We start from the raw sequence: 70,433 nt of genomic DNA on the forward strand, positions 1-70,433 counted from the left end.
AATGGCTGCTTAGCACACCAACATGGCACATGTACATATATATAACAAACCTGCACGTTGTGCACATGTACCCCGTAACTTAAAGTATAATAATAAATAAAAAAGGCTGCTTAACATTTATAGTCTCACAGAGTAACTTCTCTCCATGGCCCCTGTACTGCTCTGCCCCAGGATCCAGCTCCCACCATATTCTCCTCCTCCCTTCTCTCCACCCTTTTTATCTTTTCTGTGAATGATCTCCACTCCTTTTACCTGTCTTCACATATTGTATTATCCAGCCATTGGAAGTCGGCTACACAAAAAGAGGTGTCACTAGAGGCCATCTCTCTCAGAATACAGGGTGGCTGGAATGAGGCAACTCATGTTTCTTTGGAAGGGGTACCACAATTTCCCCCAATCATCTTAAAAGCTACCAGTGTGCCTGGGGCAGGCCGAGCTGTTAAGGGTGTGCAGAAAGAAATAGGAGCAGGGAAGAGAACGTATTGCACACATTCTGCTGCCACTCTTGTAGTCTGAACTTGACACAAATGAGAAAATAACACATGATCTCGCTCACTTCTAAAATATTTCCATCAAAGTTTTGAATATTGATTTGTTCCTACACCTTACCAAGCCCCCAGACAGAGAAAAGAAGAAATTAAGATGAGCCTTGCTGCTATTTTTTGTTTTAATCATTACACACAATTCTCCCTCTCCCAGCCACCATCTAAATCCCCTTTGGCAATACAGGCAAAGACATAACTTTAAACGTTAGCCTTGTTTTAAAATGTGCCTTTCGGCAAATAGATAAGTGAGAAGAGAGATCAGGATCTGGGGTTGTTAACGGCATAAAGTGAGATGCTCCTGAACTGAACAAGCAGGGAAAAATATTTTCTTAAAAGCAGTCCTCCAGAAAGAATTCTTATCATAGATAAGGGTGCAGTCTAGTGGCAAACTTCATGAAATGCAGCCCCTTCTCCAAAGGAGAGTTAGAATCCTTCTCAAGGGAGGAAGCACAGTGTGAAAAGTGTAACAGCCCACCCCAAGTCCACCCAGCAGGCGCAGTGACATTGGTCATTTCTCTCTGACTTGCCTATGAGGTTCATGGCCCACTCATGTCAATTTCAAAAAAAAAAAAAAAGCTAAAACCACCACCTTCGTTTTTTGAGGCCTTAGTTTTCTTTCATTTTACTAAAGAAAGAGGTTCTAGTGGCATGATTGGGTTCCTGGTCAGGACTTCTTCCCAGCAGGTCCTGTGGCCCTAACAGCTCATATTCCTGGGATGTGCCTACAAGCACCAACTAACCTATCACAAGGTCTCCTCCTGCTACTCTGCCACCCACTCCCTCCGGGATGTGGTCCTGCCCAATAGAAATACCTCTGCAAAATGACAGAGAAGGAAGTGTCACTCCAATCCACCTTTCTTCCCTCTAAGAACCCCACACACAAGGACACTTTAGGCCACCATGTAAGGTTTTCAGACTTAGATTTCCTCCAAAGTGTCCATCTCTGCAACTCACTGCTCTTAAAATGTATGAATGTCCATTCTTGCAGGTATACAACACACACACACACACAGAGAGAGAGAGAGAGAGAGAGAGAAAGAGAGAGAACCTCCCTGGCCAACGTAGCTGAAGGAAAGTGGTCGCCTCCTCATCATGAGTACAGAAACCCCCTGATTAAATCCTCTTCTCCAGACCTTTAGTGGAGAAATTCAGTTTTTCTTCTTTTAAAAAAAAATTTAGCTCACCAGCCATCACTGGCCATCCTACAGTACCTGTCCCCCAAGCGCACACACGGACATGGAAACAGACACCAGCATACAGTCAATTGCAGAAGCTTAGGAAGATTTCTTGGGCATGGTATATCCGGTTGGCTAATAAGAAAATACGTCTCCCTTCAGCCTGTGCCTTGACTAGTTAAGGGATAGTAGGGAGGGGGAGACCAAGTTACTCTCCTCATTGTGTTCATCCTGCTCCGAAGAACTCTGTCTTCCACTGGCCCCTCCACCTCCTCCCCACACTCGGTAGCCCCAGCCTGTCCCCCTTGCCCCTTTCTTACATTCCGCGGGGAGGAGGGCGCTGTTCAGGGGAGAGGAGAGCGCTGTTCAGGGAGCGAAGGGGAGCCCCCTTGTGTCTAGAAGGCCTCTCCCCACCCCCACCCCGTGTGAGTTTGTACTGCAAAGCTCCTTGGCATCCTTGCCTGAGTTGGGTGTTGGGAAGCTCAAATTGCAGCTACAAACTGGCTGGCAGCCAGGGGCCGGCTATTTAAAAGCGCCTGCTCGCCCGGAGCCTGTAGTCTCTTTGGAAACTTCTGCAGGGGAAAAGAGCTAGGAAAGAGCTGCAAAGCAGTGTGGGCTTTTTCCTTTTTTTGCTCCTTTTCATTACCCCATTACCCCTCCTCCGTTTTCACCCTTCTCCGGACTTCGCGTAGAACCTGCGAATTTCGAAGAGGAGGTGGCAAAGTGGGAGAAAAGAGGTGTTAGGGTTTGGGGTTTTTTTGTTTTGGGTTTTTTTTTTTTTTTTTTTTTTTTCTTAATTTCTTGATTTCAACGTTTTCTCCCACCCTCTCGGCTGCAGCCAACGCCTCTTACCTGTTCCGCGCCGCCGCGCACCGCCGGCAGCTGAGGGTTAGAAAGGAGCGGGGTGTGTTTTAGATTTTAAGCAAAATTTTTAAAGATAAATCCATTTTTCTCCCCCAACCCCAACGCCATCTCCACTGCCTCCGAGCTCATTATTTCGGTGGTTGCTTGGGGGTGAACAATTTTGTGGCTATTTTCCCCCTATAATTCTGACCTGCTCAGGCTTGAGGGTTTCTCCGGCCTCCGCTCACTGGGTGCACCTGGCGCTGCCCTGCTTCCCCCAACCTGTTGCAAGGCTTTAATTCTTGCAGCTGGGACCTGCTCGCGGGCACCCCAGTCCTCCATCTCTCTCTACATTTTTGCAAGTGTCTGGGGGAGGGCACCTGCTCTACCTGCTAGAAATTTTAAAACAAAAACAAAAACAAAAAAAATCTCCGGGCGCCCTCTCGGCCCCTTTATCCCTGCACTCTCGCTCTCCTGCCCCACCCCGAGGTAAAGGGGGCGACTAAGAGAAGATGATGTTGCTCACCGCGGTCCTCCTGCTGCTGGCCGCCTATGCGGGGCCGGCCCAGAGCCTGGGCTCCTTCGTGCACTGCGAGCCCTGCGACGAGAAAGCCCTCTCCATGTGCCCCCCCAGCCCCCTGGGCTGCGAGCTGGTCAAGGAGCCGGGCTGCGGCTGCTGCATGACCTGCGCCCTGGCCGAGGGGCAGTCGTGCGGCGTCTACACCGAGCGCTGCGCCCAGGGGCTGCGCTGCCTCCCCCGGCAGGACGAGGAGAAGCCGCTGCACGCCCTGCTGCACGGCCGAGGGGTTTGCCTCAACGAAAAGAGCTACCGCGAGCAAGTCAAGATCGGTGAGCGCGCTCAGTGTGCCAGTCAGTTACGCGGCGCACGGGCGGGGGACACGGGACCGGCTGGGCCCGCGCGCTTTGCGCAGCAAGTGGCTTCGAGCTGGGGTGCAGCTCGGGAGTAGTCGGGGAGGGTCCTTGCACCTCGGAATTGGAGCCCTGGAGGATCCTGCTACCCTGGGGAACTGTCTAGCCAAGTCTATCCCAGCTTTCGCTCTTTCTCCTTCCTCCTACCTCCTACCTACACCTTGCCCGCCCCCTCCCCCACCCCCCCTACTCTGTCCGAATACTGATTCTGAGTTCCCATTCGGTCACAAGGTCCAAATCCCCTGGTACCCTATCTCCAGTCTGAAAGAGTGTATGTTACATTATCAACTCCCTCCTCCACCCACCTCGCGCCCCGCATACGTTTTTTTCTGAACTTGGAAAAAAATCTCTTTTGTTAAAATATTATTTTAATTGCGGCCTGGAGAGAGAGGCGTTACCCATCTTCTGAGCTAATTCCACCTTTGTCCCTTTTGGCCCCTCCACCCCCGTGCCTCCAGGCGTTTCTATCCCTCCACCCCTACACACACACCACAAGCACCCCACATTCTTGGTAACTAATGCCTTTCGGGTGGAAGCCGTGAAGCCCCTCCCATGTGCATAACCATTGCTTTTGATTGAAAATGATTGCCTGTGGTAGATGGTAAAACATACTTAACTGCAAAATGACTTTTATTTTATCCCAGGAAGGGAAAAAATGCTTTAGGAGCGCGGGGGTGCGGGGTGGGGATGGGGAAGAGTAGGAAGGAAGGGTTTGGGATTCTGTGCCTGGTGTTCGTTTCTGAATCTAATTCCTTTTTCCCCCTCTCCAATTCAGATTTTACCTAGGATGAAAGGTGGACATAGGGCTGGGAGGCAAAAGGGGATGTGAGATTCAGACCTTTCAACTTCCTCGCCTGTGCAGATTCCCGGCACCACCACCATCTCCACCCCCGCCCCGCAATTCCTCCCTCCGCAATGCCCCCCCCCACCCCGCCCTCCCCAGTCTCCTAAACCAGATCAGAAGTGGGTGTGCAGTAAGTGCATGAGGGGCCCTGGAAACGCAGAATGCAAAATTCACGGGGCGGAGACAGAAAAGCCACGCACTGGGAGCCTCGCCTCCGCTTGCCCCGCCCCCGGGTTGCCCCGCCCCCAAATTCTCGGCGCCAGAAGTCTAGGATTGAAATGATTGACACAGCTACTTGTTCAATCAGAACAGTTCTACCCCCTTAGACTGAGTTTCTTTTTGGAAAGAGTTACCTGATCCTTAGTTAAAAAAAAAAAAAAGTTAAATAAACTACATAAAAGTCTGGATTCTAAGACGTCAAACTGGCTATTGAGTCTCTCCAATAGGGGTTAAAACTTGGCTAAACAATGTTTAATTGGCATAGTTTAGTTAGGGGGACAGTTTAGTTACGGGGGCAATCCCCTTCTCCCTCTCTGTCCCTTTCCATTACTCACGAGCACCCTAACATGAGTTTTCTGAAGTGCAAACTTCAGTCACTATAGTGCAGGAGAGGAGTGCGTCCGCGCTTGCCAGGAGGCCGGAGAGCTTCCTGTGTTCAGCCTCTGTCCCCGCAAACCCTGCAGGGTTTGAGTGACGCAGGCGCCAGCCCCTCCAGCTTTGCAAGAGGTAGTCGATCTCCAGGTTGCAGCCTGCAAAAAGAGGAAAAGGGGAGCACGCGCAGGCCCTGGGAACCCCAGAGACCGGCTTGTGAGGTTATTTTTATTAAGATCCACTTTTCAAAGGCGGTCTTGCCTGCCTTCATCTTGGGGGATGTGGATTTGGAAAAGCCTAGCGGAGGGGGAAAACATTAATTGATTTCCTGGCTGGGAAGCGACCGCCCTGGGTAACAATCCAGTCACACCGAAAGTACGTAAGGTGTCACTCAGCAGCATCCTGGCTCCACTTATTATTTGCCAAGCGTGTAGTGTGATGTGGCTAGTGTGAAGGGTGTGCACGCAGGGCGCACGCGCGCTCAATTGCTAGGCGAGCACGGAGGGCGCATCACACACACACACACACACACACACACACACACACACACACACACGACACTTCAGTCCCAAGCAAGATCCCTTGTAGAATTCCCTGCCGCCCCTTGCCCAACCCCCACCTTCTGAGTGCCTTTAGGCCAACCCGAAGCAGCCTCTTCTACCCGCCCCCTCCGCAGCACTCCTCTCCGACTCCACCCCGCCGAAGGCAGGTGCCCGGCCGGCTGCTGTTGCGGGTTGGCGGCGCTCCACCGCGGCTGGTGCCGACATCTTCGTCCCGAACAGATGGGATGGGAGTGGGCGCTCCTGGAAAGGGCGTTTTAGCCGGACAACCATTGGGCGGGTCCCCAAAAAGTTGGAGATGGTGTACAGACCGTTCTTAAGAAGAGAGAAATGGACAGAGAGAGGGAGAGTGCCCTTTTGGTCCTTTAGCCAAAATTCCTGCTTCCCAACCCACCTCCCTCGTCTTCCCCAAGCCCGCCCCGCCAAAATCTGAGCTTGCAGATATGGATTCTCCCCCTCCCTCCCGCAGTTGCAGCATACACAGACACACACACACACACACACACACACACACACGATATATTATATCTATATAAGGCGTATTATATATTGTATATATGCTATATACTATATTATATATATTTATATGTAACCAAACATATGTAGAACCCAAAAAAGGTGCATTTCTGGAAGCAGAAATGGGGAGCAGAGGGGAGTGAGGTGGCAGGCAGCCAAAGCCTCCGGGAGAGAGAGGAGAGGGCGGAGGAGACGGTGTTTTGCTAGGCGGTTGCTGAGCAACTGCAGAGGGAGTGGGCCCGAGAGCCGGGTGCTGAGAGCGAGCCTGGCTCTGCATTTCATTCCGACCAGTTCAGGAGCAGAGACAGATATGGAAAAAAGAATGTGTGTGAGGCTGGAGGGAGATGAAAGACGGGAGTTATTTGTTGGGCAAAGCTCAGTAAATAGCGGTGAGTGGAGGGAGTCCAGGAAGTGCTGGGTTTGCTTTCCGGCATTTTTGGTGGGGAATGAGGTTTGATGGGCTGGTCCCCAGCACAGATACTGGGGTTCAGGTAGGTCTCCTCTGTGCTGGTGAGACATTCAGTTTGAGATGTAGGGAACCGTGGGTTCTGGGTTTCTGTTCTGTCATTAAGAAATGAGACACCGTGGGACAAAAAATAGACTTCTGGAAAAGAAAGCAAAAGCATTACCTAAATAAAAATGAATTCAGCCTTTGCTACTTTGAGGGGTTTGGCCTCCATCACCCTGGCTTCAACTCCAAGCTTGGTCTAAAATGCCATGTTGAAGTCAAGTTCCAGAGTTAGGTTTATTGGCCAAATTTATGTCTGGGTTGAGCAAGATCATGGAAAACTGAAGGAGCCAAATTCCTTTCCCACCCGCACCCCCTCCCTCTGAAACAAGTCTTTGAGAGGATGGCCGTACCCTGAGCCAACCAAAACGGGAGTTGGGAAGATGAGATGGGGCTTTAACTGGACTTTTCTTGCCACCTCCGCCCACCACCACCCCTTTCTGCTGTGTCAGCTCAGACTGGAAGAACAAGCAGAGTTAGCCCTAGTGAGAGCTCATTTTCTTTCCATTTCTCTTTTTCCCCCTCCTCGCCCCTCCCTCCTACTCTTTCCTCCGCCATTCTCCATCCACCCCCCAACCCCCACCCCAACTCTAAGGCATCCCCTGAGGGCTTGAGTTTTAAGTCAGAGCAGCTGTGAGTTAGTCCGGGGCTTGGGCTGGATTTGAGCAGGCAGGTGGGCCTGCAGCTGCAGAGGGAGGACCAGGCTGACCCTAGGAGCCAGAGGTCATCGTGAGGGTTACAGCAAAGGGCATGGGAGCAGGAATTCCCTGCAGAAGCCCTGGCCCCCTTAATGGAACGAAGAAGAAGCCAGCGGGAAGGGGAGGTAATACTTGTGTAAAGTTTCTACTTTGTACCTAAGCAATGCCTATGAAACTTTTAAGATATTTAGTGTGTGGAAAACAAAAACTCTGGAGAAGAGATCACCACACTCCAGACCCACTACATCCAGAAACTGGAAGAAGATCTTAAAGAGCAGGTACCAACCAGGAGCCGGAGCAGAAGGAAAGAGGGCGGGAGAATGGCTGCGCTGAGTCAAGCAGGGGATTCGGAGGGGTTTGTTTAGTTTTACATTTGCTTTTTCTCTACAGTTGGTCCAAAAGCTGCAATTCCCAGACACCATCCTTAAATTGCAATCTGGACATGTTATTCAAAACAGTAAGATTGATTACATATTTGCAAAAATAAATAATCAAATAAACAAGGAAGGCAGTGTAGGCTTCTACCCCCTCCTCCACAATACCAGCAAAACCTCCCCTTTTATTTCCAGTTTCATTTATTTCCATAAATTCTGTTATGATGTCATTTCTCTCTCTCTTTTTTTTAAAAATATAAATCCAGAGGAGTGACTGAACATCTCTGTGAGGGGGAGAGGTTATATTCCCACCTTGGCCACTATGCTGTTGGTTTAGAGCACCTAACCAGGTTGGTTAGTGCCTGGCCACTCAGCTTAGCTCAGTCCTAGTGTCTCTCCAGGAATTGTCTGGGTATTGGTCAAAGAATGTTAAAGTTGGAAGGAACCCACACCCATCATCACAGTCAAGGTCCTCGTTTTAGGATGAGGATACTGAGGCCCTGAGTGGGGAGTCACTTGCCCAAGATGTGGCAGCAGGGTTAGAGGCAGAAAAGGGGCTGGGACTCAGCTCTTCCCCGCAGGGGCTCCAGCACTGCATTCAGCCATTCCTGGCTTTCTCGCTAGTCACGTGCCTGGGCCTGGGCTAACCTGCAGTGAGGCCTTTGGCAAACACTGCCAGATGCTATCACCCCATGACATCATAACCCACAATCTGAAGGCGCTGTTTTAGGGGCAGTAGGAAAAGCAGTGAAGCGGCCCCAAAGCCCTCCCCAAAGGAGAGAGGGCCACACTCTCTTATTTTCACACTCACTTCTGTCCCTTTTTCTACACAGTCTTGCATACAAGCCTGGCTTAGGCTAGTGGTTTGTCAGGGAAAGAGGACCTGGAGGGTGTGAAGGAGGGGTGTTCAGTCCAGCTTTCAGGTCCATGCGCCAAACCTCATTTTCTACATTACAGGAAGCTCTCCTGATGTGGAGAGGCAGGCAGGCCCTGGCTGCCTCTGGGCTGTGCAGCGGCCTGTAGTCTTGAAGAACACGGTGGAGAAGTGGCCCGCTTCCAACAGCACAGTCCTCAGGTGGTGCCAACAGAAAGCAGAGATCGAGGGAGGGTGTGGTTGGATGGGGCGAGTGCAGTAACTAGGGAATTTCTGCATCCGAAGGAGAGAAGGAAAACCATGCACTACCAAAGCTGATAAGGAAGAGAGCATGAGGGCCCCCTGGCTTTCATGGGCAGGTGCCTCTGAGATCTTTCAGCAGGAGAGGACAGATGCGCTTCCAGAGGGCAGCTGGGGACTTCCGGTTGCTGCAGGAAGTGCTGAGAGCCTTTCTAATACATCCTGGAGGCCGTGGCAGCTCCTCCTCTGGGATGCTTAGGAAGGAGGCAGATAAGATAGGCCCCTTTTTCCAGTAAGTCAGACCTGCCAGGTGAACTATAGGAACATTTTAAACTAACTCAGTTATCTCATGTTTGACCCCTCAACCTAAACCATCAGGCCCCTTTCCCTGGCCTAAAATAAGGTCCCACTGAATATGCACTCAGAGCCAGGCCTCAGATGACCTCTGTTGATTCTCTGAGTTGTTTTATGTGGGTTCCAGTTATCCTGAACTGGGACTGTGACACCCCTCTGTCACCTCAGCCAGGATGACTCTTCTTCCAGATCGTTTAGAATAGCACTTCCAATTGAAACATAATACAAGCCACATTTGTCATTTTTAACTTTCTGGTAGCCACATCTTTTTTAAAAAGATTTTAAAAAGCAGGGAAATTAATTGTAATAACACATTTTAACTGAATATATCCAAAATATCCTTTCACCACATGCTCAAAATAAAACCATTATATTGAGATATTTTACATTCTTTCCTTCATATTTAGCCTTTGAAACCCAGTATGATTTTTATACTTACAGCTCATCTCAATTCGGACACTAAATTTTCATTGGAAATACTTGATCTGTATTTAGGTTTCATAAAATTTACAGTTGAAAAAGCAGATTCACATACCTGAGGCATTCCAAACATACTTTAAAATCTTTCCAATAACTGAGTTGAGTATCCATTTTTAAATTTAAACTAATTAAAATTAAATAAAAATTAAGTAAATTTTTAAACGTGGTCCCTGAGTTCCCCGGGCCACATTTCACGTGTTCAGTATGTATCTCCACGTCGCTAGTGGCTACCAGCAAACCCCTCTCTCACCTGAGAAGGGAACTGCTGTCCCCACTCTTTCCTTTTGCTCCCAAAGAGTCAAAAAAGAGGAGTCTCAGCTTTCGTTGACAGACAGGGCTCCCTGTTTGGTCCCTAGCAGAGCCTGGGCACCTTCTTGGGGGCCTCGGGAGAGAAGAGTAAACCTTGCTTGCTCCCTGCTGCCCCCTTCTGGTCATGCAGGACTTTGGGGGAATGTGGCTGCAGATGGCAATGTTCTGAACTGGCTGTGATGGGTCCTGATAGGAAAGTGGCCAGGAGAAAAGCAGCCCAGCGTTTCTTCCAGAGGCTGCTCCCCACCTATCCCCCCACCATTACCTTCTCATTTGGGGTATGTATAGGGAACAGACACTTCTACTGAGCATGCTTCCCTTTCCCCAACTCCAAAAGCTTGGCTGGAGATTCTCACTCAGGGACTTGTGCATAAGCGTGTATTTCCTATGTGTACAGTTATTGCCAGCTGCTTCCTAGGGACCAAGAAATGTGAGCCAGAGTCACAACCCCAAATCCTAGCTTGGCATTGGAAAAAAGCAAGGAGCCTCTCTTTACCTCTGGTCCCTGGACAGTGGGGCAGATGTAGGTGGGACCCCAGCCCCTTACTCTGTGAGATGTCACCTTCCCGCCTATAGCATCTACACTGTGGAGGGCTGTGGGCCGCCTTTTCTCTATATATCTTTAGGGAAGGAGACTGAGTGCCCTTAATGCCGCATGAAGGAATGGGGTTAGGCAGAGGAAGGACTCCCAGGGGGAGCTCTCTAAGTGGAGACGGGTCTGCCTCCCTGTCCCCCGCGGCAGGGTTATTGTGCTTCAGGGCAGGGGCATGGATGAGATAACCTCTCAAGGCATGAACTGGGCTCTAAGCCCCAGCTTATATTACAGAAATACTTCCAGACCTACTTCTCTTTGCCTCTTGGGCAGATTTACACATCTCTCCATTTAAAGGTTATTTATTGAATACTATATGCTGGTGAGACAAAGAGAAATGACAAAGCTCTGCCCTTAAGAAGTTGGCTATTTAAATTCCACAGAGGGGACTAGAATGAAACCCAGAAGAAATTCAGATCCCTTTTTCATTCTTTGTAGAGAGATTCTAGGCGTCCTCATCTTATCTTCTGTCTAGAAAAGGAGATGGGAGAATCTCCCCAGGTCTGGGTGGCCTGGCAAAGCCCCACACTCTTCCTGGACTGTGAATTTCAAGGATGCCTCTGTTTCTTCGATTTTTGTAAGCTAAGGCACAATATCTGGGTCACCTAGTTTTCTCTTACAATTGATTATTAGGTCAAGCAAGATAGAGTGATAAACTAACACCAGCCCAGGAGCAGGCTGTTAATGGCACCGGGGTGTGACTAAGAGGTCCAGGGGTCGGGGGTTTAGATTTTAGGCAGGCAGGTCTCCACCTGGATCCATCCATTGCTATGACTAGCAAGCAAGGTGGAGCCAGAACCGTTCAGAAGACCATGTGCCTGCCTCTGCTGGAAGAGAACAGCCGTGGCAAAAGGGCAGGTTTGGAGAAAGTGGTTGAGCTTGGGCACGGTACATGCATTGTGCAATTGTGCAGACTGTAGTATTTCTCACCCTAAGACGCCTCTGGGTCTGTAGCAGCTGGACTTGCACCATGACACTCTCTGTGTTTGCCAGGACATAGAGAATGGTGCAGTCCTTAAGCACGTGTTCATGTTACCGTGGGGAGAGGCCGATGTACTGCGTGTGCCTCCGTGTATGCTGCTGCACTGGGGTGAATGGGGAACGCCTTACAAATGAAAGAGGAACTGAGTTGGCCACCCAAAAGTGGCAGGGGCTAGAGGCATTGGAGAGCCAGTGGGAAGGACTGGAGGTATTATATAGAAGCCAGAGATTTAGATCCCACCCCAAAGGTAAATACTGTATCCAGATAATATTATCATCATCCCCTCCCTTAGTCATTGAATAGGATTATGAAGGTAAAGGTCCAGCCTCCATAGCTCCCAGCAGGAGAAATGGATGCCGTGCATTCCACATTTCCCATCCTCTGCAAAACCCTCTCAGAACAGTATCTCATGGGCGGGGAAGTCTGGAATATGTCTCTCTTCCTTCCTGGATCGTTTTCCAGTTGCAGGTTACAGAAACAGCAGAATGCCATGCAGAAAGAAGCCCTGTTCCCCTCTCCCTCACCTGCCTTCACTCTCCCACACATGGTTCTCTCCGGGCCTCGCTTGTTTGTCTCCCTGACTCTTTAAATATATGCTACAGCCACACAAATGAAGGAAGGGATTCGAGTGATTATTACAGAAGTAGGAGAAGGAGGCACCCAAATTTCAGATTTTTTTTTTTCTTCGAGACAGGGTCTCACTGTGTCACCCAGGCTAGAGTGCAGTGGAGCTATCAAAGTGGAGCAATCATGGCTCACCTCAGCCTCAACCTCCAACCTCCCGGGCTCAAGCAATCCTCTGGTCTCAGCCTCCTAAGTTTCTCAGACTACAGGCGCACACCTCTATGCCCAGCTAATTTTTGTACTTTTTTTTTTTCGTAGAGACGAGGTTTTACCATGTTGCCCGGGCTGGTCTCGAACTCCTGGGCTCAGGCAATCCACTCACCTTGGCCTTCCAAAGTGCTGGGATTAGAGATGAGCCACCGTGCTTAATTCCAAATTCCAGATTTTAAAAACGCTTCCAGTCCCTAGAAGTGAGCCCATGCTGTGTGGGTGCCAGTCTCCCACGCCCTCTGCTGGCCACATGGAGATATTGACCTGTTTGTCAAACAGGTTCCAGTGCTGACTGTTGAGTTTTTTTGCTGTTCACGTGCAGAACAATCTTCACCAGGAAGTCCTCCTGGGTATCCTGCCTAGATCCCTTCTGCAACCTCAGTTCATTTTCTCTTGATGAAATAGCTCAAGAGTAGCCAGTCTACTTGTTCCTTCTTGTTTTATCTAAAACTTAAACCCTTCCAAAATTGAAAGCCTATTTATGACTCAGCCACAGAGCAGCTGAGTCGGGCTAGCTGCTTCTGGCACGGAGCTCCGGTCTTACTTTCCAGCCCTTTAATCTCCGTGGCTCTGCCCTGGCTCCCCTCCAAGTTTCCGCTGTCTCTCTGGAGCCTACAGGTGACCACAAGACCCTGATTAGTATCTTCGACCCTGGACTCTGCTGCTGCCTAAGGAATAGGTCCCATGGGGTTAAGTGGCACCAGAAACCGGGAGGCACATCAAAATGTTAAGCCTGCTCTTCAGAAGCAGCCAAAAAGCTTGCAAGCTGGGGAAGGTGTGCCCTCAGGAGACTCGCCTTGGGGAGGCTGGGAAAAGGAGAGAGTTTGCCAAAGCGTTCTTAGTTCCTTAAATGAAGAGAGATACCAGAATCTACATGTTGTATGCTAGCATCATGGTTGCTTGGCCCTGGGGCAGTACTTGAACACTTTCAAAGAAAAGAGTAACAGAGGTCAAAATAAATTTACCCCAAGGTTTGTCAAACCATTGTCAACAGCCCCATCCCCCTCCCAGAAAGGGTGACTCAAGGTTAAGGACAGCCCACAGCACTTAGAAAAAGTCCCAAAATGGGAAGGGTCTTGAGAAGAGCTGTTGAGGGAAGGCTGTGGGCCACCACGCTTCTGTGTCCACCAAGGCCAAAGAGAGAGAGTAAGCTGAAATGACAGCTGGAGAAGGGCACCCTCTGACCAAATGGACAGAGCCTCCCCCAACAGGTAGCCGGAGGAGGATGGAATGGCACCCCCATTTCAGATGTCCTTAAGGACTAGAGAGATAGATGCTTATTTCTGCTTGGACACAGGGGATTGGCTAAATGGCCTACGGAAAGGATTCCAGGAGCTGCTACACCAGCCACAGGAGAGGAGCCAGGTTCCCAGGCTCTCTCCCCTTGAAGAGGTGACAATGTATTGGCTCTCCGGGCCAGGCTGGGGCAGCCCACTGAAGGAGATGCAGAGACGCGTGAGTGCGCTGGTCAGCAGCCAGCCCACTCCCCCACCTGCCCTCACTTTATCCAGTTACAATCTTGTTTGGGGAAGGGGTCCAGGCTTCTCCAATCTGAACACCCCTGCCCCCAGGCTTTCAGTAGCCACCATTTCCTGCCTGCCCCTCCCCCCACAGTAGTCAACTACTTTTTCAGGATTAGAATGCTTGGTGATGTTGAGGTTGAGTGGTGCGGCTCCAGTCCCTCAATAAGACGGGTCCGAAAGCCCTTCTGTACGATGGTTAGCACTCCCTCTCCTTACTCCCTCTTCTCCAAGATCCGAGCCTCCAGGCGAGGCCTGTGTTACTAGATAACGGAACCCCAGCCTTTCAATTTGTACAGAGTCCCCAAACCAGCCTTGCTTCTCCCTCCCTCCTGCCAATCTCACTTGCTCTACAACCAAGAAAAGTCAGTTTACCCCTTTTAACTAATCCCTAAAATCCTGCCTTCCACCTACCAGGGATGTCACCCTATTGATGAGTTGTCACATCAGGGTTTGATAGAGGAGAATCGGGGTACTGGGACATCAAGGCACAACTGGGAAGAGTGGGTGAGAGGCCAGAAGGGGTGCCAGGAATCTCAGGTTGAATTTTGTTCAGGGAGAGCCCGCCCACCACCTTGTTATTTGTTTTCTCCGAGTCATGATCTTCCTCTCCAGTAATTACCTCCCTTCCTTTCCTGTGAATAAATACCCAAAGCAACTCACCACCAGGAATGCTGCGAACCCTTGGAGGCTTCTTTAGGGCAGGGACCTTCTCTGCCAAGGCCTTAAAGATCAAATACCTATTTCATGAGACTTGACAAATCCTGAGCCAAGAGAGAAACAGATGCTTGGCTGCTTCCTGCCACCTGCCATCCTGACCAGGTTAGGCCAGGTGTTCAAATGCCTTTCCTAACTCACACCTGGAACTTGCCCAAGGCTGCAAGCTCAGAAGTCGAGTTCTACACCTGCCCAGAGGCATGAAACAGTGTCTTCTCAAAAAGCTTCTCTTTTCCCCACCCCCACTTCCTTGAATTCTGCCCACTTCTTCTGTTCCCCATCCCAGATGTCTGGCAGTCACTGTTCCTGGACATCCCAGCGATCATGGAGTGGGTGGAGAACAGAATTTTCTTTCATCTCATTTTGGTTATTTAATATCACTCAAAGCTCTATTTTCTCTTTCCAGTATTTGAAAAAAGAGGGAAGCAATGAAGACAGGGGCCCCCACCTCCACTCACCCCTGCACCTGGTCCCACTGTGGGGCATTGTGGCCACACCCCGCCCGCCTGGAAACAACAATCTAAAGTTCCCCCACTCTGGTTCCTCTGAGGCTGGGTGAGGTCAAGGAGCTGAGAGGAGAAGGGGACCCAGGGATGGATGCCTATGAGATAAGAATTTAGGGGAAATCTGCGCACCAAGAAAAGGCCAGACGGGTAGAATTAAGGCTCAACAAATACATGAACAAAGTCTTACTTCTCTAAAGGTCAAAAGTCAGCTAAGTATAGACTGTCACCAAGCCACTCCTATATATAACTGTCCTGGTCTCAGCCAGCTGTCAGCCTCTCTCAGTCCGGAGCTGAGTAACGTCCCAGCCTCCCAGGCCCCCGAGCACAGCACCAGTTCTGAGCCAGAGCGGGAGCGAGGCCTCTGACTTCTACTTGGCCCCACGCCAGTCCCCTCCGGGCCCACATTTCTGGCTCTCCTCTCCCCTCCCCTCCTCCTGCTGTGTATGAAGGTCCTCACCACCCTGCTGCTCCAGACCCCAGGACACCCTCCTCCCAGGTTCCCCAGGTCCAAAGAGACCTCGACATCCAGCAGCTCTGAAAGTGCAAAGATCTCACTAACAGGACAGACTTGGCCCTTCTCGTCCACGCCCTGGCTGTGTCATCTCCCTCCGTGGACCCAGATTCCCGCGTTCCTACTTCTCAGCCCCACCTCCAGCCATGTCCCATCTACTTGGCCATCCCCCAGCAAGCAAACCGCTCACTACCACCTTCATCCTTGCAGGGGCCACTTTCCTTGCCCTTCCTCCTTCCTGCCCCCAGAAGGTCCACTCTGTCCTCACCCATCCGTCCGTCAGTCTCTCAGTTCTCCTCTGTGAGGTCTCTCTGTCTGCACTCTCTGCGTGACTCCAAGCATGCCAGAAACTTCCCACCACTTAAATGAGCATCCGCTCTGCTTCCTGGTTCTTATCCCCCTGCTTTCAGAGTGCCCCAGGAGGGCAGAGACACATCTCCTTCAGCCTTTATGACTCCCCTCACCCCAAACTGCCCAGCCCTGGGCTCTGGCCGTGTGCACCTTGGCCCACGGGGGCTGACCCTCCGGTTCCTTCTCCTGCAGAGAGAGACTCCCGTGAGCACGAGGAGCCCACCACCTCTGAGATGGCCGAGGAGACCTACTCCCCCAAGATCTTCCGGCCCAAACACACCCGCATCTCCGAGCTGAAGGCTGAAGCAGTGAAGAAGGACCGCAGAAAGAAGCTGACCCAGTCCAAGTTTGTAGGGGGAGCCGAGAACACTGCTCACCCCCGGGTCATCTCTGCACCTGAGATGAGACAGGAGTCTGAGCAGGTACATCTCGGGGATTCCCTCATTCCCTCCTGGCTTTTGACCTTTTCCTGCATCTAAATGGACATTCATGGCAGCAGGAGGTGCTTAGGCTAGACCCGGAAGAGGACCTGCAGCCAACCATGGTGGCTCAGCTTAGGATGTGGGAGGAGAGTTTCCAGAGCGTACACTTGTCAGGGCGAAGGGCTTGTGCTAGTAAGTGGGAATAGAGGCAGTGCTCATTTGCGGACAGTGTGTGCCAGCTCAGCGGCCATGCACCAGGTACCTGGGCCCTGCAGCTGTGTCCAGTCCGAGGCAGAGACTGAATATTCTCCTAGAGCATCTAGACACGGGCACCTCTGGACATGGTTACTCAGCAGAAGAGAAAAGCTGCAGGGGAGGGGGTGACCTGGAACACAAAAGAGAAAGTATGGCTCTGTACCTGGCCAAAGGCAGGCTTTGTGATCCCAGCGCACGTGACAGGTGACAGGGAGGAAAGAGCTTTGGCAGTAGATGATTAGCACCAAAGGTGGTGACTTTCCTCCCGAGACCCTTCAGCCCCCACCCCCGGGCCACTTGTCAGCGCAGCTGGGTGGTTTTCCCTTGGTCTCGCCATGCCTCTCACCCTCCTGTCCACACAGGGCCCCTGCCGCAGACACATGGAGGCCTCCCTGCAGGAGCTCAAAGCCAGCCCACGCATGGTGCCCCGTGCCGTGTACCTGCCCAATTGTGACCGCAAAGGATTCTACAAGAGAAAGCAGGTACGTCCCCTGCCCTGAGCTCCCAGGCTCAGATGGCTCCAAAAATGGCACCTGCCAGGAAACTCCACCTTGGGCAAGTGCCTAAGATTTCCACCGTTAACCGCTTACTGTTTCCCAGGCCCCAGATACCCATTCATATACCACGATCATGACTTTCCACATTCCCTACTATGCTACAATCCATTCCCTCATTCCCTCTTATGCCGTAATCCACTACGCTTTCCACAGGTCACCTTAGCTAGGTGAATTCATTGCAAGAGGAAACTCTATAACACTATCGCACAGCACGTATCATTGGTGTACCACACACTCAGGAGTTTAAGCCATATTTTCTCTGTGTACCACCTGAAATCAGCTCACGTCCCTTCACAGCCAGGCTCCCCTTTGGGCAACGGTTCTCAGATTTCCAAGGGCATCCGATCCCTGGAGGGCATGGCTGAAGGCTGGGCCCCACCCCTATAGTTTCTGATTGGCAGACCTGGGGTGGACTCTGGGGTGGACAGGCGACCCTGATGCTGCTTTAAGGGCACCAATAATCTAAATGTAAGAGCCAGGCCACACTGGGGCAAATCGTGGCTCTGCCACTTACTAGCTATGTCCCCTTACTCATCATTTAATGTCTCTGTGCCTGCACCCTTGTGTAAAATGGAGAATGAGGAGTAAGTGATTGATCTTTGTAAAGCACTTAGAACAGTACCTACTGCATACCAAACGCTGAGTGGTGTCTGGTACAGGATAACACCACAAATGATGCCTCCTCCTGTTATTATTATTGCCATCGTCGTCATTATTGGATCATAACTCTCTTGAGAATCCCTGCAGAGTTTCAGGCTGGGGGGGACTCGAATGGTTAATATTTTAAAAGGGACTGTAAGCCAGGCACAGCGGCTCACGCCTGTAATCCCAGCTACTCCAGAGGCCGAGGCAGGAAGATCACTTGGGCTCAGGAGTTCTAGACCAACCTGGGCAACGTAACAAGATCCCATCTCTGAAAAAGAAGGAAAGAAAGGGATTGAAGGAGCTAGCCAAGGGTAGGCTGCCTAAATTCACATTTTTCCCTGGGTCTTTCCATGAAACAGGGACACTAGAAACCCAAGGGTTGGGTCTAGCGCCCTCAACTCTCTGGAGATGAGAGAGTCTTGTCTTGGGGTAGAGAAGAGGCAGGACAGGGAGGAGCAGAGCCCCAGGGTGTGGCGTCCTCACAGCCTGTTGCTCTCCTCACCCCAGTGCAAACCTTCCCGTGGCCGCAAGCGTGGCATCTGCTGGTGCGTGGACAAGTACGGAATGAAACTGCCAGGCATGGAGTACGTCGACGGGGACTTTCAGTGCCACACCTTCGACAGCAGCAACGTTGAGTGATGCGTCCCCCCGAAACCCTTCCCTCACCCCCTCCCACCCCCAGCCCCGACTCCAGCCAGCGCCTCCCTCCACCCCAGGACGCCACTCATTTCATCTCATTTAAGGGAAAAATATATATCTATCTATTTGAGGAAACTGAGGACCTCGGAATCTCTAGCAAGGGCTCAACTTCGAAAATGGCAACAACAGAGATGCAAAAAGCTAAAAAGACACCACCCCCCTTTAAAATGGTTTTCTTTTTGAGGCAAGTTGGATGAACAGAGAAGGGAAGAGAGGAAGAATGAGAGGAAGAGAAGGGAAGGAAGTGTTTGTGTAGAGGAGAGAGAAAGACGAATAGAGTTAGGAAAAGGAGGACAAGCAGGTGGGCAGGAAGGAAAGGCACCGAGATCAGGGAGGGGCCCAACTTTCACGTCCAGCCCTGGCCTGGGGTCGGGAGAGGTAGCCGCTAGAAAATGCAGCCCGGGATGTGGCATTCAATGACACTCTTGGGGCTTCCCAGTATGGATTGGTCAGGGGGAGAAAGGAAAAGGCAAAACATGCCAGGGCCTCTCCCGGATCTGTCTCCTCCTCTAGCCAGCAGTATGGACACCTGGACCCCTGAACTTCCTCTCCTCTTACCTGGGCAGACTGTTGTCTCTCCCCAGATTTATAAAAACAAAAATGCATTCCATTCCTCTGAAAGCAAAACAACTTCATAATTGAGCGATATTAGATAGAGAGGTTTTCGGAAGCAGATCTATGAATATGAAATTCATGTGCATATTTCATTCCCCAGGCAGACTTTTTTAGAAATCAATATATGCCCCAAAATTGGAAAGACTTGTTCTTCCAGGGTGACTACAGTACATGCCGATGCGTGCGGTTTCAGCCCTCATTTAATTCAATTTACAAGTAGCACAGCAGCCTCTGTGGGGGAGGATAGGCTGAAAAAAAAAAAAAGTGGGCTTGTATTTATCTACAAGACTCCATATAGTCATATATAGGCATATAAATCTATTTTTTCTTTGTTTTTTTCTTTCTTCTTTTCTTTCAAAAGTTTGCATTAACTTTTCAAAGTAGTTCCTATAGGGGCATTGAGGAGCTTCCTCATGCTGGGAAAACTGAGAAAACCCATATTCTCCTAATACAACCACCCGTAATAGCATTTTTGCCTGCCTCGAGGCAGAGTTTCCCGTGAGCAATAAAGTCAGCTTTTTTGTGGGGCACAGTGCTGGACTTGACAGTGATTCCCCACGTATATTCTTCTGCACCCACCGAGCCAGGCAGAGGCCAGTCCTCCGTGGTGCAAACAGCATGCGCCTCAGTCCATCCCATTTTAGTCTGTAAACCCTCAGGAAATCACAGTCTCCGGACATCACACCACATGAGCCCAACAGGTCCATGACGGATCCACCCGTCCCGCCCCAGCCTTTTCCTTTCATCTGAACAGAACGTGCATTTTTGGAAGCCTCCCTCACTCTCCACACGGGCAGAGCAGGAGGGAGACTGAAGTAAGAGATGGCAGAGGGAGATGGTGGCAAAAAGGTTTAGATGCAGGAGAACAGTAAGATTGACGGTTCCGGCCAGAGTAGATGTGGGGAGGAACAGAGGGCTGAAGGGACTGTTCCATTCTAGCTTTGGCACAAAGCAGCAGAAAGGGGAAAAAGCCGATAGAAACCTCTTTAGCTTCCCCACCCTGTATGTTTTCTGGGATTCGAGAGGAAAGAGAGGAAAATGGGGGAATGGGTTGCAAAATAGAAATGAACTTAATCCAGGCCACAGAGCCAGGGAAGGTGGGTAACTTTAGGAGGATGCTAGACTTTAGAAGCCAGATAGGAAGAATCAGTCGAAACTGGCCATGCTTTGGAAGGGACAAGACTATGCGCTCCACTGCCCACCTTCAGCCTGCAAGGAGGCACGGAGGCCCACGAGTCTTTCCGGCTCTTCCTCCATTCTGGCCAGTCCCTGCGTCCTCCCTGGGGTGGAGGGTGGAAGGAGGGCCGGAACAAGCAGGGAACGCATGATTCAGGGATGCTGTCACTCGGCAGCCAGATTCCGAACCAAGAAAACTCCCATTCTCCAATGACTTCCTCAACCAGTGGGTGGCCTTGTGACTGTTCTTTAAGGCTGAAGATATCCAGGAAAGGGGGCTTGGACACTGGCCAAGGAGACCCCTTCAGGCTGCGGACACAGCTCTCTTCACTCTTTGCTCATGGCATGACACAGTGGAGACTGCCTCCAACAACGAATTTGGGGCTACGAAGAGGAATAGTGAAAAAGCAAATCTGTTTCAACTGATGGGAACCCTATAGCTATAGAACTTGGGGGCTATCTCCTATGCCCCTGGACAGGACAGTTGACTGGGGACAGGAGAAGTGCTCAATCTTCATGAGACAAAGGGGCCCGATAGGGCCAGCAGCCACAAGGACTTGACCTGCCGAGTCAGCACGCCCCATCTCTCGGCACAGCTGTGCCCTAAACCCAACTCACGTTTCTGTGTGTCTTAGGCCAGTATCCCAAACCTCTTCCACGTCACTGTTCTTTCCACCCATTCTTCCTTTGCATCTTGAGCAGTTATCCAACTAGGATCTGCCAAGTGGATACTGGGGTGCCACTCCCCTAAGAAAAGACTGAGCCAGGAACTACAATCTCCCCCCACATTCCTCCCAGCCTGGACCTGAGAGGGGCTCTCTCTTCGCCCACTGTGTCTGGACTTTGGGCGGGCTCCTGCCCCTCACATTGGCTTTTTGCTGCCAGCCATCAGGTGGGGGATTAGAGCCTGGTGTGAGTGTGCCAGACTCTTCCGGTTTCCAAAGTTCGTGCCTGGTAACCCGAACCTGTGAGTCTCTTCTGCATGCAGGGGATTCTCATGGCCAGTTGGTCACTCCCTAGAGAAGCTGGGCCTTCATGGACACATGGAACTAAGCCTCCCAAATGGGAGGTCTGGCTGGGCCCAGGGTGGGAGACCCTGGGAAGGGAAGCACTGGAGGAAGACGGCACCTCTTCCCCCGTGGCAGGGTGCAAGGTAGGCAGGTTTGGAATGGTGTGGGCGTGGCAATTAAGCAGGGCTCTCTTTGACTCCAGGCTGGCCTTTGGCCGACTGCCTGCTCACCCAGAGACCTTGGACTCCAGGCTATCCATGGCTCTGGGTCTAAGTGCTGCCCACTCCCACACTCACACCCACAGAAGAGACCCACAGAAGGTCTCTCCCATCCGCTTTAGACTCGTGCCTCACTCCAGCAGTGGCGAAGATCCTCTGTCTTTCCCACGACTGCCAGGAGATAGGGAAGCCCAGCCAGGACTGACCCTCCTTCCTCCAGCCTGCCCCGACCCACCTGGCAAAGCAGGGCACGTGGGGAGGAAGAGACTGGAACCTTTCTCTGACAGCCAGGCCTAGACAGACAGGCCTGGGGACACTGGCCCCATACGGGGAGGAAGGCAGGCGCACGAGGTCCAGGGAGGCCCTTTTCTGATCATGCCTCTTCTCTCTCACCCCATCTCCCCCCCACCACCTCTGTGGCCTCCATGGTACCCCCACAGGGCTGGCCTCCCCTAGAGGGTGGGCCTCAACCACCCTGCTCCCACCACCCAGCGCTTAGCGAGACAGGGCTGCCACGGCAACCGCCAAGCCCCCCTTAAGGTGGGACAGTACCCCGGACCCATCCACTCACCCCTGAGAGGGCTCCAGCCCAGGATGGGAACCTCAGAGAAGAGCTCTAAGGAGAAGAAACCCCATAGCATCAGAGAGGACACGTCTGGCTTCCAGGAGAAAGGAGGCTCCGTTTTGCAAAGTGGAGGAGGGACGAGGGACGGGGGTTTCACCAACCAGCAACCCGGGCCTTGTACTGTCTGTGTTTTTAAAACCACTAAAGTGCAAGAATTATGTTGCACTGTTTCTCCACTTTTTATTTTCTCTTAGGCTTTTGTTTCTATTTTAAAACATATTTTCTTGGTTTTCTAATGGAGTATATAGTTTAGTCATTTCACAGACTCTGGCCTCCTCTCCTGAAATCCTTTTGGATGGGGAAAGGGAAGGTGGGGGGGTCCGAGGGGAAGGGGACCCCAGCCTCCCTGTTCCCGCTCACCCCACTCCACCGGTCCCCAGTCACCAGCCGGAGTCTCCTCTCCACTGCCACTGTCACACAGTAGCCCACATGGATAGCACAGTTGTCAGACAAGATTCCTTCAGATTCCGAGTTGCCTACCGGTTGTTTGTTGTTGTTGTTGTTGTTTTGTTTTGTTTTTTTTTTTTGAAGACAGCAATAACCACAGTACATATTACTGTAGTTCTCTGTAGTTTTACATACATTCATACCATAACTCTGTTCTCTCCTCTTTTTTGGTTTCAACTTTAAAAACAAAAATAAATGATGATAATCTTTACTGGTGAAAAGGATGGAAAAATAAATCAACAAATACAACCAGTTTGTGAGAAAGAAAAAAAAAAAGCAGAAAAAAAAAAACGAAAAAACCATCTGAATGCGGAAGAGCTTAAGCTCGGCTCCTGTTTAGCATTTTGTACTTAAGGAAATAAAACACCAACAAAGGATCTCACATTTTCTTAAAAAGTGAAGATTGCTGTATACTATTTATTCAACGTATAATTTATGTTACTCCTTGATCTTTGTCTTTTGTCATGACAAAGCATTTATTTAATAAAGTTATGCATTCAGTTAGCCTACGTCGGCTTCCTCCGAGGGCTCAGGGAAGGCAGGCAGCAGGGGAGGCGAGCCCCCGATTCTCCTCGGACCACAGCCGGGAGGGGATGGAGAAAGGCCCCCGGCGGGATCAGGGCTGAGCGACTGCTCCGTCCAGAGAGAACCCCCCATCCCCCATCCCCCAAGACAAGCCCTCCCACTGGAGCTCCAGCAGCCCCTTCCCCATCCATTGGAAAGCCACCACAGTCGCGGAACCCAGGGCAGCCTACATCACCTCCTCAGGCCTCCATTTCCTTGTGGGTAAAACCTCATAGAGCTGCTGTGAGGATTCAGCCAGTTAATGTCCCCAAAGCCCTGAGAACTGGGAACATTCGGCACATGTTCCCCTACTGTTCTATTAATGATTATTACCATCTTTCCATCTCAGCCCTTGCTATGAAGTCAAGTGGCCTTCATCCACCCTTTGACAAATGAGAAGTTTCTGCTCCTTGGAGAAGATTTTAAGGGAGGCATTTCCAGAATGTTCCTCAATCCCTCCTCCCACTGCCTTGTAAACATAACTCCTAGGAACCTCTGGCCAAGATAAACTCTCCCTCTGGTTCCTACCCAACCTCCACCGCTGTCTGTGCCCAGTGAAGAGGAAAACCCAAGATGGCACCCCTGATGTCAACCCTTGGGCACTGAAGAGCACAGTTCTTGCACCCTCCGACCTTCTGCTGCCTCACCCTGTTGCTTTCCTCCCTCCTAGGCCCCTTCGTCCCGAGGCTCTTCCCCTACAGCTGCTCCCGGTTCACAGAGCTGCACAGCACACTGCCCGTTAGGCAGCCCACTGACGGCACCCCCCAGAGCCTCAGGTCCGGGAGCACAGAGGGGAGACGGAGGCGGTGGCATCCTCACTCTGCCCAGCTCAATGGCTGAGGCTGCCCAGAAACCACGTGTCCCGTCCTGTCCTAGTCACAGGACAAGTGGAGTCACCGGGAAGTCCTTGCCTTGCCAGTGGCCTGATTTGCCACCAGGCACACCTCCTTCTGGGGTGGCTGAGCCACTTGCCTGACACCTGTCAGCACCAGGTCCCTCAGGTTCACAGAGTAGTCTATCCAGCCAAAGAGCACGGCGTTTGGACGCCTGTCACTCAGCCCGCCCTGTAGTCACCTGGGAAGCCAGGGAGGTTCCCACGCCGCTCTCTCAGGCTACCGGGGCCCAGCAGTGGAGGTAGAGGAGGAGGAGGTGGAGGATGCATTAGGAGGTGCACAGAGGGAACAGGCATCTTCTCTGCTTTCCTTTCCAGGGGTGCCTCGAGTAGGGGGACAGCAAGAGGAACTACAGGAAGGCCTCCCATGTAGCACCTCCTGCCCCCAGACTGTCTCCTGGCTTCTCCAGGGGAAGCTGCTCACCCTACTATTGCACACACACTGCCTGGAGCAGGTGCCAGCCAGGATCCTTCTCCCCATTGCTCCTCCCCGGAGGCTGTCACACCCCTCCCCCCGCACAACCCTATCCCTCTCCACTGTGGTCCTCTCTTCCCCTTTCATCTCCTCCTACACATATAACCCACATCTATGAATCCCTGCTCACAGCCCGTGGCCATCAAGGATTATGGCTCTGGACGGACTACTCCACCCCTGTCCCCCCACCACCCTGCACCACCCGTGCTCAGTGGGACAACCCACGCAGCCCCTTAGCGACAGCACCATTCCCCTGGGGTCCTCGCGGTTCAGCAGCCCAGAAACTCTGTCTCCCTCCCTCTCCCCAGTGGTATGCTGCTGGTCCCAGCGCTGCGACACACCATCTGCCTTTCCCTCCATCCACTTAAGCCACACTCTAAGCTCTGGGACCCCCAAGGTTCCACATTTAAAATCTGAAAACCCCACTCTCCCATTCTAATCGTAGTCTACCACGAGACTGAGAAGAATGAGGCAAGAGACCGGAGACGGTTTTACCTAAGAGAGACAGAGAGCCTTTGCTCGCCCCTGCTTGAGTTTTCAATCCATCAGCCCTCTCTGGCTCTGCTGCTTTGCCTAAGGAGACTGAAGCCCACAGCTCCACGCTTGGTGTCAGCTTGTCTTGGGCTCCCGTGCCCTGCAGCACCTCAGCCCTGTCCGGTCAGCACTGTCCCTCCTGCACGGCGCTGCTGAGCCCCGCGGGGAAAAGTGCCACTATTGGGTGAGCTGACATCCCCCCAGAATCCCCAGGCTCAGAGGGCCCCACATCCTGCCTGGGAAACCTATGAGGGGCCCCAATCGGATTATTTCCCCCACTTTGCCCTCATTTCTCCAATGCATTATACCACCTTCCCTCATTCCTAGCAAACACCCTTACCTTCTCCCTATCAGAGAAAACCAAGGCCAGCAGGTGAGAACCTTCCCGTCTCCCCATCCCAACCCCTACAAAGCTACCCACAAAACCACCCACCACACTCTTGTCTCCTCCCCTGCCAGTCCTCCTCTATTCCCAAAGACAGCCGCTTCCTGTGCGCTCCCCACCTGCTGTTCGGCCCCCCACCCATCAACCATCCCATCTCCCCTGTGTTGGTGACAGAGGAAAGGGGGAGGGAGTAGAGATGAACCACGGCCTGCAGACAGAACTGATGGACCTGCTCAAGAATTGACATCGGATGAGAACGAGGGAAAGTCAGGGCTGTCTTCTCCACCCAGTGTCCCTCAAGCAACTCAAATACAATTTGTTCCATGTTGAACTCATCCTGTAAGCTCAGGCACTTGGCCTCTCTTATCATTTTATCATATGCCTTACAAAGTAGAAGTTCAGTAACAACACAATTGGAACTCATCATCTTCCCCACTAAGCCATCCCTCTTCCTTCTCTTAATGCTTCTTTAGCCCCCTCCTCTTCTTCCCCGTTCTTCCTCCTCCTCCTATTTGCTGTCTCAGAGAATGACACTGCATCCACCCAGCTGTCCAAACCCAACCCCCGGCCTCAGTCCTGCCTCCTCATTTACCCCTTCCATCCGATAAGCCACCAGGTGCCAGGAATCAGTGACCTCACAGACCACCCTCACCCTCAGCCCTTCTCTCCATCTCCCTGGCCCTGATTCATTCAAATCATGCTCACTTCTCCCCTGGATCCTTGCAATTCCTCCTGCAGGAATGTTCCACCCACTCCCACTCCATGTCTTGTCCTCCACGCCAGACATCACAGTTGCAGTTCACTTTCTTTTTTTTTTTTTTTTTTTGAGATGGAGTTTTGCACTGGGGTGCCATGGCGCAATCTCAGTTCACAGCAACCTCCGCCTCCCGGGTTCAAGCGATTCTCCTGCCTCAGCCTCCCAAGTAGCTGGGATTACAGGCAAGTGCCACCATGCCCAGCTAATTTTGTACTTTTAGTAGAGATGGGGTTTCACCATGTTGGTCGGGCTGGTCTTGAACTCCTGACCTCAAGTGATCCACCCTTCTCGGCCTCCCAAAGTGCTGGGATTATAGGCGTGAGCAACTGTGCCCGGCCCAGTTCACTTTCTAAACACCAATCCAATCATGCCCATCCTCTGCCTAACTTCCTTTCTTGGTACTTAACTTTTGGTCCAGAGTTCAAATCCCTCAGCAACACACCCCAAGTCGTTCCTGATGTGCCCTGGCTTCCTCTTCCTCTCGCTCCTCTTCCACCTGCCGCCTCCCTTCACCACACGTATCCCCAGCCATGCGCTGGTGTCCAGGGTCATCGTTCATCGTTCAGTCATGACTTGAAGGTTTTGCAGGCCAGGCATGGTGGTGCACTCCTGTAATCCCAGCATTTTAGGAGGCCAAAGTGGGAGGATCACTTGAACCCAGGAGTTCGAGACCAGCCTGGGCAACATAGTGAGACCCCCTGTCTCTAGAAAATAAAAATTAGCCAGGCATGGTGGTGCATACCTATAGTCCTAGCTACTTGGGAGGATGAGATAGGTAGGAGGATCGCTTAAGCCCAGGAGCTCAAAGCTGGAGTGGGCTATGATCAAGCCACTGCACTCTAGCCTGGGCAACAGAGTAAGACCCTGTCTCTAAAAATAAATAAATACAGACATGAAAATAAGATAAAGTCTCTGCGCATGCTGCTCCCTCTGTCTGAACCCCAGCCCCCAACACCCACACCTGCACACACATGCATGTGTGATGCACACACGTCCTCCCGCTCCTCTCCCCAATCTCAGCTTCTTCCTTCCAACTCTGCCTTCACCCTCTCTGAGACACCTTCCCTGACACCAGACTTAACTATTCCTCCTAACTGCCCCACATCCCCTGCTGGAGGGGTACCGCCATCCAGAGAGGGCCATCTCTGGGTCTCAGGGCTGTTTCCTTCCACAAGAATCTCAGTCCTCCAGGACAAAGGCCGTAATCTTCTTCATCTCCATCATCTTCATAGCCTGGCATCCTAACGCTGAGCCCGGGATACAGTGAGAGCTACTGTGTGTGTGTGTGTGTGTGTGTGTGTGTATGTGTGTGTGTAATACAGTCTCACTCTGTTGCCTAGGCTGGAGTGCAGTGGTGCAATCTCAGCTCACTGCAACCTCCACCTCCCAGGTTCAAGTGATTCTCCTGCCTCAGCCTCCCAAGTAGCTGGGACTACAGGTGCCCGCTGCCGCACCCAGCTAGTGTGTGTGTGTGTGTGTGTGTGTGTGTGTGTGTGTGTGTGTTTTTTTAGTAGAGATGGGGCTTCATCATGTTGGCCAGGATGGTCTTGAACTCCTGACCTCAGGTGATGCACCCACCTTGGCCTCCCAAAGTGCTGGGATCACAGGTGTAAGCCACCACGCCAGGCCGAGAGCTATATTTAGGCAGCACTTACCATGTGACAGAAATTATTTTATATTCTCAAAGCCAATCTTTGAGATAGAAACTATCCCAATATTTAAAGAGGAAGTAAATGAGATTCACAGAGATTAGAAATATGTCCAAAAGCACATAACTCAAGAGAGTCCAATTCTGTTCAAAGACCACCTCACTTCCACGGCCACGCTTTTAACCACCACATCTTATTACGTAGCTAGTATTCAGGACACATCGAACAGATTCAGGGACGACAGTGGTGACTGTCCAAATATAGAGGGCATAAGAAGAGGGGTGGCCCCATGGGCATGACCTGTGCAGTCACACAGGGCTGGCGCTTGGTTTAATGTTCTGCTATTTCTGTCTTCACATTCTTAGTAATTTCTGAATAAGAGACTCCATATTTGTATTTTGCCCTGGATCCTATAAATGAAGTCAACCAGTTCTCCATAAGAACCACACAGGAAGCAAGTTTCAATGCAGACTCCCAGGCTCCTCCCCGAGCTTCAAACCCAGGGGGTCTGGGATAGGGCCAGTAGTAACAAGGTCTCCAGCTGACTCTTTCTGGACCGCTCCTCTTCAATGCCACAGACTCTCCAAGGCCCGATGTATGCTCAGCTGCAGTTCCACAAGCTGCCACACAGTGGCAGTATAGCCCCGGTGTTTGCTTAATTTTTAAAGAGGCAGATGTGCCTGACATCTGCAAGATCCCCGCCCAGCCAGCCATCTTCCCACATGGATGCAATGATGCTTCCTCTCGGCAAAGGTTTCTAGCTCGCACTGCACATCAGTTAGTGTGGTTCCTGCAGCTAGAGCCACAGCAGAGGTGCTGCTCACCCACTCACCCATAAAAGCTACCTCTTCAGAGGGTTGGGTACAAGAGCACTTACGGTAATGGAGGGGAAATGGGCAAGGAGGCTGTGGCATCCTCAGAAGCCCTCTGCAAAAGTTCAAAGAATGGACAAGGTGGCAACCCTGGGGCGTGAGGTCTGGCAAACAGCTGACCCAACAATGGTCCCATAGTAACCCCTCCCATTTTATACAGTCCTATAGTTTTCAAAGCACCTTCACATCTAGTCTCACACTGATTCCACCCTGTTATTTGAGGCTGATAACATCCCCAACAGACAGATGCGAGAAGGTGGATGGCATAGCCCCAGGCGATGGAAAACGAAGTGGTGGGAAGGGATCCAAGCCCAGGTGTCCTGACTACGGCATTCTTCTTGCCTTATCCCTGGTCCACAATCACCATGGAACCTAAGGAAGGAAAAAGAACCTGCCTGGGCTCCGTGGCAGACCATTACATCAGAATGTATGAAGCTGAGGTACTGGCATGAGTTTTTGTTTTTGTTTAAGTGCCCCCGTCGAGTCAAATGTTCACCAAGATTGAGAAACACCAGGCTTCCCAGGAGAGCAGGCACGGGCTGCTCCACCCAGGGATAGCAGCTCCACCCGGGCACAGCAGCCGCGGTGCTGACTGCTCTTTGCAGCAACTGAGAGGACCGGGGGACGGGCCAGCTGCAACACGCATGCGCTGAATGAAAGCCAGTCAGACCCCACGCAGGGACTGCTGAGCTTCAGGCCCCAGGTCCATTCAGTGCCCAGAGCCCTCTAGGCCCTCTCCAAGCATCCCGCCTGCTTCCACCCACAGGGCTAGTATAATTCAGGGGTGGGTGGGTGCCACGCGCTGGAGTTAGGGGTCCCCAGACCCAGGGCAGGAGAGTTTGGGCACTTCTGGGGACCCTTTCCTCATCTGTAAAGTGTAACTAACTATAGTGCCTGTTTCATGGATGCACAAGGATCCACTGAATGAATACTTTTGGGGCAGTGGCCAAGTGCTGGCCTTGGCCCGGGGCAGCCTAGAACACACCCTCCTGGCAGGACTCCATCTATTCTTGGGGATCTGGTTTTCCCGCACTCCAAGAAAGCTCATCTTGTGCCATTTCCGAAAGCTGTCTTGCATTCCAGCTACACTTATGTCACACCTGGTAAAGGGCCCGCCATCCCTCCGCCTCCCCACACTCACCAGATGGAAGGTCTGGAAGGTAATGGATTGGGCCAGGCCCCTGGGGAGCCCCTCCTCTGTGGGAAGGGATCAGACTCCAGCCACAGGAGCGGGGAGTGACAGGAGAGGCCAGGCCCTGGGCCACGTGCTGAGGAAGGTTAGGGGGCAGGGACTGTGGGCCTCGAATGCTGAGCTTTCTCTCCCCATGGCACGTCGCAAAGGCAGGGGTGGGGGTGCATAAGACCCCTGGAATTCACTGGAGTTGAGAGGCCAGAAGAACAGAGTGGCAGAGGTAGGTGAGCTCTGATGTGGAACTCTGCTAAGGAAACAGAACACATTCTGTCTCCTTCCACAGTCTCTCAGCCTGCACACCTTGACAAATCACAGCACTTTGTTTCAATTGATATTTGCTGGTCTGGAGACCAAATCATTTGGTCGCCTGAATTCTCAGTGGTGTCATCTTTATGAGTAAGCCAGTTAACCACAGCCCAACTCCCTTTCTTTGGGGGCTGAACAGAAATGTCTCACCCTGGGCAGGAGGGAGTTTCCTTTATTTCAGGGGCCAGACAACCCCAATCCCAACGTTTCCTGTTCCTTATCTCCCACTGCAGTGTTATCTGAATGTGGGAGGGAGGAAGCTGGACCCACGCTCCACGTCTCCCCTGACCCCCACCCCATGACTCATGCTGCCCCTCTAAAGTGCCAGGCACAGGCTGCACGGGGGCAGAAGCCTCACCTGAGAGTCCTAAGGCTGCACTGGAGGGTTTGATCTGGATTCAGGAGGTTCCCATTATTTCTTATTGCCATTTCATGAATGGGAAACGGAGACGGGGCCTTTCCCATTTTCCTAGGAGCCAGGGGCAAAGCTGGACGCTGGTGAGTGGGCCAACCTAGGCCAGGCTCCGCATCTCTCCATGGAAGACCCCAAAGACTCAAGCAAAAGACACACACTTTACTTTTCCTTCCTTTAATCTTATGCAAAAGGGACACAGGGGTTCAAAAATAAAAATTTCTCTTCCCCCTCCCCAAACCTGTACCCCAGCTCCCCCACCACAACCCCCTTCCTCCCCCGGGGAAAGCAAGAAGGAGCAGGTGTGGCATCTGCAGCTGGGAAGAGAGAGGCCGGGGAGGTGCCGAGCTCGGTGCTGGTCTCTTTCCAAATATAAATACGTGTGTCAGAACTGGAAAATCCTCCAGCACCCACCACCCAAGCACTCTCCGTTTTCTGCCGGTGTTTGGAGAGGGGTGGGGGCGGGGGCGCCAGGCACCGGCTGGCAGCGATCTACTGCATCCGCTGGGTGTGCACCCCGCGGGCCTCCTGCTGCTCATTGTAGAAGAGATGACACTCAGGGTCCCCCCGGATGGTGGGGGCTCCCTGGATCAGCTTCCCGGTGTTGGGGTTCACACACCAGCACTCCCCACGCTGCCCGTTCAGAGACATCTTGCACTGGGGAGAGAGGAGAAGAGCGTGGAGGAGCCCGCAGCCAGCAATGTTCCTTCCCTCCCTCAACCCGGCATCCACTGAGCAGCCACCCCTTGCAGCTACCCACGCACTGCTGGGTGGAGCTTCGCAACCTCAAATATGCGCCAGGGAACCTTGATGAAATGCAGATTCCCATTCAGGAGGTCCCTGGAGGGCTGGAAATTCCGCATGGCTAGCGAGCTCCAACGTGACGCTGACGCTGCCCGCCCAGGGACCCCTCTGATTAGCAAGGCCATTCAGGACGCCCGAAGACGAAAAGACTCAGTCCCCAGTCTCAAGGGAGGTCCTATTCCAGTGGAGGGAACCCAGCCTGCCGAAGCTTAGTCACACTGTAAGGTGCAAACCCTCATGTTGCGATCAAAATCAGTGTGTGCCAGGCACTGAGTGAGCAAAGACACACCGCTCGTTCAGTTTCTAACAAATACAGTCATTTAATCCTCACAACCACTTTGTGAATTAGATGCCATCATTATCCCTGGTTTACAGATGATAAAACTGAAGCACAGATGGGCTAAGCAACTTGCCCAAGGTCACACAGCTGGTAAGAAGCATAGCTGAGATGGAAGCCAGGTATTCCCCAGGCATTCCCACTCCAAGGTCTCGTTTTATGCATAAGCTAACTACTCCTGCAAATCACATTAGTTACCCAAAGACGCAGCAGACAGCCTGTTTTCCATGAGAAGTGATCGAGATTTTTTTCTTCTGAGCTCCAAATGGAGTTAGGCGGCTTACATTTAGAGGGCATGTACACAAATAGCTTTTAATACTAACTAATATTTAGAGGGTCAAGGTGCCGGGATGGTGAAGAGGGTGGAGGAGAGGTGAGACCCCTGGGCCATCAGCAGAGCCCTGTTCCCACCTTCTGGCTCCACACATCCACACTTTAGGTCAGCCCAGACTGCCATTAGAACCACCAGAGCAGCTTTATTAAATCCCAGTGCCCAGCCAGGTGTGGCGGCTCATGCCTGTAATCCCAGCACTTTGGGAGGTCGAGGTGGGCAGATCACCTGAGGTTAGGAGCTCAAGACCAGCCTGATCAACATGGTAAACCCCATTTCTACTAAAAATACAAAAATTAGCCAGGCGTGGTGGCGGGCACCTGTAATCCCAGCTACTCAGGAGGCTGAGGCAGGAGAATTGCTTGAACACGGCAGGCGGAGGTTGCAGTGAGCCGAGATCGCGCCACTGCACTCCAGCCTGGGAGACAAGAGCAAGACTCCATCTCAAAAACAAGAAAAAGAAAAGTATGTTACAGGGAAAATATTGCATATGCACACTTGACTATTAAAATGTGTATGAACAGAAGGTGGAAAGAGGAGGGAGAAGGGCTCCTGAGCGGTTTACTTAAACTTCATTTTCTCCAATGTATTTACAGTGTTGTTCTAGATGGCTTTTCAAAATCTTTCCAACAGCATTTCTCCATCCCTGACTCTTCATTCCCTGAGATACTTCGAAACCGTGAAGGCAACTCGGCCAGTGGTTGAAATCAATGATGGTGAGAGTGTGGCTCGCAGATTATCAGCCTCACCTGAGGCTTGTTAGAGCTGCAAACCTGACCTACCATGTGGCAATTTGGGGGCGGGGCCAGGAAGAGCTCCAGGCGATGCCAATGTCCAATCAAAGCTAAGATGCTTGGTTTAAGCCACTTCCCTTATCCAAGAGCCTCCTCCTAACCCAGACTCCAAGTGAGGCCGGTGAGTGGTTGGGCGAGTGGAGCCAGCAACTGATCCGTCGCAGGCAGGGAGAAAAGCCGCACCCTCCCCAGCCTGGCAGCTCCAATTCCCATGGTGACAGGAGTCTGAGTCTCTCACTCAGCTCAGACCTCAGAGGATTATAGGCGGGTGGGGCAGAAACAAGCCACATCTGGGGCCCAGGGCTGAGGAGGAGACGCTCTGGCCCGGACTGGCCCCACACTCACCTGTTTGAGGTTGTACAGGCCATGCTTGTCACAGTTGGGGATGTGCAGGGAGTAGAGGTGCTCCAGAGGGCCCCGCTCATCCGGAAGGCGCATGGTGGAGATCCGCTCCAGGACCTGGTCCAGTTCCTGCTGGCAGGGAGTCTGCGCACACAGACAGCAGGAGACGCCCAGAGTGAGGACAGCAGGCCCACGAAGCACGCGCCAGGCGCAAGCTCAGGGAGAAGCTGCTGCACGGGGAGGGGACTTTCCCATGGTCACATAGCCAGCAGGGGGCACAGGGACTTCTGACAGCCTGCCCGGGAATCTCCCTGCCATGCTGGGTGCCCCACCCCAGCCCCTAAAGAAAGTTGTATGAATGGGAACGTTCACTCCTCTCCTTGTTCTGTGACCGTGGCTTTCATGTGTCAGAACGGGCTCTACCTCCAAATATCGATCCAAGTGGCGGTCTTCAGAGTCTCTATGCCCCCACCCCATGCCCAAGCTCCATTTCTTTCCATAAAACCAACCAGGGCCAGGACCCAAGATGGCAGAACTGGGAAGGAAAGAGGAGAGGAGGTAGCTCAGTGAGAGAAGCATATGGCAACAAGAGTGACTGAGTTTCAGGCCAGGTGCAGTGGCAGGCACCTGTAATCCCAGCGCTTTGGGAGGCCGAGGTGGGAGGATTGCTTGAGTCCAGGAGTTTGAGACCAGCCTGGACAACATAGTGAGACCCCCATTACCACAGAAAAAAAACATACAAAATTGGCCAGGTGTGGTGGTACATGCCTATAGTCCCAGCTGCTTAGGAGGCTGAGGAAGGAGGATCACTTGAGCCCAGATGTTGGAGGCAGCAGTGAGGCGTGATGGCACCACTATATGCCAGCCTGGGCAAGAGAGTGAGACCCCATTTCAGGGGGAAAAAAAAAAAAAGAGTAAGCAAGTTTCAGGGACTCTGTCTTCATCTCTGGGATTCATTTTCTTTGTCTATGTTCCAAAACCGTACAGAAATGTGGAGGTTTTAGAAGGAAAGAACATTAAGAAACCACATGTCCAGTCTATTTCACAGCCAGAGATACTGATTGCCCCAAAGGTCAGTATGTTCCACAACTATGTTTGTGGAAAGAAAGGTGCTTTGCCCACAGGTCACACCAGACGAGGGTCCTATTGGGATGCCCTCCTCCAGCTGAGACCCCACTTTCCTTGTCCTCCCACCCCTCCCACCAGGCCTGACCCTCACTGACCCTCGCAGGGGGTGGTCGCAGCTTCTTGGGCTCCTCCAGGCCGAGGTGATGTTTGCCACCCTTGCCCATCTGCCGGTGCTGCTCAGCGACCTTCTCCCGGAACACAGCCAGCTCCTTCATACCCGACTTGAGGGGCTTCCGGCCTGCACTGCCTCCCCCGCCCAACATGTTCATGGTGCTGTCCACGTGGTTCTCCACCAGGCCTCCTTCCGAGTGGTCATCGCCATTGTCTGCCGAGACAGGAAGGGAAGAAGAGCTCCAGGTCCAGTTTCCCAGAGAGACGTGCCCTCCGGGAGCCACCTGGACTGTAACGATGATGAGGGTGGAGATAACGCACGGCTAATGAGTGCTGATAGCCTGTCAGGGCCCGTGCTGAGCAATTTACACAGATGATCAATTTCAGCTTCACCCTAACTCTTAGGTGGGTACTACCAGCACCCTCCCCAACTTTCAGAGACAGAGAATTTGAGGCTCACAGAGGTCAGTTACTTGACCAAGATCACAAATCTGAAAAGTGATGGATTCAGGATTTGAACTCAGGCTGTCTGGCTCTAGAAGAATGACAGGGACCCTCTTACAAGGCTGGGGCAGAACAGAGGCGCACAGAGGGACGAAGGTATTCGAAAGGTCCTGACCATGGAATGGGTTTAAGTCCTTTTTGGGACCCCCCAGATTCTCCCACCATAACCCCCAGTTTAAAGTTCTTCATTTTTGGTCTCGAAGAGCACCAATTAGTTGAGTTTTTTTTAAAACTTGTGCCACAGACATCACTGGGCTGCAGCGTGTATGGCAAAGAAGTGGAAGGCCACATCGCCACCCAGAACCTGGTCCCAGCACCCTCCCTGCTGTCACCTTGCATTTGCCCACCTGGCCCCGCCTGAGGTCCCATAGTGCTGCTCCGAAGCGGCTACAGCTCTGCCCCACTGATGTTCCCTCGTTCCCAAGTCTGTCTATGCAGCCCACCCCAACCCCATTATACTGAGAGCACCAAGAACAGGGACTATGACTCCTTCCACTTCATAGCTTCAGCTTACTGCAGGGCACGAAGCTTCGTGATGTCTGTCCAAGAAGCATCCATGAAGTCCCCTTAGACTTTCTTCAACCTTTTGTGTGCACAGCCCAGGTGAAGGAGGCCTTGAAAGCAGCTCCAGCCTGCCACGGTCTCACTCTGGCTGACGCACGTCCAGCCAAGGGAGGCAGAGGGGATCTGAATCGCACAGCAGAGCTGTAACCGGGTGACAAGCCCCGGCAAGCTCCAGAAGGGCAGGGCCTCACACCGCCCAGCCCCAGCCCCAGCCCCTTGGAATACAGCAAACAGCCCCAGACCATCCCACCCAGAGCTGCTCTCCTGCAGGTCCCAACAAGATCTGGGTGGGTGCAGAGGGGTGTTTTTCAACCAATCTTGCACATTTTCTCTTCCCCATTAATGCATCTTCAAAAACTTACAGCCCTGAGAACACAAATGAATAACTCCTATTCTATACGAGGGTTTAACTCACTCACCAACTAAAGGAGGGGGCGCCTCTTCCATGCCAGGGACAGCACCGGGTGCTGGCACTCCAGCAGCACCTGCTGTCAAGGCGTGTCCAGCATAGGCCTCGGCATATGGAGCATTTGATGGAGGTTTGCCCCGTCCCTCCCCCTCCCTCCGAGCCTAATAACTAATCAGTCTTCACTTGCAGTGCGGCAGCATCCTTTAGAAGCCAGCACGCCGTCCCCAGGGTAGCAGCACTGGTTAAAGGGGTGTAGTCAGGTTAAATCCCAGCTCTGCCATTTTCTATATCAGCTGCACATGTTCTCCCCTGCACAGACCCTCTCTGTGCCTCTACTTTCTTAACTGTAGGTTGCTGGATAATAACAATTCTTTTTTCAAAGAGCTGTTTAGAGTTATGATGAAAGAAAAGCAGTTAAAAGACGACTTAGGCCGGGTGCGGTGGTTCACACCTGTAATCCCAGCACTTGGGGAGGCTGAGGCAGGTGGATCACTTGAGGTCAGGAGTTCAAGACCAGCCTGGCCAACATGGTGAAACCCCATCTCTGCTAAAAATACAAAAAAATTAGCCGGGCATGGTGGCGCACATCTGTAATCCCAGCTACTCGGAAGGGTGAGGCAGGACAATCGCTTCAACCCAGGAGGTGGAGGTTGCAGTGAGCTGAGATTGCACCGTTGTACTCCAGCCTGGGCAACAGAGCAAGACACTGCTCAAAAATAAATAAATAAATAAATAAATAAATAAATAACGACTTGGAGCACAGAAATTTTATATGCAGGTTGCTAGTGGCTATTACGCTGATGGTGATGACGAATGCCCCAGTTATCTACTACTTCAGCAGCATGGAACCCAACCGAGAACAGGGAAACCAAGGAAAGTAAGCTCTGAACATCCTCATAGCCGTGTCCATGGCTGCGCATGTTTAAATGTTGGCATTCTCCACTCAAGACGAGGGGAGAGTCATCCCGTGAAGAGCCTTGACAGTTCACAACAGCGCTGCTCCAGGAAGCCTGGCTTCTGGGTGTCTGCTTTCCAAGGCTGCCGCGGAAGAAAGTCAACAAAATGGAAGGGACAAAGAAGGAATGCATGTGGACGGTGGCAAGAAGGATCAAATGGCAGAGAGGAAAGAGAACACTAAGAAAACAAAACACACAAACTCCGGGTACATTTTGTGCGTGGCAAACAATGAATGCCACACCCCTCAACGACCCCTGGGGATTTCCGTGTCTTATAGCCCCAAACAAGAATTACGTTGATGACGATGATCTTGGGACATCAAAAGGGCGAGGGAATTAAAAGTCTACCTATTCATCATTTTAAAAGACTTATCCAAAACTGTTGAAAGTCAGAAAAAAAAATCGAAACATTTAAATGTATAAAAAACCTCTGAAACCTGGAAAATTCTTTTATTTAGAATGGCGATTCCCACAGGGGCTCTGGGGAGCCTGGGTTGTACCATAAATGAAGCCAGCAGAGATTAAATTGTTCCAGCAGCCCGGCAGCCCAGCACCACCAGCAGGAAAAGGCCGATTTAGCGTGCACCTCCAGGCTAGGTTGGAGTCCTGCCCCACCATGTCTAATCAGACCCAGACACCAGCCCACAGCTTTCCTCATCCATCCTGCCCTGCCCCCTGGGCTCCTCCACATGGACAGCAGCAGACACCCAGGGGCCCAGAGAAGCAGGCTGAGTGAGTCCCCCTGCTCAGCTGCCTGCCAGGTTCCCAAGAATAGGGACACTGAGTCACCCCATCGTGCAGTACAGATTTATTCAGTGCCAGCAGGTCCACACCCTCCTAGACGGGTGGTGTTGGGGGGAGCAACCATGGAGAAGAGCCCCCCTTCCCTCTTCAGATGGACCCCAGAGGTCAGGAACAAAAGGGTGAAAGAGAAAGGCCGGGGAAAGTCTGAGATCAGACAAACCTGGACAACAAACAGAAGAGGTCAGGTTCACTCAACTTTCCATCTCAACACTAACCTCTAATGCAGCACACAGACGCCCGTGCAGCGCACGCACTCATCCCCAGCCTCCCTGCCTCTGTCCCACTGCCCTTCCCAGACAGGGTTCTATCCCCAGACCTGAGTGGGACCATCTCAGGCTCCCTGCCCCTCCCCTCTTTAGGCACCAAAAACACAGGAGGAGAGCAAAGAAGCTAGAAAGTCTTCCCATGCTCAACCCCTGCATCGGAACATAGAGAAGAGCCCTTTGCCTCCATCCCAGCTACTCAGGATCAAAATGAGAAAGATAAAATGAAGTGGGAACGTCCAGTTCGCCGTCACCCGAGCCCTTGGTAGCTGAGATCACCCTTGGCGTCACCCTGCTTACTGCACCCTACCCAGCTTTCTGCCCACAGCAGCAGGAAGGATTTCTGGAGACCTGGATACCGCATTCAGAGGGGGTTAGAGAAGACAGGGGCTCTGGGAGTCTGCCGGTACTGCACCCTGCCACCATTTCTGGAACTCTCCACTGTGTGGACACGAAGTCTGTGATGCTCAGAGGCTCACCTGGCTCTACCCTTTTGGGAAGTGGCTTGGGTGAAAGCAGCCAGTCTCTATTATGGCTATAATGAATGACATGTTGTCTGGTTGGAGAAGGGAAAGGTGGCTCATGTGTAGCTCTATCCAGGAGCTTCTGAGAAGGCTCTGCTCACCCAGACTCGATGCCTGAAACATCCTCTGGGATTGGGGTCTCCACCTCAGCACTACTAATAGTGGGCCAGATAATCCTTTGCTGCAGGGGGCTAACTGTTTACTCCAGATGTTGGGCGGCATTCCTGGCCTCTACCCACCAGAAACCAGCAGCACCCTCCCCAGGTTGGAACAACAAAAAATATGTATTCATTCGTTGTCAAATGGCCCCAGAGAGGCAAAATCGCCCAGGGTGAGAATCACTGTTCTGGAGTTAGGCTTTTAGCCCAACATCTGGAAGTTGATAGCCAATTGCTGAAATGGCTCCAGGCCCCATAAAAAGCTAGTCTAGCTCCACTCTATTCCGCATCCACAGCTAAGACCCCTCCGCTACCCTTCCATCTGCAATCACACTAGCCCACAGTTTCTTGGGGACAGGGCACAGGGTCTTCTCTGGGCCTCCCAGAGGACTTTCAGCCTGCAGCTCCCCCTCTTCATTAAGCCCTCTGGTACCACATACAGTGGCCAAAGAAGCATCCCTTGGCTGCATCCCAGAGGTCAATCCAACATTAATCCTCAGAAGAAGGCCCTCTGCAATCTCTGGAAACACATTTGAAAAAGGAGAGGGGCACACACAGATAAATGTGCATTTGGGCCTGAAGGCGCCAGGCAGGGCCAACTTGTCCATTAGGCTCTGGAGGCACAGTGTCTAGGACATATTTTTATTTCTATTAACATCAGAAAAAAAAATTACTTTTAGATTAAAAAGTCTTAATATATAATATGAATATATTTGCACTTATTAAACAAGTTATAAAATATGGTTTTTTGTTGATTTTTTGTTTTTTGAGACAGAGTCTTGCTCTGTCGCCCAGGCTGGAGTGCAGTGGCATGATCTCGGCTCACTGCAACCTCTGCCTCCCAGGTTTGAGCAATTCTCCTGCCTCAGCTTCTCAAGTAGCTGGAACTACAGGCATGCATCACCATGCCTGGCTAATTTCTGTATTTTTACTAGAGACGGGATTTCACCATGTTGGCCAGGCTAGTCTCGAACTCCTTGCCACAGGAGGCCCACTTCAGCCTCCCAAAGTGCTGAGATTACAGGGATGAGCCACCACGCCTGACCGTATTAGTCCATTTTCACACTGCTATAAGGAACTGCCCGAGACTGGGTAACTTATAAACGAAAGATCTTTAATTGACTCACAGTTCAGCATGGCTGGGGAGGCCTCAGGAAACTTACAATCATGATAGAAGGCGAAGGAGAAGCAAGGCACCTTTTCACAAGGTGGCAGGAAGAAGTGCCAAGCGAAGTAGGGAAGAGCCCCTTATAAAACCATCAGATCTCATGAGAACTCACTCACTATCACGAGAACAACATGGGGGACCCAACCCCCATGATTCAGTTACCTCCACCTGATCTCTCCTTTGACACGTGGGGATTACGGGGATTACAATTCAAGATGACATCTGGGTGGGGACACAAAGCCTAACTATATCACCTTGTCTCTGCTAAAAATAAAAAATAGCCAGGCATGGTGGTGCACACCTGTGGTCCCAGCTACCTGAGAGGCTGAGGTGGGAAATCACTTAAGCCCAGGAGTTAGAGGCTGCAGTGAGCCATGATCATGCCACTGCACTCCACCCTGGGTGACAGAGTGAGACCCTGTCTCTAAAATGAAAAATAACCCACAGATGTCATATGCAAACCTGGCTCCAGGTCCCAGGAGGCAGGGGGTCAACTTGGCAGTGTTCCCCCAGGAGGACAAAGTTGATTTCCTGTCCTGAGATGTCCCAACCTCTCTGAGGTGAAGGTCAAGTTTGTCCATCCTCACAGAGGCCACCTGGATTCAACGGTATGTTTCATTCCATTTCTTTATTGATCTCAGCAGTGCCAATGAACACGCCAATAAGATGAAGAAATCCACAGGCCTGGTTTGCTTATGCAAGGTCTTTTAAAGATGGTTTAACAAGACCATGCGTCAGCATCTGTTTCTTTCTCCGAAACAGGCTTCTGGACTCAAATTCAGTGGCCAGATCTGAACTCCACATCTTGAAGTAGAAGTCCAGGGAAGGGAAATGAAAGACTTGACTCGGCAGAGATCAGAAAGCACTGTAGGCTGAGAAAAGCCTTCATTCCTTGTTACCGTTCCCAGCCAAAGAGATTCAAACTCCAAAATCTAACTGCCTGAGTTGGAATTCAAGTTTTTACTACTGAGCTGTGCAGCACCAGACAAGTTCCTTAAGCTCTCTGTGCTTCCATTGTTCATCTGTAAAAAGAGGACAAACAGGATGCACCTCCTATGGGCCACTGGGAGGATCCAAAGAGATGCTGCCTGCATCTACAGTGAGGGCCTGGCACACAGTTAGGCGCGCATGGGGTTAGCTCTTAGCCACTTCCATTTCCTGCCTACCAGGGAAGTACCCACATAGTGCCCCCCGCCCCAGTCAGACAAGGGCATCACACATTACCAAGTTCCTCCCATATATCCTCTTATAGGCTGCAGGAACAATCCACAGGAAAACATTCCAGATGTTGAACTCCAGCTAGAGATGGAATTTGCCCTCAGAACAAAAATACCAAGTTGTATTTTTTTTTTCTGCCTAAGAGAGTTAAGTTCAGAATAATATTTATTAAGCAACCACTTATGTATGCGACTCCATGGGCTATGGTGCAAAGGTCACTATAAGAAATGGTTCTTAGCAACCCAAATGACATCAATGGAAAAGGTTCATGGGCTTGGAAATGGTTAATAGAAACCTACAAGGCCCCTGAAGAGACTTTCCCTGTAGATTAGTAAGCACTAGCTCTTCTCCCCTACATAGCATCTGGAGAAATGGGTCAACACAGAAGCAAGGGATTCCACATATAGTAGGTTAAGCTTTTCCAAAGAGAAGTCAGGGAGATGACAGACAACTCCAGAGCCATTAGTTGGGGGCCTGAAGGGCAGGGGAGAACTCCCACCCCTGCCTTGGGTAGATTGCCATACCTTTCTACCTAAGACCCCTAGAGGAGAGCTGGAGATGAGGAAGGCAGATGGGATGAAAAGAAATGGACTGTTGTCCCATTTTACAGATGGCAAACCTGAGCCCAGATGGACTAGCATCTGAATTCACAGGAGCAAACACAACCTCTCTGCCATATCAGCAGTGCTTCACAATTATCATGGGGTCCCTACATTGTCTTTTGGCCCACCCTTACTAATGTAGCCAAGGAGAGCAGCTGGAAGCTGATAGCCCAAGAGAAAGAGCCTTTATTGTTCACTTCCATGCATTCATACCCAGGTTTCCAAAAAAATTTTGGCATAGCCCATTTTTCCAATGTAATCCTGTTTGTTGCATCAGTGATCTTACTCATCAAACTCGTGTTCGATAGAAACTGACTCCCATAAAATCTCATTTTCTCCTAGCACTACGTTCTGACCTCAGTGCTGTATTTGGAAATTGGTGATTCCTGATCTAAGAGAGGCCTGAAAAAGCTTGCTTAGGAAACTAAGCCCCAAGAATCTAAAAGCACCTCCCCGGTCCTTCCTGCTCAGAGTGTGTGGCCTCGGTCCTTATCCAGACCTGGTGAGGAAATGAGAGCTTTTCCCTACCTAGAACAATCACATCTTCCTAACAGTTCAATGGGTCTCCCTTCTTTCTTCCTTTCTTTATTCTGAAGAATGACTTTCTCCTCCTATCTCATGATTATCTTGAAATCTAAGAGCAGGGTTGGGGAAGAGGAGTACCACAGAGATGATCTAAGCCAACCCTGAACCTATCATTCCTCCAGTGGTGTTCACCTCTTGCAACAGGTAATAGCATTTCAAGCCTTTCAAGAGTTAATTCTGAGTAATGGGCCAGGGGAATGAAGGCTGGCTGCAGCTTCCTGGTTCCACCCTAGCTGGGCAGAAAACTCATATGGCTCCGTCTTCGTTAATTTCTCCCAAAAGGCACTTAGCCTTGACATATGTTGGGCAATAGAATTAAATACTAACCACCATCCTCCTCTCCCTGCTCTCTAGACGACTCCACTAAGATCCGTAACAGTGGACGATTCATTAACAAACTGGTATGAGCAGTGAACACCAGCAGTCAAGAACCCTGAATGCCAGCACTGCCCCTTGAGATTCACTCACGAGTCAGAACCTTTAACCTCTCTGAGCTCTAATTTCTCAAGTCTGAAAAATGATATTAACAATTCTGCTAAAATGATGGCTGCTATTAAACAGGACATGGTATTTTTACCCCTCAAACTCTCATTTTGGGCAAAACCAAGCTTTAGAAAAAAATGTGTGGTGGCCGGGCATGGTGGCTCATGCCTATAATCCCAGCACTTTGGGAGGCTGAGGTGGGCAGGTCATTTGAGGCCAGGAGTTCAAGACCAGCCTGGCCAACACAGCAAAAACCTGTCTCTGCCAAAAATACAAAAATTAGCTGGGCGTGGTGGCGCATGCCTGAGGTCCCAGCTACTTGAGAGGCTGAGGCACAAGAATCACTTGAACCCAGGAGGTGGAGTTTACTTCTTGAGTGAGCCAAGATTGCACTACTGCACTCCAGCCTGAGCGACAAAGCAAGACCCTGTCTCAAGAAAAAAAAAAAAAAAAATGTGTGAACAATCAATTTCTTGAATGGGTAAATAAAAGCTATATCGGCCATGTGAGCAGAAGGCTAGAAGGCTAGGTGATGTCTGATCCGCAGAATGGCCAAATGCATGGAAAAAATGAGTTATGAGAGAGTTCTGCCATATGATCTATTTGCATATTTCTTCTAAAGCTTGGTTTTGATTGCATAAATTCTATATATTGCTAAATATCAAAGCTCTCTGCCATTTGATGGAAGTCCTTAAGCAAGAATGAATTTGCCTAAATTACTTTAATTTTGTTTACAGAATTTAGGGGGAGGGACAAAGGGAAGGAGGCCAGGCAGTGGCTCATAATCACCAAGCATGCTCAGTTGAGACAGGGCTCATAAACACACCAGCACATACAGGAAACAGCTTTTGTTGGAGAGAATTCAAAGCCAGTCCTCTTTGGATGGCTAATGGTGGTCACCAAACTCCATCTATCATGTGGCCACTATGTTCAACAGCACAGCCCACCAACCGGCTGGGATTAGTAATTCAGGCCATGCTAGAGGTAGAGAGGGAGGCAGAAGTTAGGAAAAAGGAAGAGTAAAATGGGGGTTCTATTTGTTACCTTTTTAGCTAAAGTTTAACCTGAGGTCCTGAGACTTTGTGGGTGAGTAACACTGTTCATGTGTCTTCCCCTGACTTTTTTTTTTTAAAGGTCAGAGGGAGCAGTGGCCTCTCACACTGGAATTCTGAATAGTGTGCACAGATGTCTGTCATGGTATAAGCTGGCACCGAGGACACATTCCAGCTTGGTTAATGACATCCTCCCGATTGATCCTTCTATCTCCTGAGGATACCCAGTTTCATTCACTGTAAACTCCCTTCCTATTCCTTCTCACCCCCTGAGCCCTTCCTTCCTGCAATGGAGCCAGCCATGCAACACCTGACATCTTTCCATCCTTCAGCAACAGACCAGTCACTCCTGAGCATGGTTTTCCAACACAGGTGGTCCCTCCTCTCCGAGTTTCCTTTGTGGTAGTAAATGACTGCAAACAGCCTTTTCAGATGTTTCAGATCCACAAGTCCCCTAGGTTAGAAGACTAAATGAGTGCAAGAACTGGCCTTTCTCTTCTGAGAATCATCTCCCTCCACTTGGAGCTACCACAGGCCAATCGCCCAGCTGAGTGCTGAAGAGCTCAGTGACCTCTGTGTTGAGTGGCAAGCCTAAGAGGCACTGGCCACTGCCCTTCCACGGTGACAGAACACCTACAGGAGATGATGCAGCACCAAGGGAGGGCAGAGAGGCCCCACCGGGCTGATGAATCCCCTCCACATCAAACCACTCTGCAAACTCTTTTTGGATTTCCTTTGAAGTACCAGCTTTTGGGTTTGAAGTCTTGGCCAAGCAGTCCTAGTGTGGGAAGAAGGACTGAGGTTCGATCCTGACTTGGCCACCACCCCTAGGATTCTGAGTGATGCTAAGCAGGGTGTTGAACTTGGGCAGGTGTCAGCGTACTCGTGTGTAAATTCAGGGAATTAGACCAGGTCAGAGGATCCCAAACAGGTCTGATGATCCTCTTCATCAGAAATCATCTGATGACCTTGCTAAAAATAAGAGCCCTGGACCCCAGCCCCAGAAAGTCAGAGGCAAGGACTAAGGAATCTGTATGTTGAGTGATACCTCTCCTCTCAAGCTCTGGCATTGCCAGGCCCCCATGCCTTTGTGATTCTCTCTGTTCTGTCTGGGTTTCCTGAAGAACTTCTTGGTGAGGAGAGAACAATGCCTCCTCTTTTCAAGAGAGGTGGTCTCAGGTACACGCTTTGCAGAGACACAGCCTCGTGAGCTCATCCACTCATGGGTTTGTAAACATACACATATGCTTGCTTGGATACATGCAGAGGGGCCTCTCCTGGCCAGGCGTCATGGAGGTTTCTAGAGCATGCTCTCATGCTGCCATCTCATCTCGGGCTCCCCCCGAGTGAGCAGAAACAGCACAGCCTCTCCAGAGCCTCCCTGCGTGTGCACTCTCCAAAGGGCTCCTTTATAAACATCAGGGTCATTCCTGGAATTGCAAAGACCTGGGGAGGATCAGGGCTGAGGCAGACAGTTTGAGAACACAAAAACATGCTCAAATTCAGCCAAGGTCCTCTGGGGCCCTGTGAGCCACGCTGTCCTTGATGAGCCAGAGAAATTGATATCAAGATGGCAAACAGCACTATCAGCTTTCACGCCTTTCCACGGGTCCCAGACATCTCTCCTCGGGTTCAACTAAAGCCATCCAGGAACCTGGCAAGGTGACCTAGTTGCTGAGGCCCAAGTGAGTAGACTGTGCTTTGATTCAAACTTGAACCAGGGACTATGGGAATGGGAAGAATGTGCCTGACCCAGCAATTCTACTTCTCTCTACATGTGCACAGGGACACATGTACAAAAATGGTCATTACAGCATTATTTGTAGTGGTAAAAACACTATTAGCAACCAGATCCAAAAGTCTTTCAACGGCTGAATGGATAAATAAAATCAGTAGGGTAATACAAAGGAACAATATATGGCAGTTAAAAAGAATATCTCTGACCTATGAATGTCAACATTAGATCTCAGACATCTAATGTTAAGAGGGAAAAGAAAACCTCCGTGTACATTTTCAATTTTTTTCACAATATTGGACAATATTGGTCTTCTATCACATATATGCATATAGATGCAATATATGGAAACATAGGCATATTAGTCATCTATCATACATATGCAAATCTACTTAGCTAAGAAAGATAAACACTAAGTACTGCATGCTAGTGGGCTAAATATCAACCACTCACAGATCTGGGTGGTAGACTTGTGTTATTACATTGTTCTTTGTACTTTTCTGCATTTTTTAAATCTTCTTTTAAAAAAGTCACCTCTCAGGGCCGGGCACAGTGGCTCATGCCTGTAATCCCAGCACTTTGGGAGGCCAAGGCAGGTGGATCATGAGGTCAGGAGTTCAAGACCAGCCTGGCCAATATGGTGAAACCCTGTCTCTACTAAAAATACAAAAACTAGACGGGCATGGTGGCGCACGCCTGTAATCCCAGCTACTCGGGAGGCTGAGGCAGGAGAATCGCTTGAACCCAGGAGGCGAAGGTTGCAGTGAGCCGAGATCGCACCACTGACTCCAGCTTGGGTGAGAGTGAGACTCCGTCTCAAAAAAATAAAGTCACCTCTCACACCAACCACCCCTCACCTTCCTCATCAAGCAGAGCTGTCAGTAACCTCAAGTGTTCCTGAAGCCCTACTGGAAGAGGACCAAACAATAGTGACATGGTGGACGTCACCACCACTCTCATTGGCCAGGGCAATGATGTTACCAGGGTCACTTGTGTACCAGTCAGAACCTAGCCCTGGGCTCCTGGCCAGTTCTCTATGCCATGAAGAACTTGGAAATGAGTCAGAAAGAAGACCCAAAGATAGCAGAAGAGGGTCACAGAATTAAGAAGGGGGAGATGAAGTAATCAAGATGACTCAGGCCTGACAACTGAAAGCCAAGGGACAAGCCCATCCCAGTGCTGCCAGAGGGTGCTGAGTGGTGGAGGTGTCCAAGGACCAGGAAAACCCAAGGGAAGGGAAAGAGCTGTTCTGTCTCCCCAGGGATCAGAGAGAAAACAGCCTTAAACTAAAACAGGAGAGATCCAAGTTAGAAGCCTTCCAAGAATTTCATAAGAACAAAACAAGTGATAAATTGCAGATGGGAAGAAATTGCACAGACTCCCTCTGGTATAACTTAGTAGAAACCTTTTGAGGAGGAAGAAGGATGAACAATATGGCCTCCAAGTGTCCAAAAGCCACTAGATTGCATTGATGAAAAGCACTGCTGTAGGTGGGAGGATGGGCTTGAGCCTGGGAGGTGGAGGTTGCAGTAAGCTGAGATCGTGCAACTGCATTCCAGCCCGGGTGACAGAGTCAGACCTTGTCTCAAAAAAACAAATAAATAAGGGCCTGGCACAGTGGCTCACGCCTGTAATCCCAGCACTTTGGGAAGCCAAAGCTAACGAGTCTCACCCTGGCTAACACGGTGAAACCCTGTCTCTACTAAAAAATACAAAAATTAGCCGGGCATGGTGGCAGGCACCTGTAGTCCCCGCTAATCGGGAGACTGAGGCAGGAGAATCATGAGAACCCGGGAGGCGGAGCTTGCAGTAAGCCGAGATCGCACCACCGCACTCCAGCCTGGGCATGAGAGGGAGACTCCATGTCAAAAAAAATAAATAAGTAAAATAAAACAAATAAAAATTTTAAAAAAATTTTAAAAAGAAAAGCACTGCTAGGTAAAGTCTTCTGGTAATTTGACCCAACTTTCTTCAGAGCACTCTAGCCTGAGTTCATTGCCAAAAAGCTGTAGGTCTGTGCATTCTCTTAGTCCTTCTAAGGATGGAAGCTTCCTGAAGACATAAACTTGATCTTAGCTTCCATACAGCCTTCCATACTTAGTGAATGGAGGACAGGAGAGAAGACATTCCGTGTCCTCAATTTACATTTTTGGAAGGAAGACACCGTGCTTTTTTCTTCCAAGACTGAAGAAGGAGAAGCCTGTCCAACTTGACTCTCTTACTTTCGTAACTTTATTCACCATGAAGGGACTTCATTGTTTAACATCAAGCTCTTCCCAAGAGCCTTGGTCAAAAGACTAAAAGAGCTACCTGTTTATTTGCATAGGATGTATATACATCTCTACTGACTTGGCTTCTTTTTTATTCACCTTTCTAAAATGCTTTTCTTGTCCCCCTCCAGCATGAAGAAGCATGTGTTACAGGTGGTATGACAACTGCTTTATCATATGTTCTCCCAGCTGACACACAGCATATACTTAATGTTTACACATTAGAAAAGGTGACCATCTGATATGGTTTGGCTGTGTCCCCACCCAAATCTCATCATGAATGGTAGCTTCCACAATTCCTACATGTTGTGGGAGGGACCCAGTGGGAGGTAATTGAATCATGGGGGTAGGTCTTTCCCATGCTGTTCTCGTGATAGTGAACAAGTCTCATGAGATCTGATGGTTTTATAAAGGGGAGTTTCCCTGCACAAGCTCTCGTCTGCCACCATGTGAGACGTGCCTTTCACCTTCTGCCATGATTGTGAAGCCTCCCCAGCCACATGGAACTGTGAGTCTATTAAACCTCTTTCTTTTGTAAATTTCCCAGTCTTGGATATGTCTTTACCAGCAGCACGAAAACAGGCTAATACACTATCAAAGAGCATCTAGCACTTGCCCAAGAGTACCCTGTTACATTAAGTCTTTTTCTCACTCTTCTGGTCTTTGCCTCACCATCTAGGGCCCATATCAGCAAGAGTGGTTAAGAGTCAAGAAAGGCAGTGAGCAAGTAGAACCATGAGATGGGATGGGAAGGACACATGCTTCTCCCACATTCAAACAACTCAGTTTCGATGATGCAGTCCCACAGCCCCACTCCCATGGTGTAACAAAGGCTGAATCCTACCAACCTTTCCCATCACCCTCCCCTTTCACTGTCCTCTTCTCCATCCCCATAACTCTGCTCTCAGATATTCCAGGCCTGACAAATTGAACCCACAGGATGCAAAAAGAAATTTAAAACCTGCAAAGATGTTCAGGATTGCTGGCCACTCTCAAACCAGCACAAGAAGTGTCTTGAATATAAATAAGTGTCTTTAAATAGGTCACCATGCTTTTCTCTGTCTTCAACTAAAGTTCACTAATTTTGTCTGATAGTATATCATATCAATCACCTTCCTTGGCTATGCTCTCATGGTTTAAGAGGCAGTGAACCAACCCAGAGACAACCAGCAGAGCCTCAAGTGGGAGTCCTAACTTCTGGGGTATAAATGGGACATGGTTGGTCATTAAGCTGTTGGTAGAACCACAGGCACAATGGTCATGACTGCCCCCTGGAAAACTCAAATACTGACTCCTCTCTGGACTCACTGAAGGCTTTCCAAAGCAAAGTGGCAGCTGTCCAGGTAAGTCACACTCAAGGGAAAAAGTCACACCTGCTAACAGGATTCTTGAAATGACCAATCAGAAAATATCCAAAAACAGGTTTCTGCCATTCTCCTGTTCTGTGTTTCAAGAATCAGAACCTGCACTACCTCATTTGATTATCCGAGTTTCTGTGCTACGTGGCTTGCATGTTTACCGTTATTATCAAGCAGGCACATGAGGTTGATAATTTCTTATCCCCTTCACACTTGATAAATGAGCTAGAGAATTGGAGGCCAACTGCACAAAGTCATGTAGCCAGTGGCCAAAACCAAGCCCAGGTTGTTAACCAACCAGATGGTACCTGGTCACTTGGCATCACCTAAGGAAAGACTCTCAGGCAAGACCTTTTAGCCCCAGGGCTTAATTTCTTCCCCTCCCCATCTCTATGGGACCCCAACTTTCCCCAGAAGTAGGCTATCAGTCACGTCAGCAGCCCCGCCCAACCGCAAAAGCCTCTTTGATCCAGTAAACCCGTCCTACCCCACCCCCTTTATCCTGCCTGACACACCTCCTGCCACTGTTGCTACAGCAACCGCTCAGCATTATCAGGAAGTCACAGGGGCAGGACACAGGGCACAAGGGAATTGCCATTTTCATTTTTTTCTTGGCCTTGGGCATTTTAGAGAACAAGTTCACCACCCAGAGGCAACTTGGCACCTCCATCCAGAAGTAAAGACAATAGACCTAAAAGAAACTTCCTAGAGAGTGGCATAAAGGAACATTTTTGAGAAGATATGCCTTAATTACTACCTCCCAGGGAAAAGGAGCTTTTCCAGAAAGCAGTATATAATTCACTGCTTTTCTGCATGTGTGAGTCTGGTGAAATGGAGAGCTGGAAGAAGAATCTAGAGACCCAGACTACAATCTGGTCTGTGCTTGCCTTGGCAGTTGAACCTGAATGTAGCCTTGATTTCTTCATTTGTTAAGTGGAGAGAATTGAGGCTAAAACAGAGCTGGGGCAGGAAGTGGGAGGGGGGAACAATATAAAACAAACAAACAAAAAAAAACCAAAATGAGCTTTCTGGTAGAAGCACACAATGTCTAGAAAAAAAAGCCATTTTGTTTATCATTGTTATATCACTTATTCTTTGAGGTGGCACCCTTTGTTTAGTGCCAATGACTGACTCTCCACCCCAGAGACCAACCTGAATCCTTCCAGCTGAAACACCCCCCTCTTCTCAATTTCTAATAGAATGGAACACATTGAGTAGGCACAACTTCCTCCCTACCTCCAACCTACCAAGGACTTCCGGGGCTCAGTCTCCCTCTTCCCTTTGACTTCTTGGCTCAGACAGCTCAGTTCCTTGCATGAACACAGGCTGCCACACCTTCACAGTCCTCCACTAATTAGAAACCTCCCCAGGCTTCACTAGAGGCCAACTCCACCAGGGCCTATGGGCGAATTCCACTGCCCAGCAGCTGGTGGTTTGCCAGCCCCTGCCCCCTTCTCCCCAATCTTCCCTCCTGCCCTGCCTCCCAACAGCCAGGAAGAGATGTGGGGCTGGCAGCCAGAAGGGCCCCAAGGACTGCCAAGTGTCCCTCCCCCCACCCACAGAAAAAAGGAAAGAGAAAAATTCCTGACTACAGTCGCTCTGTATTTCTTTCCGGGAGAGCTGGCTTTTTGAGCAAAGTCTCCCTCTGAGTCTTGACTGACACCCAGGGGCTGAGCCAGCCCAGATCTTCCCTGGCTTTGTTAAGGAACAGGAGTGGCCGGAGAAGGAGGAGGGAAGAGTCAGGGGTTAGCAGCCAAGGAGGAGGAGAGGCATAGGGAGATGGTCCATTCTTCAGGAGAAGAAAAAAAAATCGACATCCCATCCAGCCTGCTCTTTGTGAGTGTGGAGGGTGGGAGCAGATGAAATTACTCTGGAACTGAAAACCAACACATTTCTCTGGACCTACTATCCCATCTGTAAAAGGGGCTTTTCCTTTCCTGCCTCCACCATGGAAGCCCTCCAAGAGTCTGAGACAAGTTTGTCCAACCTGCAGCCCAGGAGAGCTTTGAATGTGGCCCAACACAATTTCATAGACTTTCTTAAAACGTTATGAGTTTTTTTTGCAATTTTTTTTAGTTCATCAGCTATGGTTAGTGTTAGTGTATTTTACATGTGGCCCAAGATAATTCTTCTTCCAAGTGGCCCAGGGAAGCCAAAAGGTTGGACACCCCTGGTCTAACATGATCATCCACCCCAGATTCCCAGTGGCAGTACTGTGCCTTGTCCCCAGCCCTGATTTCACCGTAAGTGTATTCTGACCCTCCGAGACTGAAGCATCTGCCTTCTCTGCCTTCCTGGGGCCTTGCCTCGTTAGATGCTGGAAAAGAAAGTCTTCGGCATCATCGTGCACAGACAGGCTGCCATTCAGAGGGCTTTTTGGTACCACAGATGGAATCAGACATGAGGTAGAACCCCAGTACTCAGAAGACACTCCCCCAACCCAGCGTTTCTATGGAGAATCCATCAGCCCCTTGCAAAATGAGATGCTGCTCCCCAACTCAGGAGTAAACTCTGGAGACAATGTAGCAAGAAAACATCACTTTTTTGGAAAGAGCTTCCAGTTTCTTTGCCAGGATCAAGTTCAGTGCATTCTGGCATCCCAGGTTCGGAGATGTGAAAGGTCCATTTTCCTGGTGCAGGAAATGGGTGGCATCGGGGGTCCTCACTGGCTTTGATGACTGCACAATTGCACACCCTTGAGCATGCCATATGTGCTAAATGTGCTTGGACCACTTGGATTCGCTAATACTTAACCCTATTATTCTGAAGTCTGGATCCTTGTAGACTTCCCCTGGAGGGCCATCTATACAGAGAGGACCTTCCCCCACCAGGAGATTTAGTTTCAGGGATTCTCCAGAGCTCTCTGGACACTGCTAGCCAGAAGCCTAGGTCTTCTAGGTTGGCTGGCCAGGTGAAGGAGGAACTCAGCCCTGGGTTACCTGCTTATGAACAGCAAGGCCAGCATGAGAACCCACGTGTCCAAGCTCTGGGGCCACCTCTGTTCCCCATAGTCCCTCCAACCCCCATTCTAGACACTGCAGAGAGAAGCTCCCATACCAGAAACAGTCAGTCCTAGACCTTAGGACATGGGATCCAAAGAGCACTGCCCAACTAATCAATTAAAAATGCAAGCCTAGCCAGGTGCGGTGGCTCACGCCTGTAACCCCAGCACTTTGGGAGGCCGAGGCGGGCGGATCACATTTAAAACACAGTTTCATTGCCCTTTCCACAAGTGGCCTCGCTACAGCCCCGTGAAAGTAGGTTGGAGAGGTATGGATATTTCCATTCATAGGTGAAGAGATGGAAATCAAGTGACTCATCACCAAAATGCAAGAGCTTAGGTTTTATATGTAGTTTATAGCTTTACGCACATCTGCGTAGCTGACCCAATGAAGTATTATCAATTTCGGATTTACAAATAAGAAAACTGAGGCTTAGCAAGAAGAAATCTCTTACCTTGGGTGATTAGTACATGGTAGACCACCTGGAATTTGAACCTCCAGAAAGGAGTGGCGTGCCTGACCTTTCCAGTCTGGCTTTCATTTTAAAGGCTAGCTAACTGTCAAGGAGGAGACATTGCTTGCCAAGACTGTTAAGGCAGCTAACATGTACAAGAACCTACTATGTGTCAGGTACTTGCCATTATCACAGCCACCCTAACACACACCCTGGAAAAGAGGTAAAATCATTGCTATTTTACCAACAGGGAACTGGCATTGGAGGAAGAGCCTTACTAACTACTGAAGTATTAAGAGACGGGTCTGCAATGGAACCCAGGTCAATATGACAGCAAAGGCCAGGCTGCCTGCGCCATCGTCTGCTACCCAGCAGCTCTTCTCTCAAGAGGCCCACCCTGTGACTTTTTTGTCCCTCTTGACTGACCTCTGTATGCTGGCTACTTACAACTGTGAGGTCCCCAAGCTCCAGGACTTGTGACTCTCCATGGAGTCAAGGGAATCTACATCATTGAAATCTGGCAGAAATTTACTGTACCCCATACATCACCTGCACATGGCAGCTGTCCAGGAACAAAACCGCTGGCCAATACGGTCAAAAGCTTTTCTCCGCCAACAGCCCAACTCCTTGTCCAGCCATGGAGGTAGAGGGGTGCAATGGGAAGGTACCCAGGTTAGCCTCTCAGCACTTTGGTATCGCTGAGTCACCCAGTGTCCACACCTGTGAAAAGGAGGTAGAACGGCCTCCCTCGCAGGGAGGTGGAAGACAGGAGACAAAGTAGGCACAGAAGCCAGTTCATAATAGGGTGAGGACAAATGCGAGCACCACCAATCTCCTGGCAGCTGCCTGCCATCTCAGTGAAATGCTGGCCAGGGACAGGAGAAGCAGAGGGGTCTAGAATATCTGCCAACCAGGTCACCAACTTCCCTCATGAATTCAAGGCAGCATCTCCCTCTTCTATGCCTTGGTTTCAGCAGAAGCCGTGCTAGTGCTAACCCCTATAGGACAGAATCCCCATTCCCTGGCCTATAGGAGTCCTTTCCCTCAAAGGCCAGTCAACCACCCTCCTCATTTAAGGATTCCAGTTTTTTCAAGCATTATAGTCTCCAGTCACCTACATAATATCCCTCTGATTGGAAGGATCTCTGAGGTTAAGACCACTATATTTTCCACACCATTTTTGAGCCCCGCCCACCTACCTAGCAAGCAGGTGTTGTAGCTGAGCTGGAGTGGGAAAGGCATGGAAGGGAGAAGTGTGGGAGAGGAAAGAATGGTCTGCAGGGACCAAGAGGACAGCATGGACAAGGCAGGAGAGGAAAGAGGGAGTCGGGAACATAGAGAGAAAGGCTGAGACAAAATGCACTCCCCAGATACAGAGTTCCTTAAAAAATTAAAATAGGCCAGGTGCAGTGGCTCACACCTATACTCACAGCACTTTGGGAGGCCAAGGTGGGAGGAAAACCTGAGGTCTGGAGTTCGAGACCAGCTTGGCCAACATGGTGAAACCCCATCTCTACTAAAAATACAAAAATTAGCCGGGCATGGTGGCAGGTGTCTATAATCCCAGCTACTTGGGAGGCTGAGGCAGGAGAATCGCTTGAACTCTCTGGAGGCAGAGGTTGCAGTAAGTCGAGATGGCGCCATTGCACTCCAGCCTGGGTGACAAAGCAAAACTCCATCTCAAAATAAATAAATAAAAAGAAAAATACAAATGAAAATAACAATTCCCAGATACACAGACTCTTTGCAACAACAACAACAAAAAAAAAAAAAAAAAAAAAAAACTAAGCTTTTTTCTTTTGGGTACAGTGTTTTAGTACATGAGAAGGACCAACAACAAAAACAGACGTGGACATGGCCTCACAGCCCCTTTCTGTTCTGCTCCTCCTTCATTCCTTTCAGCAGCCCCCTGTACTGTCCTGCTAGGCATCGTAGGTATTTACCTGTTCTCCATTCCCTTTGGTGCAGAATTTTCAGAACTTCCTCATATCAAAATCAAACAGTTGTGGCCAGGTGCGGTGGCTCATGCCTGTAATCCCAGCACTTTGGGAGGCCAAGGCAGGCAGATCACTTGAGGTTCAGGAGTTTGAGACCAACCTGGCCAACATGGTGAAACCCTGCCTCTACTAAAAATACAAAAATGTTAGCTGTGTGTGGTGATGCACACGTGAATTCCCAGCTACTCGGGAGGCTGAGGCAGGAGAATCGCTTGAACCTAGGAGGTGGAGGCTGCAGTGAGCCGAGATCGTGCCACTGCACTCCAGTCTGGGCAACAGAGCAAGACTCCATCTCAAAAAAAAAAAAAAAAAAAAAAAATTGAACAGTTGTACCTCCCATTTTCTATGGGAATGAACAGCCCAGCCGAGAACCAACTGGAAGCCACCTGATGACTGTAGAACAGTTCTCTCCAAGTCAGCTCTCAAAGGTCAGATAATGAGTGAATGGATATGCTCCTACTTTCGGGTAACCCATGGCTTTTGCTTTTTTTTTTTTTTTTTTGAGACGGAGTTTCACTCTTGTTGCCCAGGCTGGAGTGGAGTGGTGCCATCTCAGCTCACCACAACCGCCATCTCCCGGGTTCAAGCGATTCTCCTACCTCAGAGTCCCGAGCAGCTGGGACTACAGGCACGTGCCACCATGCCCAGCTAATTGTTGCATTTTTATTAGAGACAGGGTTTCACCATATTGACCAAGCTGGTCTGGAACTCCTGACCTCAGGTGATCCGCCCACCTCAGCCTCCCTAAGTGCTGGAATTACAGGCGTGAGCCACCGCGCCTAGCCAACCTGTGGCATATTTTTTTTTTTTTTTTTTGAGACGGAGTTTTTTTGCTCTGTCGCCCAGGCTGGAGAGCAGCAGTGCAATCCCAGCTCACTGCAACCTCCGCCTCCCAGGTTCAAGCAATTCTCCTGCCTCAGCCTCCCAAGCAGCTGGGACTACAGGCATGCTCCACCATGCCCAGGTAATTTTTCTATTTACTTGTAGTAGAGAAGGGGTTTCACTATACTGGCCAGGCTGGTCTCCGAAACTCCTGACCTAGTGATCCACCTGCCTCGGCCTCCCAAAGTGCTGGGATTACAGGCGTGAGTCACCACGCCCGGCCCCATGGCATTTTTATAGAACTCATTTCCAGCCCCGAGCCTGAAGGAATGATTTGCCTGAAAGTCTTAAAGCTCAGTACTGAAGTAGGCCAACAGTGAGTACTATCTAAGCCTCCCTCTTCCCTCTGCCTGACAGGAAACTCAATAGTCCACTTGGCCAAGAGCCATTGTGTAGACAGACCCTCGGGAATACAACAGATGGGTTTTTCTCTGCTTCCAGGCTCTACTACCTATTCTAACCCAGAGATTCCTGTGCCTCATTTTTCTCAGATTCCTTAACATTGTTACATAGAATTTTTCTGTTCTCAAACCTTCCTCAAATATCTCGTCTAAAGAAGTGGGTCATTATGACCACACAAAGGGACCTATCGCAGTAAATGTTTTGGGCGTATATGGAAGGCGAGTAGGGAAATTTCAAACAAAGACCCGGATTCCGCAGCTTCCTCAAACTGCAGTCCACCATGGGCAATGGCAGCCCCAGGCGTCAGAAAGCACGCCACTTGCCTCACTGGTCCAGAATCTGTCCGGCCACACCCTTCAGAGAGGCCCTGCCTCCAAGGCCAGGGTGCACACTGCCACACCCTGCTTGGTCTCCTAGACAGGCGCTTCCCCATCTCCTTCTTTCATGAACAGTGGTGACTGGTGACTCAGGCAGCACTGCTTAGCAGAACTAGCGCTGGGAGTCCTGTCCAGATGGGGGGAAGGGAGGTGGAAGGTAGTGGTGTTAACAATCAGTGACAGTAGATCCCACTCATTTCCCTAGTCTATTTTACGACTTTGAACTCAGTATGCAAATTTATGCAAGACGAGATGCAAAGCAGTACTCTGAGCCAGAAGTCCCGTTGCTTTTTCCCCCTTTTTTTTGAAGCTGCACTGAACCACTGTAAATCAGTGCTCGCCTCTTCCCCCCTTTATTCTTCCCAGGCAACTGCAGATGCAGAGCCTCCCCAGGCCCGCCCGCCCCCCGCCTGCCTGCCTGCCTGCCTGTCTGCCCGCCCTGGGACTTTGAATGACTACACATTTCTATAGCACCTTTATATGTGCAGCGGGCCAGACGGCCACTCGGGCGGCCCCACCCCTCAGTATAATCCCCTGCATTGTACACGGTAGGGAAGGAGGCTGGGGAGATACTGAGGGAATCGGTCTAGACCAGCCTTAATTTTGAAAGGGCCTGGCCTGGCCCAACCCTGTTCCCTCCTCGACCCTGACATTTCTAGGCACTTCTGTCCTCTCCACCACCAAACACATACACATGCTTTTAGAGTCCCAACTTCAAGCAGATCTCAGGGTCTCCTTTCGGTTTTTCTTCTAGGCCTACCCACCCCTTCCCCCAAGTCTGACTTCTCAGTTTCTTTGAACCAACAAGCCCCAGCCCACCATCCCCGTGGGATACAGGCTCACCACCACCCACTCCTTCCACCCACTGATGTGCCCACCCCCACCCCTGCATCCTTGCCATCCCCAGGAAGCCAGCAGCAACACAGCCCCTGAGTCCCGGGAACAAAGACAAAAGAGCTAACAGCAAAGCCGGAACTGCTGAGGTTCGCTGCCTCGAAATAAGAGGGTATGTTTAAAATTCTCAAAAGCAACCTGCTCAAAGAGGAATGCAGGCTGGAGGGGGGTGCTCATTCTTCGGAGGGGAGAGAAGAGGGGACGGGAGATGGAATGGGAGGCAGAGGATTCAGTGCTAAGATCTCCGTCTGGGCCAGGCCCCACCCAACTCGGACCCAGCACTCTCCATCCAGTGACCCCAAGTCTCTGCCCCAGCCTAAGACCCTCTCCCGCACAAAAGCCTCCAACCTTGACCCCTTTTCCTCCTGCACCCTGAGGCTCCTTCCCGAAGTGTTCCCCTCCCCCAGCCCGACTCTTTCTCAGGCACCCCTGACATTGGTCACTTCTTTTGAGTGCACCCACTCAGCTTCCAGCCCCGCCCCCCACCTTCCACCCCTGCTTAACATCCCCTCTTCCCAGGCTGGTGCACAAAAATGCGGAAGGCGTCTGGGCACTGGGGAGGAGAAGGCAGCTGGGGCAAGCTGGCGGAAGGGAGTCCCATAACCAGGCAGAAAATCCAGAGTGACATTCTTCCCATGAACTCACCCCATTGTCCCTGGCCTCCCCTGACAACTCACCCCCACCCCCTTCAGGCTCCAGGGAAAAGTGAATGGGAGAAAATCTGCCGCATCTGTTCCTGGCTAAAGACCCTAACCGGCTTCAGGGATTTGGGAAGTAGAATTGGTTTTCAGGCTTAGAGTGAAACGAACGAAGAGTAGAAGAAAAAAAAAAAGTAAAACGTTAAAGAAGGAAAGGCATCACACACTTTATTAAAACCGTCAGCAGCCGAACCATCCTATGAACTTAGAGGCCTTTCAAAAAGTTCACCCTGCTGAGGAAGATGTTTAGTTTGTCAGAGTTCAGCTCAGAAACTGCACAGCACCTCCCCGGTGGACCACAAGGGGTGATGAGGAGGAACGCAGGACTAGGGGACAGGAACCCCGCAGTGAAAGGATTTCGTGGGGGCTTTTTCCTTTCATTGTTACTTTCTAAGAGAAGCAGGAGGGAAGGGTTAACTTGCAGGCAGGCTAGGGAAGGAAGCGAGCCGAGGAAGAAGAAAGGGACTGAGAGGCTCCACTCAGAGGAAGCCCTAACTTGCTCTGTACTCCAGATCAAAATGTGCTAAAGAAACAGAAGAAAGATTTCAACTCTGACCCCTAATTCCATTCTCAAGGAGAACAGGGGAAAAAACAATAGCAGACCAAGAGAAGGGAGCGGGCTGGTGCATGGGGTGGGGGGCTTACGAAGACCTCAGAAGCTAAAAAGCAAGATTCTTGTTTTCACTTTTTCTTTTTAAGTTTGATAAACTTAGACTCACTTGCTTTTTCAGCAACAGCAGCAGGCAGCGGACACTTTTCACCACTGTCTCCAAGAGGAAAGAAAATAATTACAGCTTCCTCCCGACCACTGGGGCAGGAGGCTTTCGTAATTTAAAAAAAAAAAAAAAAAAAAAAAAAAAGTGACCTCCTTAGAGACTGGTTGTGTCCCTCAAATAACTTTTTGGGAGGGATGAGGGCCCCCGAACAAAGAATATCGGGTCCCCATTCTATCCTACAGGAAGGGGTCCCTCAATTTAGGATACGGGCGGGGGTGGCGGGTGGCAACGCATCTCTCTTGCCTTTCGATCTGGGGCCCAGATGCGAAACTGCACAGCCTGGCTGCCCCCGTCCCGGGAATGCAGCTGGCGATCCGGCTTAAGTTACATTGATTCAGCTGCTAGGAGACCCCTCGCCTACCAAATGCCTCCCTTTTATTTTTCCATTCAACGTGGTAGCAAGAGCCCTGCTCCTTCCCTAGGGAGAAACAGTAGTGTTCGTTTTCATTTTTCTCCTAAGCGACCCATCCTACAAAGTACCAAGTCCTTTCTTTCTAACTCACAACCCCAGTTGAAGGAAGGGTCCCTTGGGACGCCGGGGACGCCGGTGCCTCCTCCTAGCTTACCTCCTCTTCCAAGGTTCCTGGCGTCACTGGCACCCCGCAGCCTCGGCCTCCCAGCAGCGATCCCACCAGGACCCTTGGGTCCTCAAGTAGTGCCCCAAATAAGATTCGAGTTCCTACTCCCATGGATCTGACCACCGTCCCCCTTCTCAGCAAATCCCTCCTCCAGAATAGAAGTCTGGGTCCGTTCCACGCGGGTAAGACTATGGCAACAGGGATGCCTTTCCTCTCCCCATTCATCCCCACCAAATGAGTCGCCACGGCTCTTCCACTTGCTCTAACTCCAGTTCCCCTCCCTGGGCCTGACTTCCCGGTCCCTCTCGCAACAGTCCCCCTTGATCTGGTCCAAGGTCTCCGCTCTGCCGCCCTTAAAACAGTCCGTGAGGTCCAGCCGCCCGTCGGGCTTCCCCGCTGCCCTCCAAGTTTCTCCCAACTACTTGCTCCAGCCGGCGTTACCTGCAACCTGCTCCGGGCTGGCGCCATACTCGGCGTCCCGGCGCTTCTCACAAGTGCCCTCGCCCATAACCAGCGCCTGCAGGGGCAGCTCGGAGCCCGGGTGGGGATAGCAGCGCAGCCCCTGGCCGCAGCGCGGGGTGTAGACGCCGCACGCCTCGCCCTCCAGCCGGGCGCACACCGAGCAGCAGCCGCAGCCCGGCTCCCGGACTAGCTCGGCGCATGGCATGCGGGCTCCTCCGGCCACCGCGGCCACCGCGGCCGGCGGCGCGACCGGCGGGGGCCCGCAGGCGGCCAGGCGCTCGGGTGTGCAGGGAGGGCAGCGGAACAGCACCTCCGCGTGCGCCCCGCCGCCGCCGCCGCCACTCGCGCCCAGCAGAAGCAGCAGCAGCGGCAGCAGCGGCGGCGGCGGCAGCGGCAGCGCAGGGCAGCCCACTCTCGGCAGCATGCTGGCGGTCGGCAGTGCGGCGCGGCGAGCAAGCGGGCGGGCAGGTGGCACGGCCCTGCGAGCGCGGGAGCCGCCTCCTCCTTTTCTTCCTCCTCCCTCGCCGCCGCAGCCGGGTCCTAAAGGGCCGGCTTCTCCCCGCCCCCTGCCTTCTCCCCTCCCCCTTTTGGAGACCACTCCCTTCCCCCCGACACTCCCTCGCGCCGGCAAGTGCGTGCGCGCACGCCCGCTCGCCCACCCCAGCGTTGGCTGCGGGCTCTGGGGGTCGCCTACTCTTCCTGGGCAACGTCCCTCCACACTCTTCTGGCCCTGACTCTGACTCCTGGAGGAGAATACGGATAACTCGCGGGTTTGGATAGGACCGGCGTGGCGGTGGAGAAGAGCGCGTGCTTTTGTCTGCTCTCAGTTCAGTTCGCGAGGACTTCGTTTGCGCACTTCCCATGTAGCCGGCACTGGGCTAACCGCTGGTGAACACAAAGGACATACGGCACCGTTTTGACCTTCCAGTAGATTTCAGTCGGCTCACACCAACTCCTTCCATCCCTTGATATCACCCGCCACTGACACGTGGCTTGGAACAATGACTTCTTGTTGGGTGGTTCCTGCGGAGTTTCAGACCCGTCTAGACCAGACTAGACCCAAACAGCCCCAAATGGTCTTAGTGACTATTGCAGTTTTGCAAACCTGGGAGCTCGTGACTACAACCTATGAGAACCCTAAGTGCAATGCCCCGCAAAACCTGCCCCCTTCCTCTGCCCCAGACCCCCTCCCTTCTCCGCCTGCTGAAATAATCCCTTAGCACCCTGGGCCCCCACCTACAAATCTCGAGGCACTTGTTGCAGGACAGATCCCAGAACACCCATTTGCAGGGGTCTTGGAGAGGTCAATCAGCTCTCCAGGTGTGAGAGACCCGCTCTGGGGTAAGGCCATTTATGGCTGTCTTCAATAATGCAGATGGACAAGGATGACCTCCTTTCATTGTTCTGTTTGATTTACTGAGTCATCTACCCAAGCTGCCCCCAACCCCCATTATTCCAGGCTGGACTCAGCCATAATCATCAACCATCTCCTGGGTTGTGACCCTAACAAAGACCCCTGTCAGAGAGATTCCCTGGGTGAGAGATGGACCATTAAGCTGCCTCCACCGCAGGTTTAATCTCCCTATACCTCAGCGCCCCTCTTCCCCAACCAGACCCCTCCACTCTGGCTCTTTCTAACTTTAAGGCTCAGAGCCTGTTTGATTCAATTCAACAGCTAGTTAACCCAGTGGCCACCTGACTCTGAAGGTGACCTAGATGCCTCCAGGAAGGCAAGTTCCTAGTCTTAAGACACTAAGCTGGGAAGAGTTATGGGGAAAGACTTTGGTAAGATAATATAAATAAATAAATAAATAAATAAATAAATGTTTATCAGAGGCTTTGAATAAAAGAAATATTTTGGTAGAGAGGTGATGTGGTGGTTGAGGAAAGGGGAGTTTCTTGGGTGAGTGGGAACTGAAATTGAAGCTTGTAATTCTACCAGAGGAAATGGACCGTTAGCAAGGGCACAGGCAGAGGGAACACCTGAAGCAAAAACACAGAAATGGGGCCGGGCGCGGTGGCTCACACCTGTAATTCCAGCACTTTGGGAGGCCGAGGCGGGTGGATCACTTGAGATCAGGAGTTCAAGACCAGCTAGCCAACCGTGGCCAACATGGTGAAACCCCATCTCAACTAAAAATACAAAAATTAGCTGGGCATGGTGATGCACGCCTGTAGTCCCAGCAACCTGGGAGGCTGAGGCAGGAGAATCACTGAGAGCTGGAAGTTGCAGTGAGCCAATATCGCACCACTGCACTCCAGCCTGGGCGACAGAGTGAGAATCAGTTTCAAAACACACGCACACGCACACGCACACGCACACAGAGAGAGAAATGGGAAAATGAGGCTGGGGATCAGAAAGTCAGTCCACTTCAGCCAGAGTGCAGGATGCTTGCAGAGAGCAGCAGGAAGGCAGGAAAATCCAGCTGACTGTATGGAGGTTTGGCTTAATATGCTAGGCAGTAAGGATACAGCATCCATGTTTGAGCAGAGGAAGACACGGACAGAGCTGGACTTCTGGAAATCATTAGCACTATGTAGAGTGCCGATCTGAAAAAAAAAACAAAGTAAAAAAGTAAAAAGCACTATGTACAGTACCAATCTGAAAAAAAATAAAAATGAAAAAGACACAGGAAGGATCGTGATCATTCCAGCTTCATTCTCCCTGGTGTCTCCTGCCTGCTTTGTAAGATGTTTCTGTTGGCCCCACCCACTGAGCTCCTGCAGAGTAGGGACAGGGTCTAGAACAGCACTGTCTAATAGAAATCAACTGCAAACCGCAAACTTGAGCACATGTGCAATTGTAAATTTCTAGTAGCCATATTAAAATATAGTAAAAAGAAATAGGTGATATTTATTTTAATAATATTCTTAATTTGGCCGTATATCCAAAATACTATCATTTCAGTGTGTAATCAACACTAAAATTAATGAGAGTTAACATTCCTTTTCTTATACTCAATCCTCAAGTTCCAATGTGTATGCTATACAGCACATTTCAGTTTGAAATAGCCAAAGTTCAAATGATTGATAGCCGTGTGTGGCCAGGTAGCTAGCAAATTGGACAGCCCACAGTTCTAAATACTGCCTGGCACCAGATAGGCACTCAATAAATATTTGTTGAGTGAATGAAAAGTACAATCTCTCAAAATATTCCTGGCAGGGCCCCTCATTCTCTTTCTGTCTTAATTGCAATGCCCAGGAGCTGGGGATGAAAGGCTGTGATGAGTCTATTAAGAGGCTAAGAGTGGCTGGCATTCATTCATTCATTCATTCATTCACATGCAGCTGCTCACTTACCTTTTGAGATTCATTCTCTTTCCACCTCCTTTAAAGTTCTTGATCTTTTAGCCAAGAGCAGTGGAGATGAGCAGGCAAAGTGATGCTGACTTGACAAATGCAAAGTACTCAATGAGATTTCACTTTCTAATGAGCCTGAAGGCCACACCCAATTCTTTTCTCTTAGTTCCCAGATTAATGGCCAATTTTACCCTTCCCCACCCTAAATACACACAAACACATAACAAAATAATCCCATCTTTTTAAGGCTTTTCCTAACCTCTCCTGAGCCAGGCCAGCTGCTACGGAGGCTTGAATCACAGAGCATCCTCAATCCATTGAAGCCTAAAGAAGTAGCGGGACTCAGCCCAGGACCCAGAGCTGGTTACTGGCTGGCCTACAACTTAACCATTTTGCTTATTACTGTAGGCCCAGGGCTAGAACAGTGCCTGCACAGAGATGCTCAAAGAATATTTGTTGAGTGAATCCAGGTTCTCTGCTCCGTGTCTCTTGCTTTGCCCATCCCATTGGTCCTGGAGCATTCTTCACTTTAAATTTCTCATGAGTCCTCTGCAAAGTTATGTCCTTCGGCTTCAGAGCCTGTCTGTGCCCAGCAGTAAGGACTGGCTGAGAGATGGGGACAGGCTAAGACTGGTTTTCTCCCTTCCCCTTAATCCCTGCCTTTTTCCATCTCAACCATGTTTTATAAACCCCACCCTTACATGGTTTACTGTAACTAGGTACCATCTGTACTATTATTTACATAATTTTTTTAAAGTAAGGCAATTCACTCTTTTTTTTTTTTTTTTTTTTTTTTTTTTTTTTTTTTTTTTGCTTACGATCGTTTTTAAAAGAAACTTTGTATCACTACCATAAATGGAAATGCAGTATTGATGGTCATCTATAGATGGTAACCATAAAAATAAACACAATGAAAACAAAACAATGTTATTTGATTTGAGCTGGATACTGTTGCCTGCTGAAACTTCTGAGGCTGGTAAACTCTCCCCAAGTTAAGAAAGATGAGACAATCTAAAAGAAGCATTCAAGTTAAGTCGACCCAAGCTGAGATTTTGTCCAAGTCATCAGGAGAGGAATGTTTTTTAAAAATGTTTTGAAATACACATGCAAAAAAAGTAGATAAACTAGATAAATATCCACAAATTGACGGCACCATATAACCAGCTCCCAGATCAAAAAGAACATTGGCCAGGCACAGTGGCTCACGCCTGTAATCTCAACATTTTGGGTGGCTGATGCAGGCAGATCACTTGAGCCCAGGAGTTCAAGACCAGCCTAGGCAACATGGTGAAACCCTGTCTCTACAAAAAAATAAAAATAAAAATAAATAAGCTGGGCTTGGTGGTGCATGCCTGTAGTTGCAGCTACTTAGGAGGCTGAGGTGGGAAAGTCATTTGAGCCCAGGAGGTCAAGGCTGCAGTGAGCTGTAATTATGCCACTGCACTCCAGCCTGGATGACAGAGTGAGATGCTGTCTAAATAAATTAATAATAAAGAAAAGAACATTAACAGCATGTAGAAACCCTTTCATGCCCCTGCTGGTTATTATCCCTATGCCCTGCAAGGATAAACATTGTCCTGACTTCTACTGGTGTGGATGAGTTTTCACATAAATGAAAACTTACAATAAGCAGGGTTTTTTGTTTTGTTTTGTTTTGTTTTGTTTTTTGAGACAGAGTCTCGCTCTGTTGCCCAGGCTGGAGTGCAATGGTGTGATCTCAGCTCATTGTAACCTCCACCTCCCAGGCTCAAGCACTTCTCCTGCCTCAGCCTCCAGAGTAGCTAGGATTACAAGTGTCCGCCACCATGGCCGGCTAATTGTTGTATTTTTCATGTGAACCAAAAAAGAGTGCAAACAGACAAAGCAATCCTAAAGCAAAAAGAATAGAGTCAGAAGCATCACATTACCTGACTTCAAACTATACTATAAGGCTACAGGAGCCAAAACAGCATGACACTAATACAAAAACAGACACATAGACCAATGGAACAGAATAGAAAACCCAGACATAATGTTACAAAGTTGAGAAAAATAAGCAGTGGGAAAAGTACCTATTCAATAAATAGTGCTGGGATAGCTAGCTAGCCATATGCAGAAGAATGAAACTGGACCCTTACCTCTCACCACATACAAAATTGAACTCAAGATGGATTAAATATTTAAGTGTAAGACCTCGAACTATAACAATTCTAGAAGAAAGCCTAGGAAACACCATTCTGGACGTCAGCCTTGGGAAAGAATTTATGACTCCTCAAAACAACAGCAACAAAAACAAAAATTGACAAGTGGAACCTAATTAAACTGAAAAGCTTGTGCAAAGCAAAATAAGCTATCAGCAGAGTAAACAGACAACCTACAGAATGGGAGAAAATATTTCCAAACTATGCATCTGATAAAGGTTTAATGTCCAGAAACAATTCAACAAGCAAAAAAGCAAATAACCCCATTAAAAAGTGGGCAAAGAACATGATCAGCCACTTCTCAAAAGAAGACATACAAGTGGCCAATAAACATATGAAAACATGCTTAACAACACTAATCATCAGAGAAATGCAAATCAAAACCACAATGAGATACCATTTCACACCAGTCAGAATAGCTATTATTAAAAAGTCAACAAAACAACAGATGTTGGCAAGGCTGCAGAGGAAAGGGAACACTTATACACTGTTGGTGGGAATGTAAATTAGGTCAGCTACTGTAGAAAGCAGTTTGGAGATTTCTCAAGGTACTCAGAACTACCATTTGATCCAGCAATCACATTACTGGGTATATAGCTAAAAGAAAATAAATTATCTTACCAAAAAGACACATGTACTCATATGTTCACTGCAGCACTATTCACCATAGCAAAGACATGGAGTCAACCTAGGTGCCCATCAGTGGTGGACTGAATAAAGAAAATGTGGTATATATGCACCATGGAATACTACGCAGCCATTAAAAAAAAAAAAAGGATGAAATCATGTCCTTTGCAGCAACATGGATGCAGCTGGAAGCCATTATCCCAAGCGAATTAACACAGGAACAGAAAATACCACATGTTCTCACTTATAAGTGGGAGTTAAACACTGGGTACTCATAGACATAAAGATGGCAACAACAGACAACGGGGGCTACTAGATGGAGAGGGACAGAGGGGGAAAGGGTTGAAAAACTAACTGTTGGCTACTAGGCTCACTACCTGGGTGTTGGAATCATTCATACCTCAAACCTGAGCATCACGCCACAACACATATAATAAACCTGCACATGCACCCCCTGAATCTAAAATAAAAGTTGAAATTGTATTTTAAAAATTCCTCCTATTTTATCATACATATATAAACCCCACTGTGAATAGCCCACTGTGAATAAAGAAGGTGTTCAAACAGAACTGGTAAATTGAGAAAAGATGGAAAGTGCTCACGTCTGTAATCCCAGCACTTTAGGAGGCCGAGGCAGGTGGATCCCAAGGTCAGGAGATCGAGACCATCCTGGCTAACTCAGTGAAACCCCGTCTCTACTAAAAATACAAAAAATTAGCCAGGCGTGGTGGCGGGCGCCTGTAGTCCCAGATACTCGGGAGGCTGAGGCAGGAGAATGGCGTGAACCCGGGAGGTGGAGCTTGCAGTGAGCAGAGATTGTGCCACTACACTTCAGCCTGGGGAACAGAGTGAGACTCCGTCTCAAAAAAAAAAAAAAAGATGGAAAGTGCCAATTGTTGGCAAGGATAGGAAGCAAGTGGAACCCCAGGTACTGCTGATAGGAGTATACGTTCATACATTTACTTGGCAAAACTTTTTGGCTCTGTCTACTAAAGCTGATCACATGTGTACCCTATGACCCAGAAATTCCATGTCTAGGTACGATTACAGGTGTGAGCCACCACGCCCAGCCATCATACTTGTTTTTAAAGATGGGGTTATTATATGTCACTCTGGCTGGAGTGCAGTGGTTATTCACAGGCACAGTCATAGCGCTTTGTAGCCTCAACCTCCTGGGCTCAAATGATCCCCCTGCCTCAGTCTCCCAAGTACCTAGGATTACAGGCACATGCCACCATGAATGGCTTATATCCTTTTGTTCATGGGGGAGTTCTGAGTTTGAGTTTTAGTTGTTGTTTCAAGAGGAAGGGAAGAAGCACAAAAGGATAAGAGCATTGCTTGAGCAGAGGAAATGTCCTCTAGTTTTTATACATTCCCCAGGGATTTGCCAAAGACCAGCATAGCCTCCTCCTTGGTGAACCCTGAAACAAAATGAACAGGGGCGAGGACCTCTGGCTTTTCTGACCCAGATCCTTGGAAAGAAACTCCCTAATGGAAATCTGGGGAACATCATTACGGAAAAGATGAAGAATGGAAAATGTGCTTTGTGATGATTTTCTGAACAACCATCAAGGGGCAGGTCAACCACTCAATCGATCACTGTCATCATCTTTGTCTTCAGAAAATCTTAACCAAGTGCCTCCTCCCAGATGATAGGTTAGGCTTTGTGTAGCCCTGCCATCTAGAAGTTGCTGATCAGGTTGGATGACTCCACAGTGACCAAATGGAAAGGACACAAAAGAAAAGAAACAGAATAGAATGTAGGCCCTGGAGGCAGGTAGGAGTTAAGCGGAAAAAGGGCCTTGGGACCAAGCTGCCTAGATTCATGTCCACCTCCTCTGCTTACTGGCTATGTAATTTGGGGCCAGTTATTTAACCTCTCTCAGCCCCAGTTTCCTCATCTGTAATAAGGGGTGATAATAGTACCTGTTTCAGAGACTTGTTGCAAAGAGTGAATTAGGCTGGGCACTGTGGTTCATGCCCGTAATCCCAGCAGTTTGGGAGGTTGAGGTAGGTAGATCACTTGAGGTCATGAGTTCAAGACTGGCCTGACCAACATGGTAAGACCCCATCTCTACTAAAAATACAAAATTAGCCAGGCGTGGTGGTGCAAGCCTGTAATCCCAGCTACTGAGGAGGCTGAGGCAGGAGAATCACTTGAACCCTGGAGGCAGAGGTTGCAGTGAGCCAAGATCGTGCCACTACACTCCAGCCTGGGAAATAAGAGCAAAACTCTGTCTCGAAACAACAACAACAACAACAAAAAAAAGAGTAAATTAGGCTTGGCACAGTGGCTCATGCCAATAATCTCAACAATCCTGGAGGTCAAGGCAGAACTGCTTGAGGCCAGGAGTTCAAGATCAGCCTGGGCAACACAGAGAGACCCCATCTCTACAAAAAATTAAAATTAAAAAATTGTCCAGGGATTGTGGAGGGTGCCTGTAGTCCTAGCCACCCGGGAGGCTGAGGTAGGAGGATGCTTGAGCCCGGGGATTCAAGGTTACAGTGAGCTAGGATTGCAGCATTGCACTCCATCTTGGGTAACAGAATGAGACCCTGTCTCTAATTTTATTTTATTTTATTTATTTATTTATTTTTATTTTATTTATTTATTTATTTTTTTTTTTTTGAGATGGAGTCTCGCTCTGTCACCCAGGCTGGAGTGCAGTGGCACGATCTCGGCTCACTGCAACCTCTGCCTCCTGCGTTCACGCCATTCTCCTGCCTCAGCCTCCCGAGTAGCTGGGACTATAGGCGCTCACCACTACGCCCAGCCAATTTTTTGTATTCTTTAGTAGATATGGGGTTTCACTGTGTTAGCCAGGATAGTCTCAATCTCCTGACCTTGTAATCCACCCGCCTTGGCCTCCTAAAGTGCTGGGATTACAGGAGTGAGCCACTACGCCCGGCCTCTAATTTTAAAAAATAACAAAAATGTTAAATAAGAGTAAATAAAACAAGGTGAAATCCTTAACCCACTGCCTGGTATACAACCCTCAGCCAGAGACAGTCCTGCCATTATGATTGCGTTAGGCAAATGAGAGGCGCCCATGTCTTTTGGCATGTTGCAGGAGTAGGGTATGATGTTTAGAGTTCCTTAGGGTGAGGTCAGGAAAGCACTACGTCCCTCCCTCTGTAAAGATGGGAAGATGTTTGCAGAGGAAGGAGAAATTCAAAGGGACTACTTGGTTGGAAGGGATTGGAGTTGTTCCCCAAAGTGTAATGAGGAAAGAGAGGGAGAACTGGATGCATATTGCTTCCAGCAAGTGTGCTCAAGAGTAACAGAAAAGTAACAGAAAAGAAATAGAAGAAACCAGAGCACAGGGGTCCTCAGAAGCCTGGAAGAAAGCATGGAAACCAGCCACAGGGTTTGGAATCTTATCCGCACTCTTAAGTCGAAGGCCTGGCTGGTCTGCATGGCCTGGGTAACAGGCAGGGAAGTGCAGTGACAACAGGAAGAAAGGAACAAAACTAGCAGCGCTAAGTCCATGCAGACACCTTTACAGGTGCTATTTCATTTAATTCTTACAAGTGTCAAATGATGCTTAGACAATGTGAGTGACCTGCCCATGGTCATGTAACTAGTATGTCAAAACCTTACTTTTCCACTACTTCCAAGGGAACCAAGAAATGACAACTCTAACTCAGGACCTACTGCCAACCTCAGGGTGTGTGGCCTTGGGCATGCTGTGGCACTCTACTCAATTTCTCTGAGTTTACTCAAGTTCTTCTGAAGGATGAGGGCATTGGACTGCATGTTCTTGGGCACTGGATGAAGGAAATGATGATTCACAGAGGCAGTTTGGTGTGATTAAGAGCAAGGATTTTGAAGCCGCATGACCTAGCTCAAGTCTTGGTTCACACTACTGCGGTGGAGCCTGCTGATGTTCACCTTTATCCCATTCTCTTTTCCTTCCTTCACACACAGAAGCTTAGCTCGCAGTCACAAGGGACTAGCTGTGGGCAGTGAGCTGTGAGTGAGATGAAGTGACGTGTTAGTCCTAGTCTGAGGCAACGGAACAAAACCTACATGACTCCTCAGTTTCTGTCTTCTTCATGTTTTAAATGGTGAGGCTGCAATATGGCAGGGTCTCCACCAGCCTGGATCCTGAGTGACTGTATGGATTAGAGATTAGAGCCTCCTGCCTTGAATAGCTAATGAGTGTGAATTAAACCTCTGTTGTTTTAAGCCATTAAGATTTGAGAAGGTTGTTATTGTAGTATAGGCTAGTCTATCCTGACTAATGCAACCATTTACTAGCTGTGTAAACTTGGGTAAGTTTCTTTTTTTTTTTTTTGAGATGGAGTCCTGCTCTGTCACCCAGGCTGGAGGTGTGATCTCGGCTCACTGCAACCTTCACCGCCTGGGTTCAAGTGATTCTCCTGCCTCAGCCTCCCGAGTAGCTGGGACTACAAGTGTGTGCCACCACGCCTGACTGATTTTTGTGTTTCTAGTAGAGATGGGGTTTCACCATGTTGGCCAGGCTGGTCTTGAACTCCTGACCTAAGGTGATCTGCCCACCTTGGCCTCCCAAAGTGCTGGGATTACAGGCGTGAGCCACCCCCCTGGCCCATCCGGCCAAGGTTCTTAACCTCTCTGTGTATCAGTTTCCTCATCTATAAAATGGAGACACTGATAATCCCTACCTCATAGGGTTGTTGTGAGCATATAAATAACAATATTTTAAGCACTTAAGACTTAAAAACAACGTCTAAAATATTTAAGTACTATGTAAGTATTAT

At 50.0% G+C, this 70,433-nt stretch overlaps 2 protein-coding genes across 5 annotated transcripts; one reads left to right on the forward strand and one right to left on the reverse strand.

Annotated features, from left to right (window-relative positions):
* The first annotated feature begins 2,234 nt into the window (after window positions 1-2,234).
* On the forward strand, window positions 2,235-23,027 carry IGFBP5 (insulin like growth factor binding protein 5). Its single transcript, XM_050751300.1, has 4 exons — window positions 2,235-3,412; window positions 16,047-16,276; window positions 16,894-17,013; window positions 18,241-23,027. The coding sequence occupies exons 1-4, from the start codon at window positions 3,076-3,078 to the stop codon at window positions 18,370-18,372; spliced, it is 819 nt and encodes a 272-aa protein (XP_050607257.1). The 5' UTR covers window positions 2,235-3,075; the 3' UTR covers window positions 18,373-23,027.
* A 7,695-nt stretch (window positions 23,028-30,722) lies between these two features.
* On the reverse strand, window positions 30,723-60,130 carry IGFBP2 (insulin like growth factor binding protein 2). Of its 4 annotated transcripts, none has more exons than XM_050751307.1 (4): window positions 59,563-60,130; window positions 34,393-34,622; window positions 33,173-33,313; window positions 30,723-31,218 (listed from the first exon to the last, which is right to left on the reverse strand). In XM_050751307.1, exons 1-4 carry the CDS (start codon window positions 60,005-60,007, stop codon window positions 31,054-31,056), a joined length of 981 nt encoding a protein of 326 aa, XP_050607264.1. In that variant the 5' UTR covers window positions 60,008-60,130; the 3' UTR covers window positions 30,723-31,053. The 4 variants fall into 4 exon arrangements, with proteins under 4 accessions (XP_050607264.1, XP_050607262.1, XP_050607265.1 ...); XM_050751305.1 differs by lacking the exon at window positions 59,563-60,130 and adding an exon at window positions 53,948-53,964; XM_050751308.1 differs by lacking the exon at window positions 59,563-60,130 and adding an exon at window positions 53,067-53,083.
* Between the last annotated feature and the right edge of the window lie 10,303 nt (window positions 60,131-70,433).

Source organism: Macaca thibetana, chromosome 12, assembly GCF_024542745.1.
Source record: "Macaca thibetana thibetana isolate TM-01 chromosome 12, ASM2454274v1, whole genome shotgun sequence".
Taxonomy (NCBI): Eukaryota; Metazoa; Chordata; class Mammalia; order Primates; family Cercopithecidae; genus Macaca; species Macaca thibetana.

Excerpts from the sequence above, each read along its gene's own strand:
- IGFBP2 (XM_050751307.1), bottom strand. The coding sequence starts at position 60,007 with ATGCTGCCGAGAGTGGGCTGCCCTGCGCTGCCGCTGCCGCCGCCGCCG. Across the intron at positions 34,623-59,562 it reads CAGCCCGGAGCAGGTTGCAG|ACAATGGCGATGACCACTCG; the intron begins GTAACGCCGGCT and ends CTGTCTCGGCAG. Across the intron at positions 31,219-33,172 it reads GCCTGTACAACCTCAAACAG|TGCAAGATGTCTCTGAACGG; the intron begins GTGAGTGTGGGG and ends CTCTCTCCCCAG.
- IGFBP5 (XM_050751300.1), top strand. The coding sequence starts at position 3,076 with ATGATGTTGCTCACCGCGGTCCTCCTGCTGCTGGCCGCCTATGCGGGG. Across the intron at positions 3,413-16,046 it reads CCGCGAGCAAGTCAAGATCG|AGAGAGACTCCCGTGAGCAC; the intron begins GTGAGCGCGCTC and ends CTTCTCCTGCAG. Across the intron at positions 17,014-18,240 it reads GATTCTACAAGAGAAAGCAG|TGCAAACCTTCCCGTGGCCG; the intron begins GTACGTCCCCTG and ends TCCTCACCCCAG.